This window comes from Anolis carolinensis, chromosome 5 (genome assembly GCF_035594765.1).
Source record: "Anolis carolinensis isolate JA03-04 chromosome 5, rAnoCar3.1.pri, whole genome shotgun sequence".
Classification (NCBI taxonomy): Eukaryota; Metazoa; Chordata; class Lepidosauria; order Squamata; family Dactyloidae; genus Anolis; species Anolis carolinensis.
In genome coordinates, this window is record NC_085845.1 from 140,151,360 (window position 1) to 140,223,448 (window position 72,089).

Consider the following 72,089-nt stretch of genomic DNA (forward strand, 5'->3'; position numbering starts at 1 on the left):
CCACTTCTCTTTTTCTTTCTCTTGCTCTCTTTCTCTTGATTTACACAAACTAATTAACCATACATTATTCATTGTCAAATATTTAATACTCTGTTCCTTGCTCTCTCGTCATTAGCAAGCTGCTTTCACTCCAGTAGCAGGGGTCCATGAGATGGTGCTATTTTACAGGTGCGATTATTTAAATTTCCAAAATCCAATCAATTTGGTAGGTACTAAACTGGCTGTCAATTAAGAGAAGTGACCAAACAGAGTTTATGCAATTTTTTAAAACATAGAATGTGTATCTCATTCTGTTACTCTGTTCTTAGAGAAATAATATATGGGATGTGTATTTAATAAATGCTAATTCACCATGGTAGATGAATCCTGGTGAAAGTATATTAAATTTAGTTGAAGATTTATTTTTGCATTATAACATATGGTATTTTCTGATAGCTTTTGCATATATCAAGGAATTTTTTCTTAATAGTCTGTTTTCCCAATGTGTGAACATATACACAACTATTTGATGTAAGCTGTTGCATGCAAACGCAAGGCAGTAGGTTTCTCTTGTTACTTGATTAACTGAGTTCAATATTTTTGCTAAATTCATGATATTGAATTAACATACAAAGATATTTTTCACAGCAGAGTAATTCATAGTTCCTTTTAAAAATGCTTTAAAATAGTTAACCTGTGTTTAATTTAATAACCCAAGTTCTAGTGTATACAGTAAAATTTGTGTATCTGATTGGGATAAGTTCCCAGCAAGACCTTGGTTATCTGAAACTGTGGATATAACTGGACACTATTAAACATAATGTCTTCTTTCTAGGAATACCATAGAATTGTGATGGAAGTATCCTCTCTAGGGCCTTGCTAGATCCTCCAACACAATTCTATTGTAACTTCTTGGACAAATATACTATATAATCAACTGGAGGATGTAGCAAATTCCTAGAGAGATCATTTCCCTCCCCTGGCTGTGAATAAGGGAAATTGCTTATATGGGTTCCACGGATATGTGGTTCTTATTGTAATCTTGAAATTCTTTGCAAATTCCAGTTCAGTTTGCTTTTCCCTTGACAACTAATAAACTTTCTGTTTGGGCTGTTTAATGTCAGAACCACAAAGCGGCTGGTGGTTTACTACTGGAGTATCTGCAGTCTTGAACAAATGGGAAAGATTACAGATATTCTAATAGTAAGCCACCAGCCACTCATGGTTCTGACATTAAATTGCCCAAACAGAAAGAAATCAGCATTAAACGTTTATGGAGCATTATCTGCAGTATATGTGCTTTACTTCTGTAAGAGGATCATCAGAAGAAATCAGGCTTCCATGTTCAGGCTTTCGCTTTATTTGTGCAAACAGCAGTGTGACTATCCACACTAAACAATTATATAGCACTTACATGCTGCTTTAAAAACCTTGACACTTTCCTATGGAATCCTAGGGTGCGAATTACAGCTCTCTAGTAGAGAAAATCTTCCCAGACTAGAAATCTCAGAGTTCCATAGGATGGAGTTCTGCAGTTAAAATGGTTTGAAAAAAGTATGATGTTATAGTATGTATATCCTTGGGGAATCAAGGTGGTGAGATACTGTTGATCTGGATTTAGTTCTATCTAGATTTTAGCCTGATTAGCAGAACTATAATTCCTGAAACTGTACAAATATTAGGATAATTCTGAGAAAACCTCCTCTGGGTTTGTAATTTTGGAAGTCAACTGGTGATCATTAGAAGACCTTCCTTGCTGTGGCATTATGGCTCGGGAATGCTTTCCCCAATTATTTTGCCTTTGATTAAATATGTTCTCTTTTTAGTGACAGATGAAGAAAACCTGGTTTTTTTTAACTTCAAAAATGTAGCCTCTTTTTCTATTTGGCTTCTTGAAATGTGAAGTCTTTTGCTGATACAGGCAGTCCCTGTATCAGCAAAAGACTTCACATTTCGAGAAGCCAACAGGAAGTGAGAGAAATCTACCCCTAGGAAGGAAAATTCACTCCTGAAAGAGTTATCATTGGGAAAAGGTGTCTCCACTGAAGCTTTATCTCCAATCCTTGTTTCCACAACATGCCATTTTTTCCCTAAATCCAGTTATCACAGGGGCAGAAAGTGAGGTGAAATCTTCTGAACAGGGGCACACACAGCAAAACAAACATCACATGCTATCTAAAGCTTGTCTGTCTGTCTGTCTGTCTGTCTGTCTGTCTGCCTGGCTGGTGGCTGGCTGGCTGGCTGGCTGGCTGGAGTTAGACTTAAAAATGTACTTGTTCTGATTTACAAACAAATTCAACTTAAGAACAAATCTATAGAACCTATCTTGTTTGTAACCTGGGGACTACCTGTATTGTTCTGCTAATTATAAACTGTTGTACATTCAGCCATCAACATTTCTGAGTTTGATTGTCCATGGATTTGATTAAAATGTGGTCACTTGTATTCTAAGCATGGGCCAGTGTGGTTGTTTGAGCCATGAGTTACAACTCAGGAGACTAGGGTTTGATTCCCATCTTGGCTATGGAAACCTGGGACCTTTTCACATGTACCATTTTTTCTTTGGCATGACAGTATTTTGAATTTTCAGGTATGAGGCCTAATGGTTCCCATCACACCCTGGATAACTACTTCGGGGTGGCTCTATGGCTGGAGTGCCACTGCCTCAAAAACGGCAGCAGTGGACAACTGCAGGCTCCTCTCTTTCCATAAGGAAAGATGGGTCAAGGCACCGAAAAAAGACAGGGGGAAGCCATGATGGAACAAGGCATGGGGCGACAGGTCCTCACGCTCCCTGCTCTACCGCTGCCAGAATGCAGTGATTCAGAACAATTTTGGCGGCATGTCTGACAAGGTAGCAGATGGTTAATCTTGGGCAAGCACACTCTCTCCATCTCAAAGGAAGGCAACGGCAAACTGCATTTGAACAAATCTTGGCAAGTAATCCTATGATAGGGTCATCAGAAGTCAGAAAGGACATGAAGATACACAACACAACAAAGGCTAGCTGAAGGGCCATATTAAATCTTAAAGTCTTTGCAGGGGTAGTCTTTCTATTTACCCACACTTCACATGAGCTTTCTTGGTAGCTGCTCCCATGCTTTGCTAGTGCCTTCCAGGGAAAGCTTGGTGTGCTCTTCCATCCACATTCAAAGATCTTCACATCCAATAAGTTTTTGAAAATTAAGTAGTTGTAGAAAGCTTTTAATGGGAATTGAGGATCACCATTGCCTCTCTTCAGTTTCTCTATAAACTTTCTTCCCTCCCTTTCCTGATGTGTAGGGATGTTTTTTCCTAACATGTGTAGGGATGTTTTTGAGAGCATGGTACATGGAACTATGGATATTTAGTCTGTGGATAAAGGAATTGTGCTGTAACTGTTGTTAATGATTCATGACCACATGGGACATCTAGTTCGATTCCCTGCCAGAAAAGCACAACCAAAGCAATAACAAAGCATTCAGTGATCCTTTGCTATCTGCTGTGGTCGAGTTCTAGGACCCTAGGTAAAGGTTTCCCCCGATGTTAAGTCCAGTCATGTCTGACTCTGGGGGTTGGTGCTCATCTCCATTTCTAAGCTGAAGAGCCGTTGTCGTCCGTAGACACCTCCAAGGTCATGTGGCCGGCATGACTGCATGGAGAGCCGTTACCTTCCCGTTGGAGCGGTACCTATTGATCTACTCACATTGGCATGTTTTCGAACTGCTAGGTTGGCAGAAGCTGGAGCTAACAGCTGGCGTTCACTCCGCTCCCGGGATTTGAACCTGTGACCTTTCGGTCTGCAAGTTCAGCAGCTCAGTGCTTTAACGCACTTCGCCACCGGGACCCTGCATTGATACAAAAATTTGGGGATAATCACATCTCATTAAACACAGTGACATAGTAAAATGTGTCCTTTCTATAAAATGACAATACTTGGATTTGTGTGTGTGTGTGTGGGGGGGGGGGGAGATACTTTCAAGCCATGGATGGATAGTTGAATCCATGGATACAAAATCTGTGGATATGGTCGGTCAACTGTATGATGAACTACCACATGTTTCAGTCTTGGGAGAAACAAGTCACACACATTCATAAATATACCCATTTCCTTCACTGATATTGTAGAAAGGCAAGGTACAATGCTCTTATATTGAATCTACATTGCCATATAGGTTATCAGTTACTCTATATGACATAATCTCTCATGACTGAGGAGACAGACACCTTTCCAGAGTCTTCAGAGCTTCAACAAAATGTTCAGCATTAGAAGAGAAATTCTAAACTAGTTAGATATTTATGCTTCAAAGGGTATGTGTGTTTGAGAAGAATAGGTACAGCTTCAAAAAGAATTTGCAGTGCTGTACAAAATAGTAATGCCCAAGATTTTTTTTTTTTGCGGGGGGGGGGGGGGTAGCAATTGAAACTGTACCATTTTTTGTTGCGTATTGGCCTATATGTATGGTTGCAGTTGACAAATTATGTTCCTAAAATTCCCAATGACTTTAAGAAGTTGTGTTTTAGTATTTTTAAGGTTAGTTCTAAAGTTAAAGAAACATTTTGATAAAACAAGTGGCTTTGTGTCAGTTTTTATGATTGTTCTGATTTCAAGTGGTTTCTTCATAACTGCTTGCAGAATGAAAGTCTTTGAAGCAGAAATGAAACTTCTGATGGTTAGGGTTTTTTTTTTTAATATATCCCTTACTGAAAACAAACCAACCAATTCTTCACATTTTTCTGTTGGCTAATTTGCTGTCTAAGGGAACTTGGGGGAAGCCCATTTTGATTTTTTTTAGTATCAAGATTTCTTTGTGGTTTCACTGTTAAGTTTTGTGAGTTTACAAGCTGCATGGAAGCTACAGTGAGAAAACTGCTGTTTCAGCTGTGGCGCAGCTGTTGAGCAGCTGCCTTAAATCACTCTGACCATGAGGTCATGAGTTCGAGGCCAGCCCGTGGCGGGGTGAGCACCTGTCAATTAAAAATAAAAAATAGCCCCTGCTCGTTGCTGACCTAGCAACCCGAAAGATAGTTGCATCTATCAAGTAGGAGATAAGGTACCACTAATAAAAGTGGGGAGGCAAGATTAACTAATTTACGACCTGGTATGAGGAAGTGCCGTCAGTGTGGATGATGAAGCAGCTGCTCCCCCCTGTGGCCAGAATCGAACATCCCCTCAGAAGAAAGTTAACTTGCCTCTGCGTGTGTGTCTCTCAGTCTCTGTTTGATGTGTTTATGGGCATTGAATGTTTGCCCTATGTGTGTTATAATGTGATCCGCCCTGAGTCCCCTTCGGGGTGAGAAGGGCGGAATATAAATACTGTAAATAAATAAATTTCTAGATTATAACTCAAGATGTGAGCCGTAGCCCTCCAAATGTTGTTGGATTGAACCTCTCATAATTTCTCACTATTTCCTTTGCAGGTTCAAGATGATAGGACAATGTCTGGAGGTCTATAGTTGCCCAGCCTGCTACCATTCTAATATTTCCTTTGTCTTAGCATGAGACACAACGTCATATTGCTTGTTTTATACTGACAGTTCCATCTTTTGTTTGGATCTACAATATTACTTATACCATTCTTGGCTACCAACAAAAACAGCTTATGTTTCTTATTTAGTATATTTTTAATACCTTGATTTTTTCCCTAGGGTCAATGTTTCACTCTTTGAAATGTTATAAATTTGGGGCTTGAAGGTGGCATACATAGTTCTCCCTTATCCACTTCACCCTCACATAACCCCAGTGAAATATCTAAGGCTGAGAAATTATGTCCGGACTGAAACTTCTGAATAATTATGTGAACTTGGATCTCTCCAATCCTGTAGAGAGTAAACCGAATTAGCTTTGAATGCCATGTCTACATGGGCCAAATAACATGAATTCACCTTTCAACCACTGCGAGCAATCACCTCACATGGCACTCTTGGTGTATATCTGCCCATGCCGAAATCAGGGCTGTTGTTTACACGTCCGGGAAATTTTTGGTGGCAGCGATGGATTTTTAGTAGTTTTGCCATGGAGACCACTGGCTCTCATAACACCCTGGAGAAGTATTTCTGGGACAGCTTCATGGCAAAACTGCCAAAAAATGCCTACCCCTGTTGAAAAATAGCTGGCGGTGAAGATGGGAGGCATTCTGTTTTTCCATAAATATCTATTGGTCGAGTTGGCTGCTTGATGCTTCTCCCGTGTGATGATGTAGGGAGAAGATGGAATGGTGCGGGGCATGGGGCGCCAGGTCCCCATGTCTACATGGGCCAAATAAAATGAATTTACCTTTCAGCCACTGTGAAAGTGATTACATGGTGGTCCATGCCTTAATTACCTCTAGACTGGACTATTGCAATGCGCTCTACATGGGGCCTCCCTTGAAGATGGCCCGGAAACTCCAACTAGTCCAACGTTCAGCAGCCTTGCTTCTAACTGGAGCTATTTATAGGGAGCGGTCAATCCTCCTGCTTAAGGAGCTGCTGTTCACCTTCCAGACCCAATTCAAGGTGCAGGTGATCACCTACAAAGCCCTGAATGGTTTAGGACCCTCCTACCTTTGTGATCGCCTTTCCCCCTACGAACCTCACGATCTCTTCATTCATCGGGGGAGGCCCTCCTCTCGCTCCCACCTCTGTCACAAGCGCAGTTGGTGGGGACGAGAGAGAGGGCCTTCTCTATGGTGGCCCACCGGCTCTGGAACTTTACCCTGGTGTATATCTGCCCATGCAGAATCCAGGGCTGTTGTTTACATGTCCAGGAAATTCAGTTGCTCCTCTGGGGTGATGTGCACCTTACCTTCTCTGTGTTGCCACTGCTGCTCCTAGTTGGCCACGATCCCCTTCTTTCTGAACATACCAAAGTTCTGTTCTCATATTAGCAGAGAGGGCTGCTCAACCTGGAAGAAGGAAGAGGAGATTGATTGGGTTGTGGGTGATTTTGCCAATATCAGAGTGGGGCACTTGCACAATCTTTCTCCTGGACATGACGGTGCCTTCTTTTGATATAAGCAGGGAAATTCATAATGGCCAGGCCCAGGAGCTCTCCTGGAGCTTTATGGCAGTTAAGAGTCGTGATCCATCCCTTTCTCCTATGCTGATGGGGATCATGGAGCTGGTGTTCCATCTGGGCAGCAGATTGGGCTGAATCGACCCAGATCTTGATCTTCATACTACCATGTAGCCACAGGATTCTCCAGAGTTTATAGAAAACTCCAGAGTGCCCCCTAACATTGGCTTGTGTAGATAAGCCCTTGTTGGCTGTCTTTTTGGTTTTAGGCAGATGTTTGGTCCAGCAGCTGATTTCTAGAAAATATAATTTAATGTTATTTTTATGCTTCTGTTTAAATTTTTTTCTTTAAGATTTTAACATTTTTCCCCTTTTTACAAAATTAATAAGGCCCAACGTTTGAGGGGCCCATATCAAATATTTGGAATGAACAAATTAGTAAAGGAGGTATGGTTACCCATGGCCATGCAGTGAGCTCCAATACTTAATTAGAGACGTGAACCCAGATCCAAGATTTTATTCGCAACAGCACCCTGGTTTTTGTACTGGCTTAGTGGTTTTTTGTGCAGCATTATAAAGATTTCAAGGTCTAAAGATAGCTCCTCTTCAGCTACGATACAAGAAGGTTTAATAATGCTTGACAGCTATGATACAGAAGGAATTTTACACACACATGCACACACACATACAGATGCAAGAACTATTTTTAACATGTTGGCTCTTAAACAGACAGCTGAATGATAAGTTTTGAATGGCCTGTGCAGTAAAAAATAGAGGGGGGCATGAAAATAGTTGTTGCTCCCCTTTGCTCAAATGATGTTGAAGAGTACAATGTCAAAAGGTTAATGCAAAAGACTATATTTAACGTCACATGAGTGTTTTGTTTTAACATCAAAGCATCTAGACACAGTAACATTTCTTCTGGGCAAGACATATTCTTTTGTAATGGGTCTCCATACTGATGAGCATAAAGGGGTTTCTATCTTGAGAATGACGTTTTTTTAAAAGCTACCACGCATTTAAAGATCAGCTACAATATTTACAGTCTGGTCACGCGAGATGATGTGGTGACATCATTTAGTTTAATTCTTCTATAAAGGATAGAACAATGTATTCCTTTGGGCCTTGAAATGGGACATACATAAAGTTTAAAGTGCTCATGACTTCTCCATTAGGATTTAAACACCTATCACAACAGGTTCCACATTGTTACCACAAAGTAAGAAAAAATGATTGATCATGAACTCTTAAATGAAAAGCTTGGAAATAGCTATTTTTGTGGACTACAGTGCCCAGAATTGGGAGGTGTAAATGTTATGGCTAAATGGTTTGAAAATTGTTATAGTCAACTTTTAAAATCCAAATATGAACAATGGAATTCATAGCCACTACATCTTCTTCTCATGTTTTCCCACTCTTTTAGCTTCCATTTGTTTTCAGAACTAAGTCAGCATTTTTAAAAAGTGGAAAAACTCCTTGTCTCCCTAAGTACATATGAGCCATGTATAGCTGATCTGAATTTTTCAGTCAAACCTACAGAATCCACTATTTTCATTTCCTGTCTTTCCCTGCTTTCTAGGAATCAATACATTAACCAAAAGAACATTGATCATATACCTAAACGCCATCCAATTTATTGCTGAACCCTTTCTGGACAAGCAGTAAAAACGATTGTGTTCAAAGTTCCTTTCATTTGAATTTGGAATTGGTTTTTGTTGCATCTTTACAGCTATATAACAAAGTACAGGCAGTCCCTAAGTTATGAATATGATAGGTTCTGCAGGTTTGTTCTTAATTTGAATGTAAGTTGTTTATGTACGTTGGAACAGGTATATTTTAAAGTGTAACTCCAGCTGTGTGTGTGTGTGTGTGTGTGTGTGTGTGTGTGTAGGCTGTGCAAAACTTTGTTTATAATTTGTTTGTTATATCTATTTCATAAATTTGTACATACGAAGAGATATTAAAATGTGAGGGCAGCCATGGAAAAAACCTATGACCTTTGGAAGAGTTATGTAAGTCTCATAAATGGCTCCAGGTCTCAGTTGAGGGTGCTGCTTCTCCCACAAAAGGGTTGAGTTTCGTTCCCCTAAATATCCTGAGGAGGATCGTGGGGCTGGAGTGGAGGGAGAAACCCCACTCTTTCCCCAGATGGGTTAAGGAGGGCAGGCGGGATGCCTGGTGGGAAGGGCAAGGAAGAAGCCCTTCCAGAACATGGGCCAGAGAGAGACAGGCAGAGACCACACTCACATTGAACTTTAATCCAGTAAGCGAGCAGAATTCTGGGAAATGTAGTTTAGGGTGGTGCCTTTTGAATTCTCTGCCACATGGGTCCTTGCCTTCCCAAACTACATTTACCAGAATTCTGCTTACCACCTTGTCCCTCCTCCTCCTGGAAATTGGTGGAAAACCTGTGTTCATTCTCTAAAGGGATTTTGAGATAAAAGGGAATTGTTGGGAGTTGAATCAACCCTGTGAGGTAGGCAAAGCTGAAAGGCAGTAACTTCAAAGTTTACCTAGTCAGTTTTCTATTATTATTATTATTATTATTATTATTATTATTATTATTATTATTATTATTATTATTTCAAAGGCTGGATGGGCATCTGTTGGGGTGCTTTGACTGTGCTTTTCCTGCTTGGCAGAAGGGGGTTGGACTGGATGGCCCCTGGGGTCTTCCAGTGAATTATACTGTTAAGTTTATGTTGGTTAAAATTCCCTAAAAATCAGTGGATGTGCAGAACTTGGGGGAATGATGTTGTATCATTGAAAATAGAAATTCAAGGAGATAGCTCTTGTAGTTTTTTTTTAAATGTTGTTCATAAAAACTTTTAAAAATTTCCAAAAATGAGTGGATGTGTGAAATGTTCTGAAACTTGGGGGTAGGTAACAGTGATTAATGTGTTCTACCATTTTAGCAAGTTTCATCCTGATAACTCTAAAAACGAGGGAATAAGGAGCTCCCCCTTGCACAGTTGCATAATGAAAAAATAATGAAACATTTGTTATCATTATAATTATGATATGGTTTAGAAATGATAGTTTAGAAACACTTTAGAAATGATCCCCTCCTAATTTAGTAATGAGTATTGAAACATATTTAATTGATCACACAGGCCTAATATATATTAGGGGTGTGCATTTTTTCCGTTAACTGTCGTAAGTCGTATCCAATTAGTTAAATTTGTATTTATGTCACAATATCTGATGTGTAGACATGGTCAGCAACAAAAATCTAAGAATCGAAACTTATCCAATACTTTTTCATTTGCATTTTGTAAATCTTGGAAGCCTCTCAAAGTCAGTTTCATTTTCAGCACAAGGAAGGAAAGCAAAGCTGAAAAGGCTGCCTTTCCTCTTTAAATTAATGGCCTCTCACTATTAGGAGAGGGAAGCAGCAGGAAAAAAGCAGAGTTTGCTGAGAAAGAAAGCACAGAATTCTGGGAAATGTAGATTGGGAGGTGAAGAGCTCTATGCCAGAGAATTCAAAAGGCCTTACCCTAAACTACATTCCCCAGAATTCTGCTAATCATCAGAAAGCCCCCATCAGAATAGGAGAAAGATTTGTCCATTTCATAGCAGCAGCCAGCCAGAGTTCCAATAAATGGTTGAATCTGCAAAGAGGAGGACTAACTGTTACTTGTAGTAGTAAGTAAATATCTGTGCTGGGCTGGGAAGAAAGCCCTAAATTAAAGTTCTATTTGTTAATATGCGAAATCTCAGAAATCCTAACAGCTGGTAAACTGGCTGGGATTTCTGGGAGTTGTAGGCCAAAACACCTGGGGACCCACAGGGTGAGAACCACTGTGCAAGGCATGATCCTTGCACAGAATTTGCTACAGACTAGAAACAGTTCTGGTGTATGATTGAAAAAATGGAGACTACAGGGTGACATGCAATCATATCAGTTTACAAATGTTATGAGATCCAGCTGCCTCTGCCCAGTAGGGATCTTCCCCAGTTCCAGGGCTCTGGGGGACTCTTCAGAGTCAATTTAGCAGTTTCATTGAGACCTCAGCAGAGGGCAGGGAGGAGAAGAGAAATACCCATTGTACTAGCAGATGCCCACTTGCACAATATTGGATGTAGTCCAAACCTATAACTGCCTTAATCAGAGTTGAATATTACATTTCCTCTTATAGGATATGATCCTCCCCTCCTTTCAGTTTAAATACTTACATTCAATTAAGCAGTCCTGCTACTTGGGCTCTTGCGCTTGAACACTAAAATTGTGTGTTCAACTGTCATTGTAGGGCCATGATCTATCCAAAGCCCAGCCCATTTAAGTTCCATTCAGGAAAGCATCAGGAAACAGAACTGAAGGTAACTCTGTGGATGATTAATCTGTGTAGCATCTTAAAGCTACTTCAGCTGTCACTGAGTTGACTTTGTTTATAGCAGTATTATTCATTTAACAACTTAGCATATTGTAATGGTTTAAATATTGGACTGTGGACCTTATCACTTGGAGGTCAGTAAGCTGGGAGGTAGTGGGGGATTTGCCACGGATTGTGGATAATTTGGCATGGGGTGTGGGGAACCCGTCGCTTTGCGCCCGACATCGCCTCTTACCATGGGCAGAAGTGTCACCACCCAGCTTCCCCCTGTTCTTCTCAGTGAGAACACAGGAAGCCACATGTGTACTTGCTGCTCCCTCTTATAACAGTTTCACCTCAGTTCAGAGACGGAGCCCCACCGGAAGTAAATCTACGTCTTCTGATTGGATCCATCCGGCTCCGTCCCTGAACTGAGGTGAAGTTTCCTAGGCTGGGCAATTTTGACCATGTGATGAGGTTGTAAGACCCTGGAGAACAAGGGTTTAATCCATGGAAACTCATTGGATGACCTTGAGCAACTCACATTCTCAGCTTCAGAGGAAGGCGAACCTCCTCTGAAGAAATCTTGCCAAAAACAAAACAAAACATGTGATAGATATGCCTTAGGGTTGCCATAAATTGGAAACTACTTGAACGGACATTAAACTAACAATAATCTATATATATAAAAGAGTGATGGCATCGCGGCACCGAGCAAAACAACTAAACTACGGACCCCCCAACCTTGAAATTGGACAACACAACCCATCATCCACGCCTCTAGGTTGATAAAATTAAAAATCCTGTCCAAAACCTCCATGGGACCTTAAAACCCCAGCCGTCAGCCTGGCTGGAAGGCCCCATGGTGGTCGGAGGAGGAGGGGCCTCCACGCGGTTGGGCCGCGGAGTAAACTTTCTCAGGCCGCAGCGGGGCCCCAGCAGGCGTGGAACAACCCCCCCCAAGCGCCACCTCCTCCATGCGCCACAGGCCGGAGGGAGCCCCCCCCCCCCGACCCACCTCAGCCTCCCGAGGCCGCGAGGCCCCAGGGTTTCTTTTCTTTTCTTTTTCGGGATGTGGAGGCCTGCAGAGCCGAAGGCGGGGGGCTTCCAGAAAGGCCCCCCCCTCCCCATGAAGACCACCGCAGCCTCCTCCGTGCCCCGCAGGCCTCAGGGCTGCCCCGGCCACGAGAGAGCCGGAGCCTGAACCTTCCCCCCCAAGATCCACCTCCGCCTCCCACCAGGCCGGAGGGAAGCCGCAAGGACCAAGGTTTCGTTTCTTTTAACTCTTTTCTTTTGGAGACAAACACCTCAAGGCCGGGAAGCGCCCTGGCCCCAAGGAGGGAGGCCCCCAGGCCGCAATGTTTGGGTTTAGTTTTTTTTTAGATGGAGGCCTCTAAATTCCAGAAAGGAAACCAACAGGGCCAGCTAACACCTCCCAACAAAGGATTCCCCCAGGCAGGAAGCAACAATATAATCTCTAAAATCAGGACATTACATAAAGAACAACACTCTGAAAATGGGCATTCCACAAAGGAAACACCTGGGCCAGCTAACACCTCCCAACAAAGGATTCCCCCAGGCAGGAAACAACCAGGCTTCCAAACAGCAAGGCTATTCAGTGCTGTTCAGCCTAACCAAGCAAGATTTCCCCATCATAGTACACCCTCAGGGTTTCAAGCCATGAGGCTACTTCGTCTCATTCAGCCTGCCCAAGAAAGGATGCCCCTATGTAGAAAGCAGTCAGTCTTTGAAACAGCGAGGCTATTCAGTGCCATTCAAATTGGCTAAAAAACCATTTCTCTACAACGCAAATACCCAACCTTCCAAGCAGGAAACCTATTCCATTGTATTCCAGCCAGGGCCGTAGCCAGAAAAAAATTTCGGGAGGGGTTTTGAAAATTTCAGGGGGGGTTTAACCCCTAGCACACACCCCTCCCCGCTACAAACCTGTCAATATCTGCTTGAGATAGTGCATGGAGGGACTCTTAATGTTTTGTGTCTCATAGACTTAGCATGGGGATTTGGTTAACCAGTTAAAATTCATGAGTAAACCTGGTTTTTTTTATAACCTGAAAAATTTCGGGGGGGGGGGGGTTGAACCCCTAAACCCCCCCCTCGCTACAGGCCTGATTCCAGCTCACCAAACAACGATTCACGTAAGGAGAAAACACCCAGACTTTAAGACTGCAAGGCTATTCACTGCTATTCCAACTGGTCAACAAATGATTCCCATCAGCCACAGCAACGCGTGGCCGGGCACAGCTAGTTACCTATAAGAAGATAGCTTTTGAAAAGAAGAAGAATAAAACAGACTACGTACTGGATGTACTGTGGTGACAGCAGTTCTATTGCAATGTTAGTATCTGAATGGCTAGATACAAAACTAATGCTATTAATCAAATTTGCTGGAAAATCTGCCAATTAGAATAATTTATAGTAATTTAGAATGGGGATAGAATTATATATTACATGTAATCTTTAAATAGTATACAATATGACCCTCTTTTCAATGCAGGCATGTATTCGGGGGGGAGGGGGGGGGCTTGAGGGGCTTCAGCCCCCCCCCTCCCCCAAATTCTCAGGGTGGTCTGCGAGAAGGCCTTATATTTATTATTTAAACTGTTATGTTTATTCATATCATGATTTGATCACCATGCTCAATATATCCCATATGCATGGGGGTATTGGGATGATACAAAAGGTTTGCTAGGGTAGACTCTCTCCCGCTCAGACTCAGCCCCCCCCCCAAACCAAAATCCCAGCCCCTCCCAAAACAAAATCCTGGCTACGGGCCTGTTTCAATGCATTTGATATTCACAGCTTCACCCCTCCCAAAAACATCAATCTCCCTGGATATTTTTTTGGTCTGTGTGTGTGTGTGTTGTCTTGAAATGTATCCCTTGCAAGTACAGAAGTTGTACTGTATATATATCACTATGTAGATAATAGATGTCCATGTGTTTTGATTTATAACAGAAGCGGAATTAAAACAACAGCAACATATCAAGTGCTGAACAAAAGCTTCACTATTATTTAAATCTTAAAATCCATTTGACGGAAACCTATTAGAAGAAATTAGTCATTAGTCATAGTACGATATTGCAAGAAAGCCAGAGGGTGAATGTGACAGTACGTATTTGTGTACTCAGTATCCCTGTAGTGGATAAATTGTAGGAATGTGGCTAAGATCAGAGATGAGAGTTGTTTGAAGTTGTGGCCTTCAGTGTGCCCTAGTCTTACACAATTAGCTGTTGTGGGCATGGCCACTTAATTTATAAATGTCTCCCAGGCTGCATGAAAATGTTATTAGTCCATACTAAGGACACAGAGAATTCTGCATTGCTTGAGATTGCTCAGTGATAATCTAGCACAATTTTATGGGATTATTTGATAGTACTGATCCTAAAATGCCTCATTTGACTGACTGCTCTTTCTATCAGGTAAGCTATGAACAATGCTATTTTCTTGGTGCTGACTAACCATTGGTTTCTGGTTTTCTGTACAAAGTAATGAGGTAGTTTTTATGTAATGAACATATTTATGTTGTAATGTTTTAATTGTTAGCATCCATATATGTGTGAGCCTACAAAAGAGAAAAAAAATAGCTTAAGCAAGGCTCTGAAAAAGGATGCACAAATATTCCTGTATGTTCTGGATAATGTAATGCATATTAATTGTATTCCTTCCGAAATATTTATTAGCATTGGTAAAAAAGTGTTGATGTGAGAGAAATCATTAATTTATAAGCCAAGGAGGACTGAATTATTTGAAATGCTAAAATTCTTTTATTATAAGGATTGTTCTGTTAATTTAAGGGATGACAATGATATTCACTATTCAGTTAAGCCAATATGCCTGTGTTTAAATCACAGCCCTGTGTATGTATAGATTCTGACTGGAAATATGTCCAGTGGATGATATCAGTTAGAATATATGATCTGAGAGTTAGACGTGCATATCAAAAGCTGAAATATGGTTAAGAGAAATTATACGATGTAGTGGGCTGGTGAAGGAGACATGGGATGGGTTAGTGCTCCGTTTAGCTAATTTCACTGGGTAGCATTGATCCAGTCACATCAGCCTAGCCTATCTCAAGGGATTGTGCGTATAAAAATGTGAATAAGGACCATATATACTGCCTTGAACTCCTTGGAGGAGATACATACTATAAGTAAACAAACCATTCATCACCTTCTTGCCTTTATAGGTTCAGACTCATTTGGAGAACCCAACCAGGTACCATATTCAACAAACTCAGAGACATCAAGTGAAGCAGTACCTTACCCTGGATACAAAGCTGTCTAGCCAGACTTTGTCTCTCTCCCATTCCCATTCAATCCATTCTTCAGGAGCAACACCTATATTAAGGAGTGGGCATATGCCTCCTACCAGCGATATCAGCACTCCTGGAAGCCCAGTGATGAAGTTACTCACTCTTGGAGGAGAACATGAAAATGCGGTATGAAATGTAGTTGTAAGATAAACTAAGACCTTATGAGTGCTGTCTAATAAGATGGAGATGGGGAAAGATTTCCAGATTGTTCAGTATTCAGCTAAACACATATAGCTTAATGATACCTATTGAGGGAGAGTATAAAGTTTCAAATTATTCCACTGTTGTCAACTATAATGGCAACATCACAGTCATCTTCAATTTATATACTTATATATAGACTTTTTGTTGGATGAATGACCTATTTCGGAAAACTTTATTAACTGCAACTCATAGGACCCTCTTGCTTGAAAGAATAAGAGATGAAGTGTTGATATATAACTTAGCTTCTTTGCATAGTACATAATAGTCATATTATGCAAACATTAACATATTTCTGACTGTCACTAGAATCCTTTATTTTCCAATCAATAAGTAATTTCAGGATGTGAAGAAAAATGTCCCAGGTATGTTGGGTCACCTGCAGTTTCAGGCTTATAGTCCGATCTTCCATTGAAAATATCCCTTGCCACTGTCTGAGGTTGTTTTGGTAATAGCACAATGATAAATATTCTTTTGTCTCAGTTTGTATACTAAAAATAATAATTTTGGAAGTATAGAACTGTTTCCCCAATATGAGTTGATTATGCGGATATTTGGTTTTTCAATTCTTGTTGAATTAATTATTTTCCTCCTGCTCTTGCACTATTTTGGTTTCTTGTTTATTGCATTTCCTTGTTCTGGAATTCAACACATGAATGATCCTAGCTGGTCAGGGATCAAATATTAAATGGGATAATAGTATGATATTATGTGACCAACACATTCGGCAGTATGGTATCTACGAGGGCAAAAACGATCAATTGATATTAAGGAAAATATTTTCTGGATTAATCGTGTAATTTCAGCTAATCAGAGATCATTAATGAATGAGATAAAAAAACACTATACTACCAAATAACTCACCTATATCTTAACATGAAAATCATTGACTGAGAGAAGGATCAACAAAATACAATTTTAATGTTTTTGTAATCATTCCACAAAATCACCAGAAAAAGTAGACATTCATGAAAATATTTCCTCAAATCAGCAAGTTGATTTAAAAAACACATTTTCAAGTATCCAGTTTTTTTTCAAAGAATTTACAGTTCCTATATAATCCTGCATACCAGTAGTTTCCACTTGTATTTAAGAAAGGAAATGCATTGCAATTTTGATGTGAATGCTGAAAAAAATGGTTGGTTCATTCTGCCATCACAGACCTTGTTATTTGAACTCAGTGGGACGGGGATTTATTTCTAAGTGGATACATACAGGATTAAACAGTGAGCTCCTCTTTTAACCGTACACCAATAATTCTTGTTTTATTAGATGGAAGACGTTATTGATGACATAATCAACATGGAATCAAATTTTAATGATGAAGGGATAAGTTGCTCTGAAGCACCATTGCTTATGCAAAGAACTGTAAGTAACTTTGACATTGCCTTCTATAAATGAAACAGAATTCAATTGAGAATGAAAATTATTATGAACTTTTCCTTCCTATTTTCTACTGCTGATTTGGTGGTTGATGGTATGGGTGATAGAAAAATGACGCCATTTCAAAGTTGTAAACAAACAGCCCTGAAATTTTGAATACTACAACACACAACTTTTGCACTATTAGAGATTGTAATATTGCTAGCAATTAGTAGGTCAATAGTTTTTGCTACTCAGGGAGGTTCAGAAAACTCACATTGAACTCTTGTTAGCAGAGTGACTCAAATCTACATTAATGTTGGTGGTCCAGAATCTCTTTTGTTTTTCCTTGTGTGGATAGTGGGACAGATTTATGCCCAAGAATCTAAATCATTTAATAGAACCTGACAAAATAATAAATACCTTACAATCCTTATAATCAGATTATCAGATTTGCAATAAGCATTGAAAAATGTTGGAAAGTCAGATATAATAGGTTTTGTGTATACACTTGACAGTACTTGTTTTTGAAGTTCACTTTTGACAAATATTTAAATGACGGAGTACCTATTGGAATACCTTTAAGTTTGAACATTAATTTATTACTGTATTATTAGCACTCCCCCCCCCCCACATGGGCACTGAAAGGGATTCACTAAATGCATGCACGAATGAACAAATGGATGATTAAATAAATATATAAATAAAATGTGCTGAAGGTTTTTTTTAATACTTTATCTAATGTTTGCAGGTGCAATTTCTAGTCAGTAATTCCATGATCATCAAAGTTCAGTACATCTTTACAGGAAAAAAGACCCAACTAAATATTAACAACCTTTTGCTTATCTATGGTAACTGAAAAGTCCTGCATTAAGGCAAAGTCTTTGTCAAACACATTTTACGCTAAGCTACACTTGAAGTTCAAAGAAATCTCAAAGGTCATTGTTCACTATTGCATTAATAGATTCTGTTTTTCAAAAGAGACAAAACCAAAAAGGCAAACACTATTAAAAGTACACCCATTTAAAAAGTGTTTGCTACAAATGTTCTATAATCTGTACAATGTATTGAATTCAGTGGGCTTAAGTCCAGAAATGTGTACAAATGGCAACCAAAATCAGTATAAGGCAGGGCTGAAACTGGCTGTAAATATATTGGATTTCATTCTTTCTCAACCTGTGCCAGCCTGGCCAGTGGTAAATAACAATGATACTTTATTGTTCTTAAAGAGCTAAGTGGCCTCGAGTTCCTTAAATTAATATTAAATGGAGAACAAACATAAACTACCTAAGATTGCGGTACCTCTATATGTAAAAGGTAAAGGTAAACGTTTTCCCCTGACATTAAATCTAGTTGTGCCTGACTCTGGGGGTTGGTGCTCATCTCCATTTCTAAGTCAAAGAGCTAGCATTGTCCATAGTCACCTCCAAGGTCATACGGCCAGCATGATTACATGGAGTGCCATTACCTTCCCACCGAAGCAGTACATATTAATCTACTCACATTTGCATGTTTTCAAACTGCTAGGTTGGCAGAAGCTGGGGCTAACAGCGGGAGCTCCCCCTGCTCCCCGGATTCGCATCACTGACCTTTTGGTCAGCAAGTTCAGCAGCTCAGCAGTTTAACCCACTACACCATCAGGGACTCCTGCCCCTACATGTAAGCAAGGTTAAAATCAGTAGCATATGCTATCAGGTCCCATCTACACTGCCATATATTGTAGTTTCAGAATTCAGTTGAAGTGCATTGAACATATGGCAGCGTAGACTTATATAATCCAGTTCAATGCAGTTCAACTGCATTCTGATACTGCATTATATGGCAGTACAGATGGGACCCCAGTTTAGGATGTCCAGTCAAGGCAAACTGCATAAGAAGGGGAACTGTATACAGAATGTAGTATTCACTAGTGAGGATCCTATATGTTTGACATGTGTTGGATTTTCTCCAAAAGACTGGTTGTGATTGATGCAACATATTGTTCTTTGAAAGTAGGGTGGCATACACTCCAACTTTTCAAATTTGGCAAGGATAGCCCCGATTAATCCTCTGTCATCCCACTTTTTCAGCCGTTTTTAAAACATCTTGGTTTGTTTTTCCTCTCCCTGCTTTCCTTACTTGTTCTCAGTTTAATTCCATCACTACAAATTGATTTCAAAATGCAAATGTAATTTTTACTTGACTCAATGAGGACAAGGGAAATGAGGGATAAAATCTTGCCTTTACCAGTGGCTCAAGCTAAAAGAAAAATGTTCTGCTTGCAAACAGTTTGCGAAGGTTTTTTCAAAGGTATCTATCTTTTGTTTTTATTCAGCATGAGTTATATGCATTAGAATAATATATTTAAACATACCAGTATACTCTTTAAGATGGGGATAGGTTACATGTGGCCTTTGGGACCCCTGACTCAGTCAATGGACCTCTTCACATGTACAGTAGAGTCTCACTTATCCAAGACTCTTATCCAAGGTTCTGGACTATCCAAGGCATTTTTGTAGTCAATGTTTTCAATATATCATGATATTTTGGTGCTAAATTTGTACACTAATTACAACATAACATTACTACACATTGAACTACTTTTTCTGTCAAATTTGTTGTATAACATGATGTTTTTGTGCTTAATTTGTAAAATCATAACCTAATTTGATGTTTAATAGGCTTTTCCTTAGTCCCTCCTTATTATCCAAGTTATTCGCTTATCCAAGGTTCTGCCGGCCCGTTTAGCTTGGATAAGTGAGACTATACTGTACTTTCTAAAATCCAGTTGATGTTAACCAAGCAGTATGCCTTCCCAGTCCATGATATTAGGTGGTAGTTAAGTAAATGAACTACTCATGAATCAAAATTGGTGAACTATTATTCATGTATTCTAATTTGTCTTAAACACCCCTTTTGTTTGAGGATTATTCAATACCATTCGTAGATGTACCTGGAGACTGTACATTACATCTCTGTCTTTGGGTTGGTCCATTTCCTGAGCTTCTCTGTAAACGGCATCTGAAGAGACTAGTGAATATATACAGTTGAAGTATTTTCCATGGTAATTTAGAAGGAACTGACGGAAGGTTGTTCCTTTCCTTCCTGTTGAGCTTTCTGTCTTTGAAAGCCCGGTGAAAGCTGTGAAGGGAAACATTCCTTGCTAAAGTGTTCAGGTTTTATTCTGGAGCTGCCAGTCACTTATAAATAGAAAAGTGATGGGACTAACCAATTCACTCCGTATACTTAAAAAAGACAGTTACAGTAGATAGAGAAAAGAGGGATGGAGTTTGTTAATCTTTCAGAAGAAGAGAATGCATTTTTATAAAATATTCCACCCATTTGCTATGAAGTGTTAATTTACCATAATGTTGCACCGTATCTCTCAAATAAATAACCACCTGTTTGAGAGTTATGGTGTAACATGTCAATATATTGCCACGGTTCCAGTACTGCCCTGTTAAAATCTTGTTTTTATGAACAACTTTGGAAATCACAATTTTCTTAATGCACACTGCTGCCTCAGAGCAACTCTCAGAGTTTGGAACTATTGAGTGGGCGACCACTACCTCCTGCCAGCAAAACCCAATGACAACATACACACAGTGTTGGGATAACAAAAGGCCACAACTTGTTTATTGATTACAGAAGAGGAACAGGGCTGACCTCTGTGCATGTGTTACCACGACAAGGGATGCTGCTGGCACAATACCGGGACACCTTTTCCGCTGCACACATGGTAAACCACTGGACACTCCCCTCTTCCATTGGGAGCGGAGAGTAAGCAAGCCAGAGCCAGGGCCCATGCCGCACGGACACCTGTAAGTTGTGACAAAGGAACAGCACTCAAATGAAACTATCAAACAGATAAACAAACACATATGAAGGGTGGGTGGGATGGGACATATGATAAAGGCATGTTGCCCGTGAGTGGCCTAGGGTAGCCTTAAATAGGTTGCCAGTGGATTGAGCAGTCCCAGCCAATCAGGGGGCGAGATGGTGCTTGTTACTGATTGGCTGGCCGGCTAAGAAGCCAGAAGCCTTACCACCAAGCAAGGGGGCTTCTGAGAATGAGAAGCCCCCCGTAATGGCAGGGCTAGAGGACCCGCCCGATAAGTCTCCGCCCTGAAGGTTAGGCAGCACTTTTTTTTTTTTACTAAAACTTTCAGCTTCTCCCCTCAAGTTTAGCTAGAAAACATGCAGGCTAAGAGATTTGGAGAGTTGTAACAGAAAAAGGTAACTTTCCAAGCATTGTTCTATCACAGCCTGTTTGTTGGGGTGTGTGGGTTAAAATAGTTGACCTTTTCAAACATGTAGACAAGAAGGCAGTTCTTCTTGGAAGGATTTTTGACTTGTTGTACACCACATCAAGGAATTAACAAATACCCAAAGCCATTAAAATCCACCTGTCTGAACAGGCATTCTAAAGGGTCAGTTTATGGGTAGGTGTTTTTTTTATTTATGTGGGGCTAGACTGGCAGATGTGGTCTGCTGGAAATGATACAAGCAACCTAACACTGAGTTGTCAAAGGCTTTCATGGCTGGGATCACAGGGCTGTTGTATGTTTTACAGGCTGTATGGCCATGTTCCAGAAGTATTCTCGCCTGATGTTTCACCCACATCTATGGCAGGCACCCTCAGAGGTTGTGAGGTATGGAGAAACTAAGCAAAGAATCAGAACAGTAAATAGAAAGCGACACTCTGAAAACAGAGGAGTTCCAGACATGAATCAACCAGGGGCAGCTAACGACTCTAAACAAAGAATGCCCCCAGGCAGGAAGAAGCCAGGAGATGAAGCTATTCAATGCTAATTTAGGTGATTAACTACAACATTCACACTGGCCTCCAATTTACAAGAGTTCTTCTCTCACCCTGGACTTTCCACAGATATATATAAACCTTCCTTGCTTAGTTTCTCCATACCTCACAACCTCTGAGGATGCCTGCCAGAGATGTGAGGAGAGAATACTTCTGGAACATGGCCATACAGCCCGGAAAACATACAACAACCTAACATTGAGATTTATTTACAGTATTTATATTCCGCCCTTCTCACCCCGAAGGGGACTCACACATTGTATACATATAAGGCAAACATTCAATGCCATAACATAGAACAGAGACAGAGACAGACGCAGGCATGGGCTGGCCTCGAACTCATGACCTCTTGGTCAGAGTGATTTGTTGCAGCTGGCTGCTAACCAGCCTGTGCCACAGCCCGGCCTGTGATATCCTACAAGTTTGTGCACCACATCCTGGGTTGTGCATAAAGAAACAAACCACCTGGATGTTATAAAGAAGTTGCTGACCTTTTTACCATCAAACTCTCCACCCCAAAAAATCTGGTAATATTCCATGTAGCTTCAATAGTAAGGTCTTATAAGTTCTGTTAGTCAGAGATTTCCTGTCTTATCCATCTGCTTACTGTGTCATCAGTCTCAGTAGGTTTGCTTTCTTGGTTTTATTCTGAAGATAAAAGATGCCATAGATGAAGAGTTAAGTTATTGAAGAGTGAGTAAACAAGTAAGGTTTCTTCAAGGTCATTGGGAAGCACTCACAGCTAGTGATTAGACATTAGGCTTGAGCAAATTTTTCGTTAGTTCGTTAAATTCGTTAAAAATTCGTTTTGAAAGTACTTTTGAATTGATATTTGAAACATCTGCTCACTGCCTTACAAATATTACGAATTTGAATAAAAAAGTACCTTTTTTCATTTGTTTCTGATGTCTTTGGATGTAGCTGTAGCCCCTCTGAAAGGAGAAGCCATGTTGGCATGCCTCTCAGCCAATCAGAGCGGAAGAGAGAGGGAGGGAGAGGCATGGCCATCGATCTGCTAGCATTTTAAAAAAATGTTGCTTCAAAAATCCCCAAAAATCAGTGGATGGGTCAAACATTATGAAACTTGATAGGCAAAGAGTGCTTAATTTTTGCTTCCATTCTGGCAAATTTCATCACAATAGCTTTCAAAATGCAGGAGAACGAAGCCTCTGAATTTTGACCATTTATAAAAGCATTGGGCTGAAGCAAACGTTTTTCCAATAGTACTATGCCCACTTTAAAACTACAATTCCCAGGTGTTCCAGGCCCTCTCTCCTCTTAACATTCCCCACCCCCTTTTGTCCTCACTTAGAATCATAGAGTAATTGAACAGTAGAGTTGGAAGAGACCTCATGGGCCATCCAGCCCAACCCCTTCTGCCAGGCAGGAAGACACCATCCAATCCCTCCCAACAGATGGCCATCCAGCCTCTGCTTAAAAGCCTCCAAAGAAGGAGCCTCCACCACAGCCCGGGGGAGAGAGTTCCACAGCTGAACAGCTCACAGTGAGGAAGTTCTTCCTAATGTTCAGGTGAAATCTCCTTTCCTGTAGTTTGAAGCCATTGTTCCGTGTCCTAGTCTGCAGGGCAGCAGAAAACAAGCTTCCTCCCTACTCTCTATGACTTCCCCTCACATATTTATACATCATGTCTCCTCTCAGCCTTCTTTTCTGCAGGCTAAACATGCCCAGTTCTTCAAGCCGCTCCTCATAGGGCTTGTTCTCCAGACCCTAGATCATTTTAGTTGCCCTCCTCTGACCATCTTGACCAAATTTTCATACAGTATGTGAATTCTTGGAAGGTATGAGAAGTTTAGAGAGAAGGAGGGAGGGAGAGGTTTGAATTTTGGACTCCAATTGTGGCTTGATTCCCCACTCAGCCACCCACTTGGGCAAGTCACACACTCTCAGCCTAGAAAAGCCAATGAAACAGGAAATAGCACTTTCAAACCAGGAACTGATTTCCTTATTCAGAGGCTGATGGCCATCTGTCAGGAATGATTTGATGGTGTACTATGATTTCTGTTCCTGGGTGATAAATGTCATTTCCTAATTGGTTCTGTCATAGAAACATGGCAAAATCTATGACACTGCCTGAACTTTGTGCAAGCGACATGGATGGAACATACTATGGTTTGGTCCACCAATTTAACAAAGTTTCAGCCACAAAAACAAAGTTTCTGAAGTAGAAAAATGACTTTCACAGTAAAGACAACCCAATGAAACAGGAAATAAGACTTTCAAACCAGGAACAGATTTCTGCAATTATTAAAAAATGGTTTATTATAAAAACTATGAAAATTCGCCAAAAATCAGAGGATAAGGGAAACGTTCCAAATTTTGGTGAGCTATCAGTGTTAAATGTGTTCTACCACTGTACCAAGTTTGAAGAAGATAGCTCAAAAAATGAGGGCGGGAGAGTCCTGTAAAGTCTCCCCTCGTGCTGTTTTTTTTGCTACTGCGCATGCACGTCCGCCATTAACGAATTACTTTTGAAACTAACGAATTTTTGTTAAATTTTGAAATTTTTTGGGGGGGGCAAAATTCGGAAATGACATCAGAAACGAAACGCTAGCGCCCCCTACTTTTGAAACGAGTTTAGAATCAATTTTCTCATGGATCGCTCAAGCCTATTAGACATAGTCTCTCATCCTTTCTGTTTGTCAGCATTTTTTATATGCTAGGTCGATTTGCAAGGTACATGAGAAACAGCACATTTTTTATTTAGAAGAGGAAATACTTTTGGATAGCTCTGATTTCATTGCAGAAGTAGCTGCATGAGTGACAATAGATTGGTTTGTATTAAAAAGGCGAAAGTCAATGCAGATTTTCTTGTTCATCTGCAAGCTTCAAAGATTAAACCAATCTATGTTGGCTAGTTATACTGAATAAACCAAAAAATAAATGATAAGAAAAATGAAACAAACATAGAACAAATTGTATTTTAGTTAATGTACGAAATGAATGAGAATATGCTTTTAATTTCAGCCATCCACTTGAAAGTTGAAAATAGCTCAAGTCTTAAACTTTATTAAGTCAACCTCAATTATGGCTGCACTTAAAAATGAATCAATACGGTTGAGGTTTAAATTGAAGAATGCTAATATGCTTTCTTTGCTCCTGGGCAGTTGTCACCTTACCAAGTGCTCTGTCATCAAATACGCAGAATATTTTCTACCTTTTTAATAATGGGGAAAATTTGGACTTTGAGGTCGTGTATTTGATTTTGTGCTACATTTGATTTAGACTGCAGTGAGTATTTGAATCTATTGGATCTGAAGCCACATAAAAAGAAGTTCTTGCTGAATACTCAACAGTATTCAGTCTGCCTCAGTAAAGTAGGGCTGAGAATCATAAGTTCATGAACACCTCAGTTCATGAACTCCTTTATTTTGGCAATATATAAACATGAATGCTATGTTTGCTATAATGCTGTGAAATAGTTTATATAATGCTGTAAAATAGTTTATATATGTGCCTTGGTGATTATACGTTTGCTACTTCGTTCCTTTATATACTGTGTGTAACAGGACAACCTTTCTCTACACTATATATAGGTTTCTGAGAATCATAAGGCCCTTCAGATGTTGTCACACTGCATGTTCCAGTAGCTATAGCCAGCATAGCCAATGGGGAAGAATTCTGGGAACTGTAGTTTGACATATAGATAAATTGCTTCCAGGTATTGGCATGGACTGTGGTATAGGCCCGGGCTGTGGCGCAGGCGGGAGAGCAAGCCAGTGCAATTAACTGCAATGATTCACTCTGACCAGGAGGTCATGAGTTCGAGCCCCGCTCGGAGCCTATGTTTGTTTGTCTTTGTTCTATGTTAAAAGGCATTGAATGTTTGCCTATATGTTTAATGTGATCCGCCCTGAGTCCCCTTCGGGGTGAGAAGGGTGGAATATAAATGCTGTAAATAAATGGATGAATCTGATTTTGCTGCCAGCCTCACTGTTCACCAAAATAAATGAAGCAATTGAGGTTATTCCATGAAGTTTGCTGGGGGAACATGGTCCAGTCATTTGTCTATAGCTTAATCTACTTCATAGATTTAGGTTGCGATATAAAAATAAGGTGTAATCAAGTCTATCATTAAACTCTGCAGAAAAAATGGGATGATGTGGATGATGAAAAGTGCTATATAATAAGGGCATTGTTATTAGCATAATTTTTACCATCTCTGTGTATTTTAATTTAATTGGTACATAAATGAACAAGCCAAGATTCACATGAAGAGAAGTACTACATTTAGTTCAAATGAATATTAAAATATTAAAATAGTTCTCTTTTGTAAAAAAAAGATTTTTTAAAAAAGATCAACCTCATAAATGCTCAGTTACATTCTGCTTTCCTGTAGAACTTGCATGATACGTTCCATTGTATTGTCCTGGCAATCATTTGCTGTGTTAATCATTTAGTGTAGTTCTCAGCATTAAGCACAATGATTTATCCTTTGTAAGGCGGAAGAGTGAGTTAACTGTAGATCTGTGATCACTGACACCGAAGACCACAAAATACACTGAATGGAAAGGTATAACCTCTATATATACTTGTTTGCATTTATATTTACATTAGTATATTTGGATCTCCAGTAGTTTGAAGTATTTGGCAGACAGTGTCTGTGAAGAACATTTTTATTTATGTGTTCAATGGAGACTTGCTTGTTTCCATTAGTGAGCCATGATCTGTTTTGAGGAATGTAAAGGAACTGCCTTCCCTTGATCCCCAAAGCAAAGTTACTTTTGACCCTTAAAGCAAGAGAATAGTGGACACTCGATGTGTAACACAGATCTAGATTTGGTTGTCTTTTTATTTTTTAAAATACAGATATTAATTTAATCTATGTCATCTGAATCTCCTGGGAAAATTAGGCTCCAACTCAGAGAAAAAGATGGTGTTGCTCTAATTGTGCTACAACAGATGTGGAATCTGCTACTCCCTCTACTTTATTGTTTACTACTTTAGAAGACACGATGCTGGAGCTCATTTAATTCTGAGATATAATCCTAATTTGGTAGAATAAGATACATGGTTGGAGTAGAGAGTGGAAATAGCAGTGAGATCAAAGGAAATAAAATGCAAAAGTACAGTGAAAAACCTGTCTAGAAACAATTTTGTTTACAGAGATCATTCACAAACATGTTTAGCAATGCCAGTTTTTCTCTTCCCCAATCTGCATTATTAATGGTCTTTGTAACTATTTGATTTTGATATAATTGTCTGTCTTTTTGTTTGTGTATACAGATTGAGTATCCCTTATTCCAAAATGCTTAGGATCAGAAATGTTTTGGATTTTGTTTTTGTTTTTTTAAAATTTTGGGTTACCGATATTTATATTACTATCCCATAATGAAATATATTGGAGATGGCACCCAAATATAAAGACAAAATTCATTTATGTTTCATATATACCTCATACGCACAGCTCAATGGTAATTCTGTACGTAACATTTTAAATAATTTGTGCACAAAAAAAGGTTTGAAAAACCATTGAAAAACAAGGGCCTTTGGCACCCACACGGGCAATTTCGGGATTTTGTAGTATTTTGGATTTAGGAATTCGAGATGAAAGATGCTCAACCTGTATAGACTTGACAGTTTAGGAATATACTTCATGTTTTTGATACAATAGACTGCAAAAGTGAACACCATAAGAAATGTATTAACCTCTAAGGTGCTAGGAGTTTTTGATATTTAAACTGCGATTTGGCATATATTGAGTTGCAGCATTTTCTGTACAACTGTTATGTAATAAATACATGGGAAGAGAAGTATGGCCTAGGATCCAATGGATTAATTTGACTTAAGGAAGTACTTACATCTGAAGAGCCAGAGGGAAGGTAATAATCTGTCCTACTTGCAACCTCCGTAGGCCTTTAAAATTACTCTGGACCTTCAGTATTGAATATTTTATTTATTCCAAGATTCTAAGAGTAATAATGCCAGTTACATCCATTTTAGTTGTGCCAAAACCAAGGGTAGAAAAGTCAAAAGAGAAGAAAGTACTGTAGTTCTGTGTGCAGAAAGAAAATTAAGGGTTACAAGTTGTGTATCCCTTATCCAAAATACTTGGGACCAGAACTGTTTTGTAAATGTTCAGATTATAGAATATCTGCATATACGCACATACTGAGATATCTTGGAGATGGGACTCGTCTAAAGATAAAATTCATTTATGTTTCATACACACCTTATAAAGATAGCTTTAATTCACAATATTTTTAATAATGTTGTGCATGAAACAAAGTCTGTGTACACTGAACCATCAAAAAGTGAAGATATCACTATCTCAGCCACCTATGTGGACAATTTTAGAATTATGATAAGGGATGTGCAACATGTATTTGGCATGTCATTGTTTTCTATGAATGAAATATATATGTCAAAGTAAAAACGAATAATAAAATAAATAAATAAAATTACTCTGGAATCTTGGAAAACCTTTTGGGAGGCTATTGGGTGGTGCAGTAGTCAAGCAAGTCTTCATGCTTTCATTTTAGTTTGCTTTTAGTGTCTAACAGGTTTTTGTGCCTATGTTATGTGTAAAATTGAAAAGATTATGTTGTATTATACAGTGGCGTGCATACTTATGCTCCTCTTGTAGGTAACTGAATGGACGCTTAGACATCAGGGATGGGACTGGTACATATGGTCATTCACCCCTTTTTACAACATGGAGGGGAATGAATGAATTAATGAATGAAACTATAGTGTCTACTTCCAACTTTTCTTTGAGCCACAAATGATGCCAAACACCCTCTTTTTTATCTGCATCAACAAATGTCTTATTATATTCTTGACTTGTATACAATATACTTTTTAATGCAACAATTTCCTCTTCCACCCTGACTAAAATAATAGAATTTGTCTGTAAAAGGATTTCTAGGCTATTCTTATTTGTCTCAGAGGACATTATGTGAACCATCTAAATGTCTAAAAAGAACATCAATCTTCTGTACTGTTAGGGATTTTGTGTCTCCTTTCAGTTCTTCCAGATACCAAGCAAGAGAAGTTTCCAATATGCATGTAAATTGAATTATGATCATTCAATTAAGGAATTATTTTTGAGAAGAAAAATATGATAACAAGAAAATGTTTTGTCTGACCACTTAGGAAGAAAATCAAGTTGATTATGTGGGAAATATGCTTCATTTTCAAATCCTAAATATTAAGTATAGCTTGTTCTTGAGTAATACTGGACTAAATTCTGAACATGATTTATAATCTATCTGCATTAATAAAAAAATGAAAATGTTCTGAATCTGACTGGACCTAAAACCATACGAGGTTTCCAAATGGATCTAGATTCTCAGAATTTAGATAGCGATCATTGTTACAATGTAGTTGTAGCCAGTTTCCATTATCATGAATAGTTGAACAAAATTCCCAGTTGCCATTGTGATTAGAAAACAATTTGACAGAAAGAACACAAGACTAGGAGGTAATATGAAACATATGTACATTATTTGAGGTGGACAACATATTGTTTACATACTTGGAAATGATCCATGCCCAGTCTCACACCCTTTCCATTTTACCCAAGAACAATGACTAAAATGTGACTGCAGGACAAGGGATGGTTGATAAGGTATCTATGACATCTGTCAGCCAACTATAGGATATATGTAGCAAGTTCAAAATTCTGGATGGATTTCGAAATATTGTTGTGTTATGGAGTCTATGTATGTGGAAAGAGAAATTTCAGGTATTAAAACTGTTGTTATGTCTAGAATTTCTTTATGAGCCATGTTTTCATATTGTGTTGGATTATATAAATCCAAGGACACTGTACATTCAGAGATTATTTAGAAAACCCAGAGTAATATCTACAAAATGCACGCAGCTGTTTGGAGATTTTACATATTACACATTAGAAATGAATGAACCAGTTCAGGGCCTGTTACAAAATCTAGGCATGCATAGCAGACGTAGAACAAATTTTCTAATTTATCCCTGTGCCCTTGTAAGGCAATTGCCCACAGCATAGTCTCCAGTGCTCTGTCCAGTCTCGTTTTCAGGTGTTTTGCATTGCCAAGTCTCTTCCTTTGAATGCTGTATGAAGCATAAACAATTTGAGAAATGCATTTTAAGTTCAGGGATATAGTTAAGAATCCACTTGGGTCCCAGGTAAGATCAGCAAGGTTATTTTCCCTTTCAACTTAACTCATATTTGAAGTGTAGTTGCAGTAATCCTGTTATTGGAAAATATGCTATGGCATTAATTCAAAACCAGACATTGGGGGACATAACCAGGCATCATTCTGCATATAAAACTCACATCAGCCTCACTCAAGTTTCTGCATGTGGAACAATGGCAGTCTTTGACCCTTAACATTTAATTTTATTTTATACAAGATAAGGGTGAAGTCTGCCTTTAGATGCATATTTGTAGCTCCCGCTGCGATTAAGGCATGAATACGCATCTGAAAAGGAATTTTGTTCTTAAGTATCTACATATGCTTTTCACTTTACAGATCATGAATTTATTCTGCTTCTTTCACACCACCTTTCTTTTTTCTCTCTCCCTTTTCCTTGAAGCTTTCAAGTAGCATTCTGGACATATACAACAGTGACCAAGGAATGCCAGCTGCTAATATGGGTCTTGCTAATACTTCCTGCTCATCTAGTTTGCCAGTTAAAAGAGAACTCCCAGGTAATCTACTTCTGAGATGTCGGCACAATTTTTAAAATTTTGAAAATAACAGTATTTCTCTTTGGAAATGGCTATTTGTGATGTAAGGATGAACACCGGCTACCCTTTCACATACACACAAAGTCCCTTTTGCACGCCTTGCCTTGTAGAGGGGAATTCTGGGGGAAATCCAGCCAGTGCACCAGTGGCAAAGGTGAATATATCTGCTCTGAGTTTCATCCGACCAGTTCTCCCCATTTCCAGAAACACACACATACAGAATCTAGTCAAGAGAGTAGGGAAGCTGGAGCCATTAAAAAATGAACCCTTCTTTGAGCATATGTGTGAGCTATTGGAGGAGTAGTGGTATAGAAAATAAAAAAATGACTAGATAATAGAATAAGACATAAAATATAAAAATCTTACTTTGTCACTGTCTCTCCCCATCCACACATATATAAATATTCTATGTGCCCTAATGTGGAAAAGATGGATATGTTTTGACATATGTACTGTTGCTACTTAAAGAAGTGTTGTAGTAGAGTTTCTTATCTTAGAAATGAGCCATCCTTCCTTTTGCTTCTGCAAAGTTATGGACCAAATTATCAAAGTCTATGCTGTTCTATAGAATTTGTCAATACTAAAGTTTCTGTGATCATGAAAACCAGAGCTCAGTTGCCATGTTTCTCCATATATCTTCCAGTATTAACTTCTATATGTTATTGATTTCTTTATTTTATTAGGTTAATTTATAGCCTGTTTTACTTCTTCCTGTCTTTTCCACCAATGAAATCAAGGTGGTGTAGACAGTTCTACTCTACTTTATCCCCAAAATAATCTTATCAGATAGATCAGGTTGAGAGTGTATGAGAGAACTAAGATTAACATGTGAACTGCTGTGAAGACTATAACCTAGATCTTCCAACTCATAATCCCTAAACAAACTGATATGCCTTGATCTCCCATACAATGCATAATGAGTTGTGGTTAATACAAACCAAGACAAACATTCCAATATACTCCAACTTTAGAAATCAACTTCTGATAAAGGCTCATCCAAGCCCTTTTGCCTCATGAGGTGGAAGATAAGATGATTCCCCCTTTCTATTACCAAGCAACCAATAAAGAAAACAAATGGAAAATAATAAATCAGGAATCAGACAATCAACATCTATGGGAGGTGAAAAGAGAGAATTTTAGAATGTCAGGGTTATGGTGAACAAAGACAAAAGGGAGGTAGCTGTGAGGTGGGCTTCAAAGAGTTACTATAGGTAGCAGACCCGGGTGTCAATAAAAAAAGGTAAGTAAGCTGTAGGTAGAATGTAGCAACAAATAATGAGATAATACAGGGTCTGTAGTGGGATTGTTCAGTGCCTTTCTATCATACCTAAAGTTGTTAAAAAGTCCATTATACTGGATAAGCGAGGTCCAGAATGGTGTTGTAATTTGAGCATTGGTCTACAGCTTTGGAGACCAGATTTTTATTTGCCATTCAGCCATGGAAAGCCACTGGATGAATCATAACACACTCTCAGCTCCAGAAAATGTGTCAGAAACAACTTGAAGGCACATCACAACAGCAATAATTGAATAATTACTGCCAGTTTCCATTTTTGATTTTTTTTTTTTGGACAAACTGGTTGCCACCCGGCCCCAAGGGTTTCTGGATGAGACCGATTATCTGGATCCGTTTCGATTTTGTTTTTGGTCTAAGAGAAAGAGACAACTTTAGGGCCTTCCACACTGCCCTTTATCCCAGGATCTGATCCCAGATTACTTTCTCTCTTCCTTGCAGGATCGTTGGTAGGATGAAGGTGGGGGGTGGGGAGGAGAACCATGTACATTACTTTCAGTTCATTGGAGAAAAACACAGCATATAATATCTGGCTAATAATGAATGATGATACAATTAAGTTGGGTTAATTTCATATGTAGTTTGCCATGTACATGTAGACTAGAGATGAAAAAATGCTGTCAGTCTATTCTCAGTCCCCTATGAAAATCATTTTGATTTTGAAGAGAAAGTCAGGAGAGAAAACAAGTAAATATTTTACATCTTATTGTTTTTCAGATATGTCCCCAAATGTATAATTTTCTCACTTGACTTTTCAGGGTCTTGCCCTGCCTTCTTGCAGTGAGTGATGTGGTAAATGATGAGGCAGTACTATGAAGCTGGGCATGTTATAACTAGCAGTTTTTCTGGACATTATGCTGCTAACAAACCTAATTACTGTAGGAAACATAGCAGATTTGTACACATTTTGGCTTCTGACCAATGACATAAATAAATTATCATCCATTAAATTTGTTCCAGGTTGCCACAAATGACTCTCTCAAAGGTTCACAATGCATCTATTCATTGAAAATCCGTATTAATGGATTAACAACTTTAAAAGTTACATTCAATTAATCCAAAGAATGCTAACAACCATGTACCATTTATCAATGCTATGCAAAAGGAACAAAGAGGGAGTTTTCTCTCCTCCCTACCCCCTACATGCGTATTTTGAAATCTGATTATCTCTTGCTTGATGGGAAGGAGAACTCAATTTCACTTTAGACTGTTATCTAAAGTTTTCCCCATTCCCAATGCAAAGAACAGCAAATTAGAAAATTGCTAAATATGATGTTCTCCTTTTTCAGTTTCTGAAAATTAAAAATGCATGATGCCATTTTTTAAAGAGCACATGCCTTGAAAGGACAAGCTATAAACTGCAAATAGGGAAATGCAGGATGTGGCAAAATCATGTTTTGTAAATTGAAAAAATTCATAAAATGACTGAAAACTTGTTTGAGACATTGTGCAATGAAAAAGGCCCATCCTAACCCGAGGACATCTCTGGAGTTAATGCTGTAAGACTAAGTGGTTTTCGCTTTCTGTCAGAAACAGATACACGAGCAATGGCAAAGGAGAGACAAAAAAAGGATAACCACAATCTCAGTGAGTATGCTTCATACTTTCCTGACATGAATTATTATTTTATGAGCAGTGCGTGAAATTTTGTGTTTATAGAGGCAAAAAAAGAGTAGTTAAAAGAATTTCTGGTGATAAAGCACAGTATAAGAATCCACACAGTTCTTGCCTTGACACCAGCAGTTATACATTGGATTGGATATGTATTTTATAAGATTTGGTATAGGCCCACTGAAATAAATAAAATATATTCTATTTGTGATTCTATGCTGCATCAATAGGGAGTAGAGCGTTTTGAACGAGGGAAGTAATGGTGCCTCTTTGTTCTGCTTCGGTCAGATCTCACCTGGAATACTGTGTCCGGTTCTGGGCACCACAGTTTAAGAAGGATATTGACAAGCTGGAACATGCCCAGAGAAGGGAAACTAAAATGATCGAAGATTAGTAGGCCAAGCCCTATGAGGAATGGCTAAAGGACCTGGGTATGTTTAGCTTGGGGAAAAGAAGGCTGACAGGTGACATGGTCTGAGTATTTAAAAGGTTGCCATATTGAATATAGAGGAAATTTGTTTTCTGCTGCTCCAAAATCTAATATCCAGAGCCATGGATTCAAGCTATAGATGTGGTTTAGCTTGATTTTATTGCCAATTACTGGCTCTCCAACCTGTCACAATAATTTTGAATCCTGATTTTTGCCTCTAAGGTATGAGTTCTCCCAATAAATTGGTAAAATGTGAGCTAAACAGGCTTACTGAATTTGCAGATACAGTAGAGCCTCACTTATCCAAGCCTCACTTATCCAAGCCTCTGGATAATCCAAGCCATTTTTGTAGTCAATGACTTCAATATATCGTGATATTTTGGTGCTAAATTCGTAAATACAGTAATTACAACATAACATTACTGTGTATTAAACTACCTTTTCTGTCAAATTTGTTGTATGACATGATGTTTTGATGCTTAATTTGTAAAATCATAACCTAATTTGATGTTTAATAGGCTTTTCCTTAATCCCTCCTTATTATCCAAGATATTCGCTTATCCAAGCTTCTGCCAGCCCGTTTAGCTTGGATAAGTGAGACTCTACTGTAACACCAACTAGGGGCCAGGGACCACATACCTTTGAGGATAGAATCAGGATTCAAAATAGAGACAGATTGGAGAGCTAGTACAAAATGAATACAATGATTTTTAACATTCATTATTTAGGCAGGAAAAATGAAATGTTCGGTAACACATAGCTTAACAATAGTGCACGTGAAAAATATCCAAGGGTCGAACTCAATCTGGCTTATGGTGCATTTCACCTGCCAAATTCTATACTTCTAAATGCTTCCTGCTTTATTTGAGGCCAGTGTACTGAGATGAAGCGTGGATTGATCTTATGATATTAATTTAATTGGGTTGTGCATTACTCCCACTGGTTTTAATGGGATTAAGTCTTAGTTTATACATATATTCATGCTGCATGAGTTTCTTAAAACAAAACTGAGCACAGCTATAAATTCCAAGCATTTTTTTCACAGTGTCCCAAACACTGCAATTTTAGTTTATGTCTGAGCTGTGCCTTTGCTAAGATTTATTTATGGGAGGGTATTTTTAATTCATAGAAAAGAACACAGGAATATATTCTGCCTAAAAAAAGTTCTGAAAACTTCTTGGTTGGGTCCATCTTTTCCAGTACTACCCTGTTTCACTGAAAATAAGACATACCCATAAAATAAGCTGTAGCAGGATTTGAAAGCATTTGTGTAATAAAAACCATACCCTGAAAATAAGACATAGTGATAGGTGTGGCTATGCAGCGTATAAGGTCGGCTCCCCCGTCTGTGTGAGTTGCTAGCTGAGGCATAGAGAGAGACATAGAAAGTGAAAGTAAAAGTCTTCTCAGTGAAGTGAGGAGCAAGATGCTCTGCTTTTGGTATTGTGTGTCCTCAGAGGGAAGAACTAAAGCTGTGGCTGCCATTTTACTCAGCACTGTGAGTCTCTCTCCCCCAGCACCAACCAGCAACAGTTTGTGGCTCTCTCACCCCCCACCCCCACAAGCACCAGTAAAGCTGCTGCTCCCCAGGACTGACCAGCAACAGTCTATGGGTCTCTCATGCCACACAAACACCAGAGGATAGGGGAAAAGTTTCAGAAAGATGCAGATTTTTGTACCATCTATATCCATAATAAAAGTGAAAACCCGTATGTGTGTATGTGGCACGGCTGTCTGCTCACACAGACAGCCTCTGGCCTCCACAAACAGGCTATAGTTTCCAATGCTGTGGAGCCACCAAGTCACTCCCGTCCACTGACATTGCGGTTACAGCGAGCACCATGAACATGTATCCCAACCCCTGCCAATGTCCTCCCGAAACACTATGGCCCACCACCCAAGGAATGCTTATATTTGGGGATCATTTCATCCTAGATCGTGTATTTTCCTCCACCACAGGCAGGCATCCCAGGGTTCTCCATTGGTGTGGAATTTGCATGACCCCGCCCACTGCCCTTCCCTTTCAAATCTGTCTGCATAACAAACAGAGCAGAACTGAGCAGCAACTAAATTTACTGGAGGAGTTTGTGGGATTGACTCCACATGGTGGAAGTTGTTGTTCACCCTGCATCAAGTCAGAGCACTGTGATTCCTACTGGGGAATTTAGAGGAGTTATCGTTCACCTACACCCAGAATGCTATGAACCCAAACAATGATGAGTTTGGGCCAAACTTGCCATGCATACCTGATATGCTCAGATTTGAATACTGGTCGGTTTGGAGGGGAATTGGCCTGGACATATGGGAGTAGTAGGTACTGGGATTTATAGTTCACCTGCAATTGAACCCCACCAATGATGGACCAGGAGCACACTTGGCACACAGAGCCCCCATAACTAATAGAACATATTGGACAAGTTTGGGGAAGAGGGACTTATAGTTCACCTGCATCCAGAGAAACAGTGACCCCCACTGACAATGGACTAGGACCACACTTTGCACATAGAAGCCTTATGACCAACTGAACATACTGCAGGGGTTTGTGGGAATGGGACTTGATTTTGGGAGTTGTAGTTCACCTATATCCAAAGACTACAGAACCCAGCCAATGATGGATCTTGACCACACTTGGCACACAGACTCAACATAGCCTGCTGTGGATACTGACAGATGTTTCGAGACAATTGCCCCGGAAATCTGGGAGTTGTAGTACTTCATCCCCATCCACAGAGCACTGCATCCAGGAGATGACCAGTCAACGACTGATCTAGACCACACTTGGTACACAGACCCAAAACTTTGAATACTGGCAGGGTTTGGGGAGGATTGACCAACGATTCTGGGAATTGTAGTTCACCCACTCCAAATTGAAAATACATAACATCCAAAGACAAATGATGCCCTTTTCAAATAACCCAGGCACTGCTGGGTCCCCAAGCTAGTACTTGATAAAAATAAGATATCCCCTGAAAATAAGCCATAGTGTGTCTTCTTGAGGAAAAATAGTGTAAGACTGTCTTATTTTCAGGGGAAAAGGTAGACATTTTGTCATTACCATGGTTTCAGAATTTCTCAGTGTTAGAAATTATTCATTTTTATAAGTCTTAAGTGTGTATTTTTCTCACTGTATAACCTTATCCATTTTAATCATTTATTTCCTTTAAGTAAATTCTGTTATTTGATTTTATCTTGCTATGATCCAAGACCTAATGCAAGAAATTTTTTCTTAATGTTACATTACATCTCTCTGTGGAAAATAATTCTGAAGAACTTCTTGGTTGGGCCTGTCCATTGCATTATAGTCATTTTGTTGTAAGCATGGAGTCAAGTATTTTCAGAGAGTGGAAGAGGTTGTGGGTGTATTTGTTGTGACTGTGATGTTTTGAAACATAAAGCATTGGATACGAACATAACTGTTTCACAGTCTACTAATACATTATATCAATTTTGTTACATTCTGCTATCATTACATCTCTTGTTTTCCTAGTTGAAAGAAGAAGAAGGTACAACATTAATTACCGGATCAAGGAGCTTGGCACACTTATCCCAAAGTCTAATGATCCGTGAGTTCAGCTGTCACTTCTGTCATTGTTTCTACATCTTAAATGCAAAGAATGGAGCAAAGAGTAAAATAGAGTTGTTAAATGTCAAAGTTAACCTGGATAGTTAGGTTTCATACCATTTTTCTCCTGCCAGGCATTGGGAAATTATTGTCTGTGGGTTTGTGTCTTTTGAAAACTCTATTGGTAATCTATCCCCAATCTACTGGATAAAACAGTCTAAACATTGTAGCTGAAAGGTGGAGAATTTACTACATTGCTAATGCCATTTAGAGCTGTATCCACTTTACCTAATTCCAGCATTGCTCAGTACTGCCTGACCAGTAAACGTATCATGGAACAAGGACCTTTGGCAAACATCAGAACAACTAGGCGACTTTATAGGTCTACTTTTGTATAAGGCAGTAGTTCTCAACCTGGGGTTGCCAGATGTTTTTGGCCTACAACTCTCAGAAATCCCAGCCAGTTAACCAGCTGTTAGGATTTATGGGAGTTGAAGGCCAAAAACATCTAGGGACTCCAGGTTGAGAACCACTGTTATAAGGTAACTAGCACTTATTGGTTATAAGCTAAGAATAATGCTGGGTCGTGATTACAGAAGACTGAAGGCCACATTTTAGATTATTTTATCTTCTACTCAGAAAATGCTGCTGCCTGTGCAGAAAATTCTGTTTTCTGTACAAAAAGTCCATGTGCAACTTTTTTACAGGGTAAACCCCAAACTCAAAGTTCCTCATCAGTCCGTAACACTTATCATCACTTGAGAAATACATTTTTGACCTTTTCCAAATATTTATGACTATTTTTCTATACGTAAGCACTTATAAAAACATCATATATAATCATGCAACTTTGTATTGAATTTTATTAGTTTACTTATGAATATGAAGCAACCTCTTCCTCAGTTAATACAAAAACAAGAATTAACTTTTGATTTTACATTTCTCCAAATTGTTTGATGCGACATTAAAAGAAATACTGATAGCAAATTATGGAAATTATGAAAAATTACATTAAAAAAGGCATATATTAACGGAAACTGCCTACAAGTAATGTGTATATTGGGGAAATGCACAAAAAGGTCTATGTGTTTGTATGTAGAAATAAGTAGATGTAATTGCAAATAGATTTACAGGCAGGCTTTTAAAAAAATTACAAACAAATGTGGAAACAAGATGGAAGAAACATAATCTAGATAAAGGGGTTGGGGTGAAAACAGTCAGAAAGTGAAATGGGCACTTTTATCCACTTCTACCAGGCAAATCTTCTGAGGTACCAATACAATTAAACCTGAGTGAATGATACGTTTGTATCTCTTGCAATAGGACTGGGAAATAGGGTTGTAAATAGTGTGGCTTAAATGCCTAAAGTAGCTTTCACATCAACTACTTAGTTTATTATTTACTGCCTCTGCTTTCATCTGCAGATTTCTAAAGCTGCTTAACTGAGCCTAAATGATTGTGATGCCCATGTGGTTACACACACAAACATTATGCCTTTCATTTCCTCCTCTGTACAATCCTGCATGATATGTTGAATGTAATGTCTGTTGACACTTAAGCCTTTTCTCCCCTCCAAGCTGAGAAACATTTGATTAAATTATGGATTTTGATAACAATATAAAGCTGTGTGAGGCTAACATAAGTACAAGCTTGGTTTGACAAGCTATTTTGAACGAACTCACCAGTGACAAACTTAATACAATTATAGGCCTTACTAAGGATCCCTCCCCCAAACCTTGCCTTTCTATCAGCCTAAGATGAGCAAAATGGCAGAGTTTTAGTGATGTTGTTTTGTGCCTTCAAGTCATTTTAGACTTATGCAGACCTTAAGTAACCCTATCACAATGGTGTCTTGACAACATTTATTCAGAGGGCCTTTGCCTTCCTCTGAACCGTTAGTGGTACAGTGATATATTAATGCATAGTGTGGTGCAATGATTTGAGTGTTGTACTGCAACTCTAGAGTCCAGAGTTTGGCCATGGAAACTCACTGTATGACTGTATTTACTCGAATCTAGCATGCCATTGAATGTAATGCACACCTCTATTTTCAAAACCCTGAAACCAAAAAGGTATCTGCTGGCAAATGTAATGTGCAGCTACAAAAAATGCAGTCTGAAATTTAGCCAAAAACACACAACAGTAACAGCTGCGTTGGCCATTCAGCAGAACAAAAGAAAACCACAATTCACCAAAGATAGTAAAAATAAGAGAAGTGATATTGTTGTAGTCACAGGTTTACATTTTGTTTTACATTTTATTTCTGTTCTGTTGTTCAGCTGATTAATTTTATATAAGCAGAGCCATCTCCCACCTTTTGGGTCATGTTGGGCCTTTTTGTGTGTGTGTCAGGAGCAACCTGAGTTGCTTCTGGTGTGAGAGAATTGGCTGTCTGCAAGGACGTTGCCCAGGGGATGCCCAGATGTTTTGATGTTTTTACCATCCTTGTGGGAGGCTTTTCTCATGTCCCCGCATAGAGCTGGAGCTGATAGAGGGAGCTCATCCGTGCTCTCCCCGGGTGGGATTCGAACCTGGCAGCCTTCAGGTCAGCAACCCAACCTTCAAGTCACAAGGCTTTAATCTCTCCGCCACCGGGGGCTCCTGAGACCAAGGGAAGAAAAAATTAACCCCTTTAGCAGCAATAAACCAATTCATTTTTGTATCCAGAATGCCCCTGTGCTTTTAAAAAGCCACAGGCTCCTTTCTTAGGGCTCATCTACATGGATACAGAAATTCAGATTGGCCCCAGATTCTGTGAAGCTATTCAGATGCTCTGGCCATGAGCCATGGGAGTGGAGCCCAGACCAATCAGTTGGACAGAACACAGTTCAACCTCTTAGGGATGTCACCTTACCTGCACGATCATGCCTGTCAGAGATCTCCAGAGAATCCCTGGCCATTGATGGCACCTTTGACATCAGTGAAAGCACCTATGTGACCAAGAAGAAGGGACTGCCCCCAACTTTTTCCCCAGTCACACACAATGGCTGGGAGCACTCCAGAGATATGTGGCCAGTTTCTGCAGCATGAGAAATGATATGGCCCCAAACTAGCAGCTGCAATGAATCACTGCAATGAATCACTCTGACCAGGAGGTCATGAGTTCGAGGCCCGCTCGGAGCCTATGTTTGTCTTGTCTTTGTTCTATGTTAAAAGGCATTGAATGTTTGCCTATATGTGTAATGTGATCCGCCCTGAGTCCCCTTCGGGGTGAGAAGGGCGGAATATAAATACTGAAAATAAATAATAAATAAATTTTGCCTGCATTACATAATGTCAGGCTGTGTGGAGAGCTGGCCAGTTTAAATTAGAAATGGTCCATTAGTCCACTCTAAACCCAGCTTGCAAGACTGGTCTGAACTTTCACCAAAACTCCCAGAGCATTCAACAGCTTTTTGCAATGAAGGGTAAAACTGGATTAACTGGTTTCATCCTCAGTTACAAATGGGAGGTCCCTGGATGTCGTCTGGACATCCATGAGCAACCTCTGGATATAAATAATAATAATAATAATAATAATAATAATAATAATAATAATAATAATAATAATAAAATACTTTATTTTTATACCCTGTCTTCATCTCCCCGAAGGGACTCAGGGTGGCTTACATGGGGCCAAGCATGGATAAGACAGCAAACTAAAATAAAATAACATTAGAACATACAGACACAAAAATTAAAATTAACATTCGAAACATAATAAAAATATAAAATGATAGTCATAATAAAAACATGGATTTGGTTGCATTATAAATGCATACTGTATATACTCGAGTATTAATTTAGTTTTTCAGCCCCTTTTTAGGGCTGAAAAAGCTCCCCTCGGCTTATACTCGAGTGAGGATTCTGGCTGGCTTATGTTCGGGTCGGCTTATACTCAAGTATATCAGACTTAGACAGTCTTATCTTATTAAAGTCTTATTATTATTATTATTATTATTATTATTATTCATAAATTACAATTTTATGTGAACATTCAAAAACATTTAACCTATTGATGTCTCAAATAATGTAATTTTATTAGTATCTATATTTATTTTTATTTTTGAAATTTGCCAGTAGCTGCTGCATTTCCCACCCTCGTCTTATACTTGAGTCAATAGGTTTTCCCAATTTTGTGATAAAATTAGGTGCCTCGGCTTATATTCAGGTTGGCTTATACTCGAGTATATACGGTATTTTATAGTATGATATGGAAGGCTTGTACACTATGTATTGAATGACTGACTGACTGAATGAATGAATGAATGATACTTTATTTCTATTCTGCCCTATCTCCCCAGTGGGGACTCAGGGCTGCTTACAACATATAGAGAGGAAAACATTCAATGTCGTATAAAAATACAAAATAACATAAACCAAAAGACAATCAAACAATTAAACACAGACCAACAAATTCACATTGTCAGTGGTGAGAACCAAAATTAGGTGAGAGGTTTTAGTTAAGTATGCATAAAAGCAATATCATTAGAAAATGAAGCAACAAGAATAGTATATTTGAAAGGATCTTCCAAAAATTTGGCTTAAATTCTCAGTAATGTATGTTTCCCACCTCATGAATACGGAAATATTTCACATAGATTTTCATCTTAGAGTTAATAATAAAAGCAATTTTCACTAAAAATATAAAAACTGTAATGGTAGAATCATGATATTGCATTTAGCTCTCCCACAAAAAAGTCACTTTATTACTTCCTTTTGACACTTATTTTCATTCTGGGATTAATTTTACTATATAAGGGCTTCTTAACTATTCTATTAAAATTTCCATTCAGAAGCAATAATATCTAAGAGTGAATAATGGTCATGTAAATCATTATTTCATATTAATGTAAAAGATTTTGTACGTTCTTATGAATTTTGCTGACATGCACAATTGTGAAAAGGTTATCTCTACTTTCTACAGTGATATGCGCTGGAACAAAGGAACTATTTTAAAAGCATCAGTGGAGTATATCAAGTGGTTACAAAAAGAACAACAAAGAGCCAGAGAATTAGAACATAGACAGAAGAAATTAGAACAGGCTAACAGGCGACTCTTGCTTCGAATTCAGGTTTGTATAATAATGCATCTATTCAAGGCAAGAATTTTTTATCCTCTCATGTACCTCTCCAGCTTCAAATTTCGTCTAGCATCATCTTTCCTCTTAGTCTAAATACTTCATCCCGAATAGTGTTACACAGCCACAAGCATTTCAGACTAAGATCCCTACTTTTAGAAGACTAGTTTTGCCAGCAATACTTTCTGTAACAAGAAAATAAGAATAACAGCATGATAACATATTGTCATTGTGTACATTTTCTACTTATATTAGTGAGAGAGGGGGAAAAGAACATAATTTGTTTGTTTAAAATATTTTTTAAGCACTCAAGACTCCAATATACTGCTTTATAATTTGAAAAATGTCCATGACATTGTGTTACCTTGGGGTATGGTGAGCCATATTAAATTAAGTCTCACATCATCTTCCTGTGGCTTTCTATTGCTGAGCACATGATTTACAACATATTTAATTGGCGAAGGTATCTGGCCGGCTTCTAGATAGCATTCTTGAATTTGGGTAGATAATTAGCAAGTAGAAATGCCAGCAGGATTTTCTCATCACTTCTAAGGACTTAATGCAAAGCACAATCCATCTAAATTTAAGAATTTTGGAGTGTTGCTTATTACAATGGAAGATATTAAGCATGTGCTTAACTCTCTCATTAAAATCAATGTGACTCCAAATGGCATAATTTTGGCTGACTCGTGTGCATAACCTATTTAAATGGGGAACCAAGCCCACAATGTTATACTTATTTACTTGGAATTAGCTTATTTTATGTAATCTAGCATAGGAGTGTGCTATAATTAGGTGCTTAGAAGTGGAAATCTATAAATGTCTACGCAGCCCATTGAATTCAATGAAATTTATTCTCTTGTAAATATGTATAGCATGATACTATATGCATGAAATATGATTGAGAGTGTTCAGTTTTGGGTTGATCACATACTAATGTATACACATGCCTATTATAAATAGCTTCAGTAGTTGCATGTCTACATCCTGCTTGTGATTAGTCTAACTAAAGTTTATGGAAACAAGTCGAGTTCATATACAAACGTTTGAAATTCATAAGCCATTGTTCGAACTAACATTTTGTTCAAGTTTTAACTGCAAGTCACTTCTGGTGTGAGAGAATTAGCTGTCTGCAAGGACGTTGCCCAGGGGATGCCTGGATGTCCCTACATGGGAAGCTGGAGCTGACAGATGGGAGCTCACCCAGCTCCCAGGATTCAAACTGCCAAGCTTTCAGGCAGCAGTCTGGCAGCACAAGTGTTTAACCCATTGCGCCACTGGGGGCTCCACTGAGTTTGATTTCCACAGAACTCAACATTATAGAGTAGTCAATTAAAATAGAATTGTATAATTTTCTTTTTGCACCTCAACTAGATGACCTAGAAACATTAAAAACAATAAAGCGTATTTTATCAATTATGTCTGAGGGCAATTAGTGTATTTTCTCTTTTTAAAAAAGTTACAAAACTCAGCCTCTAATATATATGTATACAGTAGAGTCTCACTTATCCAACATAAATGGGTTGGCAAAACGTTGGATAAGCAAATACGTTGGATAATAAGATTAAGGAGAAGCCTATTAAACATCAAATTAGGTTATGATTTTACAAATTAAGCACCAAAACATCATGTTATACAACAAATTTGACAGAAAAAGTAGTTCAATGTGCAGTAACGCTACGTAGTAATTGCTCTATTTACGAATTTAGCACCAAAATATCACGATGTATTGAAAACATTGACTACAAAAATGCGTTGGATAATCCAGAATGTTGGATAAGCGAATGTTGGATAAGTGAGACTCTACTGTATGTGTGTGTGTGTGTATATATAATAAAGTAGACTGCCAAAATAGATCTCAAAACTGTATCAGATGTAGAACTTTAAAGTAACTTTAATAAGTAATCGTTACAGATAAAATTCCAAAGCCTCCAAGTAGTTAAGGTATCGTGATTTTTAAACAAAAATGACTATGTGATACTAATTAATAATAATAAACTTTATTTATAGACTGCCCTATCTCCCCACAGGGACTCAGGACAGTTTCCAACATGTACGGCAAACATTCAATGCCAAAAATGGAAAACAATTCAGAACACATTACACCAGGACAAATCATATTGAAACAATATAGCAGCAACATAACTCAAAACTTAATAACAGACAAAATAACCGACAATAAGAACTTAAATGGGCAATGCCCATTTGCAAAAGCAACTGAAATAGTTACTTAAAAGAAAAAAAAAACCCAGAGCAATATACAGCAATAAATAGGGCTTGAACTATAGGCTATGTCATACCTATCACTCGAAGAAACCACATCTTTATAGCAACTTCAAAAGTTTAAATGTTACTCCTTATTGCACCTTGTTAAATTACAATTGTATTTGAAATTGTCACAAGTGATGCATTGTTTGTAACCCATTACTTCCACAGTCTTGGTTTTACTTCTGTCCTAGTCTTGTATGCTGTAGGACTAATCTTTGAGGGTGGTTTTTGAAATATTTTTCTCTCATACCACAGGAGCTAGAAATACAAGCCCGAGCCCATGGCCTGCCCATCATGACTTCTATCAGCACTGTAGACTTGACATCTCATGTCATGAAACAGCCAGCATTTCCAGAGGAGAATTCAGTTGACTACTCTCAACATCTTCCCGTGGCTCACGAGCTGCACTCTGACCTCGGTGACACTGTTGCAGCCTTTTCTGACCCACTCTCACACTTCACAGACTTGTCTTTTAGTGCAGCTTTGAAAGAACAAAGATTGGACAAAATATTGCTAGATGACACCATATCGCCTTTTGGGACAGATCCACTTCTATCTTCTGTATCTCCTGCTGTGTCGAAGGGGAGCAGCCGAAGGAGCAGCTTTAGTTCAGATGACGGTGATGATGTATAACACAGGAAAGACTCCATACTTACATTGTTGTTGTTGCCAATGTTGATTGTTGTTTGCTTTTACTTCCTTGGTGCTGGAATGGTGTTGCTGCTCAGTTCAAGTAAAGAAACAGTAAGCGATTGTCAATGGAACCAGTTCTGTAATGTGCACTTTAAAGTGGTGCGTACATCATAAGAAAATCAAAGCTGGAATGAAAAACTGAGCTTGGAGAAATTCCCTGCTTAGCAGGCTGAAATGGGATTTTTCATATAGGCTGTGAAATTGTGACTTAAAAGGTGGAGGGAATTTTTCAATTTATTACTTCATATTACCCCCGAAACAACGCCTTTTTAGTGTGCGGTGTTCTTCCGAAGTAGTGTTTTTTAAAATAACATTTTATAATTACCATTCCTGATGAGTTAGTTATATATGCATATAAAGCATTATTCCAGTGATACCAAGGGAATAAACCAGTCATCACCATCTTGGAAGAAGCACTGCTGTCCTGTTGCCATCTCCGAAAAAGGAAAGGCTCTTATTCATCTTACGCCTCTGCAAATAGCTTTCCTATTTTTACAGAAGTTCACTATTGGCTTACTTCAGTGTTGAAGGATGTATAAGTATATGTAGCTTCTTCAGTGTTGGGACATAGACAAATTATCCTCCTACCAAGTGTGGTGTTTGCCAGCAGGAATTTTGTGGAATTTCTGATCAAATTGCAGTGCCAAAAATCCTGTTTTTCAGTATAGGATTTTTTCCCCCTTTCATTGTGTTGTCGAAGGCTTTTATAGCTGGAATCACTGGGTTGCTGTGAGTTTTCAAACTATATGGCGATGTTCCAGAAGCATTCTCTCCTGACGTTCCACCCACATCTATAGCAGGCATCCTCAGAGGTTGTGAAGTCTGTTAGAAACTAGGCAATTGAGGTTTATGTATCTGTGGGATGTCCAAGGTGGGAGAAAGAACTCTTGTCTATTGGAAGCAAGTGTGAATGTTGCAGTTGGCCACCTTGATTAGCATTGAATGGCCTTTCAGCTTCAAAGCCTGGCTGCTTCCTGCCTGGGGGAATTCTTTGTTGGGAGATGTCAGATAGTGTTAGATATAAGGAAAACAAAGAGAGGTAGTTATAAGGATTAAAGAGATCAGAAGAAAGTATGCAATAATGAATCCCTGCAATTTCAAGGTTATGTGTTCTACAACTTTTAAGGGTGCAAAAAGCAGCGGGTCTAATGCTGAAGCCCTTCTTCTAATCATTGATGGTAGAAAAAATGGGATTATAAAACCCTTTCCTTCCAATGATGATAATTTCAGGGAAATAATATGTTAGAAATACAGCTTGTTAACTTTGCCATCTTATAATACTTCCCGAGTATTTTGAATGGTACAATATATGTCACCCTTGCTAAAACTTTGCAGTACTGACAATATACAAGCAGCAAGGATGAGGGACAATTCCAGTGTCTAAAAGAGAATCTTCCTTTTGATATTTTATTAATCTAGATTTACTATCTGAAAGGTGAAGCCAGTTGACCTTGGAATTGCAGCGGATTATTAGGGTAACTATATGCTTTATGGTGGTAATACACTTGTAATGGAGTTTCACAAAACATATAGATTGATGAAGTAATTGAGATTTAGCAGTAAGAGGGCATGGGTTACTCACATCATTTTTGTATCTAGTAAGGTTCTGGAGAGTATTGTGGGTTCCTGGAGTGAACAAATAGAATAATTGTACATCAAATACTATCATATGTCAGGGAAGGTGCTGGCACAAATTTTTTCCAACTTTGCTCAAAGAAAAGTTAAGTGAAAAGAACAGAGGAAAGAGTGTGTGCGACAGAGATTGAAATAGAGATATAAAGTTAGACCTAACTTTGCACGGAAATCTCTTGCACATTATTTTTAAACACCAGTGGACAAGTCCTTAATGGAGAGATAGAAATTAAATATGAACCAGCTACATGTTTTTCTCTTTCCATTTCTATGGAGGTGCTTGGTCATTACTTTGAACACTCTTGACTTTTTAAAGGAAAACTCAAATTTACTTGCTTTTCTGAAACAGACAGTACAGTGTTCATTCATCAATGTTTTGAATGCTCATTTGCATTTTTGTAAAGGACTTCCATTATGAAATGCTGGCAGGCTATTCTTCTGACTTTGGGATTATGTGGTAAGCATTTGGCAGGGCAGCTATCCAATGCAGGCGGAAAACCCTAATCATGTTTGGTCATACTCATGTTTGACACCAATCTCAAAAATAATTGCTGTGCAAATTGCGTTAAGTATCTGCATAGTGCCTTTGGCTACAGGATTTTGTTATTTCACTGACAATCAGCACCTCGCATGATCAAGCCCTGGGAGATCTCATATTGAGCTTTTTTATAGCAAGGAGATGGAGTTTTCCATCTTAGTTCATGGAACGTTTCCATGAATGGGAAAAGAAGGTAGACTGGATTAATATTTGAGTGTATGCTACAAGTGTCATTTATAGGAAATATGTCCAAAAGGCTTCCAATGCAGCTTTAATCAAGTCTTATAATAGGCATGTGCTCTTCATACGGCGAGGCCATAGGAACTTATCACTATAATATTCATTGGAGCAGGAAGGATAGATACCCTTCCCCCTTTTTCTCGAATAGTTCAGGACTCATCGTCTTTCTCCCATATACCTGAAGCAGTAAACTCATCATTATATAAAAAGAAGAGGAATTGAAATATTGCAATCTTGTTTAATTTATGAAATGAATATAGATGCTCCTTGGACACACACACAAAAAGACCCAAACCTTCAAGTATTTTATGGTCTGCAGTGTAGATATGAAATGCTTAAATAAATGAAAACACTGAAAAAGAAGAATGCTGTTGCTTTATAGCATAAAGGACTGAGACTAATTCAGTCACTTAATCTTAATAAGAACACTGTTATTATAATGCATTTGACTGTTACAGGGCTGTATATAAAACGGGGAATGTAAAATTATTGTAATTTAAAATTATGTTATGCCTTTTAGATCAGTGAAGACATTTACATTGCTGTTGTGAGGCTGTAGAGTCATTTTTATAGTAATTGCTATTTTTTCACTGTTAATACAATTGCTTGTTTTCTAAGTGACTGTATGCAACAAAGTATGCTTTATTACATATCCTTATGCGATCTTTTATTAAACCACTTTTAATATGGGCTCATATTTATGTTTATTATAACAGGAATACAATTATCCACTGTGAAGTAAAGTAAGTCTTTATATGGTTTGCATGAAGTTGTTTTATTCAAGCTGACACTGAACCGGCGAGACAATATAGTAACACCAGGTAAGCACATTTGACAGGATACACAGCAGAGACAACTCTGAACAACGGCTAGATGCTGAATCCATTATAAGGCTTCCTGATCCAGTAGTCTCCCATCATATATTTAATACCATCTCCCCCTTGCTGTTTATTTCTGCTGTAAAGGCTTTGATTTATGGCAAACGTTTTCAAAGTGTTCCAAAATTGCTAGGAGGCAGATGCTATCAGTTAATTCAAGAAGAAACTCTACAAAACTGTTTCAATGTACACGATTTTCCCCCAGACAATCTAGGATAAACAGAATATTGTACTTTAGGATGTAAAACATTTGAGAAAGTGGATAATTAGACAACACTTTGGCACTCAGAGAGATACCCATGTTTAATGAATTTAAGCAAGGATTTGCGCGTTAGTGTTTAAAGTTCCTAATCCTAAGTGATGCCTTTTTAGAGAATATGTTTACTTCCTTGTGTCTACGATGGAATGCTGAGCAGCAATTAAACAGGAATACAATTTAGCAATTTAGCTTTGTAGTCTCTCTGCATATTTTAAATGACTAAAATTTTAAGAAGACATCAGAGAGTTATACATCAGCTTTATTTGCTTTAGAATTATTTCATTATAACTCTTTTAATTATTGTGTTGCAAACAGTGGAGGTTAATTAGCACTTTTGCCGTTAATTTGGAGTCTGATGAACTAGAAAACAAAATTGGGCTCTGGCACGTGGCAACGCACTTGGGACTAGAATCTGCAAAGCGTTTTAGTGTGTTTGAAGGCAACGGATGATCATCACATAGGGGAACCGGGGCATTAAATGTTAAACAGCATGAAGCAATACAATCACAATGTACACATTAAGAAAACATTATTTGCTGCCTATCTGATTAGAAACAATGACATTAATAAAAAAAACCTGGCAGTCAGATCTGACGTCAGCAAAGTTTGTATTGACAGGCAATGCTGATTAGAGACAAACCTGGGAAGTTTAGGGGCTAATTAGTGTCATGGCTATGAATCTAATCAAGAATGCTCTAGTAGTGAAGTATGCCAACTGGTATTGGTTAACTCACTGATACCTATCAACTTAAATCTATATCAGTTTCATTAATTGGCAACTACACGACAAGTGTAGAATGCTCAGGATGGTGATGATTCTGATAAAATCCACCACATTGTGGTTAAGTATATGATTCATGTAATAAGAAAAAGGTGCCTGCAGGCTATTGTTCCCAGCATGGATTAAAATTTGCATATTGCTTCTCCTTATGTCAAAACATCTGGTGTCTGCAAATGCTAACATTTCGTTAAAAAGTTTCATGAGCTAGGAAAAGTGGACTGGAAATATTGCATGTGACTCATCCAAGCATTATAATTGAATAAGAGGCTAGGTTACAGAGAAAAAGAGTGCTGAAAAACAATTGTATAGCGAACATTAAGGATTCATGGGGAAGGCATATACAGTAGGAGATAGGGACATACTTCATATTGTACAAGAACTCGATTTTTCCTCCAGATTTCATTAAAAATGACAATTGCTCTTATTGAGGTCATATGTGACACTGGTGTGTCATTATTAAGATAATATAAAGATATTAATTTATGTCTGAAATTTAAGGAGAATTTTTTACCCAATGAGCATTATTAATTCAAGTACAGAATGTCCTGTAATGTTATTCTTAGCACCCACTGCAAATCTTCCTAAATTCACATCACACCTGTCCATATAGCTAGGGATGAATAAATTTCAGTAGCTGGAGAGGGATAATATGAATATCTCCTCTTATGTTATCAGTTACTGTGGCTCAGGGACTATACTGGATATTACAGATGGGGTAATGGTTGTGGGTCAATTTCTTCATAAGGCTCTCACTTAAAAATTGCCTTTTTTCTGAGGTTCTTAATGGTAAGAGTGGCAGAAGCTGACTCCAGGGAACTCTGTGAGTGAGCCATTGACCACTTCTTCTGTGACCACGTCCAAACTCTGTACAGATTAAGCTCATTTTCTTTAAAATATACATTTCAACAAAACTAAATATGCTATTACTGAGTGGCCGTACCTATGGCTTACTTAATATCATGCTTAGTCTAGTTCAAGATTTCCATATGTCACATGTAAGGGGAGACGACTGTACATATGTTACATTAAAATTCTCTCACGAAGCATACTCTCACTAGATGCACCTCAACTTGTGGATTATTTTTGAGTTTGTCATCAATAATTAAATGGGGATTTTGCAGTCTCCTATAGAAAATTGCAGATGACTCTGTATACTAGAAAATATAAAGAAAACTAAAAGGTTTGGGAAGCCACACATACATAATATATATGTACTGTACTTTTTTTTTGTTAAATGTGGTCAGAGCTAAGGTTTGGGGAGCTTAGAGATATTAATGTTTTTTCCACTTTCATGGGAATCCTATGCCCTAACATCCATGAATTTCGGGGGCTGACTGTACATAGACATGAGATCATATCAATGGTCTTCATGGATTTTCAGCAAACGTTTGGGATGATCAACACAAGTGCAAGCAGTTGGCCCAGTTTGTGCCAATACAACTGAAAATAAAACTTGTTTGTGATTACAGGGACAGAATCTACAGTGCATATATGCAGTATTTCCATAGGGTTTTTCATTAGGTTATCCCAGGCATGGGCAAACTTTAGCCCTCCACGTGTTTTGGACTTCTGCTCCTACAAATCCCAGACTGTTTACTGGCTGTCTGGGATTTGTGGGAGTTGAAGTCCAAAACACTTGGAAACCAAAGTTTGCCCATGTCTAGATTGTCCTAATTCTGAATGTGCATAGAGCCTGTATGAAGAATCCCACTAATCTCTGAGTGTGATGTACACTACTGTAATATTTGGTCCTAGGACCAAATACATGAGAAAGTGGAACTGCTGTGTCTTCACTTTTGTTGTTAATAGTTGCCATGGGAGAGGGCTGTACCTGAATTTTGTCAAGGCCATGATATGAAGGGAAAAAAATTAGGAATCTCACCCCACCCTTACTGGGTATCCATATACTATTGGGAGAAAGGAATTATAGTTTTGTCATTTACAGTTCTAACTTCTAGGCATAATGTCTGGTTTTATCAGAGCTTTTCTCAGAGCGGCCGCTGTTAGCTCCAGCTCCTGCCAACCTAGCAGTTCGGAAACATGCCAATGTGAGTAGATCAATAGGTACCGCTCTGGCGGGAAGGTAACGGCACTCCATGCAGTCATGCCAGCCACATGACCTTGGAGGTGTCTATGGACAATGCCGGCTCTTCGGCTTAGAAATGGAGATGAGCACCAACTCCCAGAGTCAGACATGACTGAACTTAACGTCAGGGGAAACCTTTACCTTTACTTATGTTGCTATGTAATGTTTGTGTTGTTTTTATGATTGGAAGCCGCCCTGAGTCCCATCCGGGAGATAGGGCGGTATATAAATAAATTATTATTGTTGTTGTTGTTGTTATTATTATTATTATTATTGACACAACGACGTTGTATGACACAGCAAACAAGATAGATATGCTGGATTTCGTTTCACAAAATCACAAGTCGAACACTTCCCAAGTGTATAGGACTGTGTGATGTATTTTCGGATGATGCGTGCAGATCCCAGTAAGGTGGCCTTTTGCAGTTGGCAGATCGTAATTTTGTCAATGTCTATTGTTTCCAAATGCTGGCTGAGATCTTTTGGCACGGCACCCAGTGTGCCCATCACCACCGGGACCACCTGCACTGGTTTCTGCCAGAGTCTTTGAAGTTCAATCTTGAGGTCCTGATAGCGGCTGAGTTTTTCCTGTTGTTTTTCTTCAATGCGACTGTTACCTGGGATGGCAACATCAATTATCCAAACCTTGTTCTTTTCCACAACTGTGATGTCTGGTGTGTTGTGTTCCAGAACTTTGTCAGTCTGGATTCGGAAGTCCCACAGTATCTTTGCGTGTTCATTTTCCACAACCTTTGCAGGTTTGTAATCCCACCAGTTCTTAACTGCAGGGAGGTGGTACTTGAGGCATAGGTTCCAATGAATCATTTGGGCCACATAGTTGTGCCTCTGTTTGTAGTCTGTCTGTGCAATTTTCTTACAGCAGCTGAGGATATGATCAATGGTTTCATCGGTTTCCTTGCACAGTCTGCACTTTGGGTCATCAGCTGATTTTTCGATCTTGGCCTTGATTGCATTTGTTTTGATGGCTTGCTCCTGGGCTGCAAGGATCAGGCCTTCTGTCTCCTTCTTCAGGGTCCCATTCGTGAGCCAGAGCCAGGTCTTCTCTTTATCAGCTTTTCCTTCAATTTTGTCAAGGAACTTTCCATGCAGTATTTTGTTGTGCCAGCTGTCAGCTCTAGTTTGTAGTGCGGTTTTCTTGTACTGGTTTTTTGTCTGCTGTGCTTTGAGGAGTTTCTGATTTTTGACTTCAATCAAAGCAGGTTCTTCACTTTGTTTTACATATTCTGCCAGGGCATGTTCTTCTTCTTTGACTGCTTGTTTTACTTGCAAGAGTCCTCTGCCCCCTGATCTTCTAGGCAGATACAGCCGGTCAACATCACTGTGAGGGTGCAGTGAATGATGAATGGTCATGAGTTTTCTTGTTTTTCTGTCCAAATTGTCCAGTTCCGCCTGTCTCCAATTTATAATGCCAGCAGTATATCTTATGACAGGTATGGCCCAGGTGTTTATGGCCTTGATGGTGTTGCCTCCATTGAGCTTGCTTTTGAGAATTTTTCTGACCCTTTGTGTGTATTCTTTACTGACCACAGTCTTCACATGTTCATGCTTGATGTTGTCAGCTGTAATATGCCCAGATATTTATAGGCCTCTGGCTGGTGACACCTTATTGTTTGGCCATTGGGCATATTGATGCCCTCACTTTCAATTATTTTTCCCTTCTTCAATGCCACTGTCGAACATTTGTCCAAACCATGTTGATATCAGTGCTAAAAATTCGGACAGTGTTGGTCAGAGATTGGATTTCAGTTTCCGTTTTCCCATATAGCTTCAGGTCATCCATGTACATCAAATGTGAAATTTTGTGAGAATTCTTAGATGTTTGGTAGCCGAGATTCGTTTTTTGTAAGATTGTTGACAGAGGGATCATCAACAATCTTACAAAAAAACAAAAAAACCCCCAATTATTATTATTATTATTATTTGTTAATATTTTAAAATTATTTTACACCTTCTTCATCTACCATCTCAAATCATGACTCTCTTCAGGATTCATCCATTATTTAAGAGTGTTTGCTCATCCTCACAAAAGCAGCACCTTAATAAGATGTTTGGTGGAATCTGTCAGACTTAGGAGGCCACAGCAGAAGGTGCTGGCCTGGGAAGAGTTGAATACTCAAGTCTTTCTGCCCCTGCATGTTCCATAAATCATCTCTTTCCTATTTCACTTCCTATGATTTGGATGCTGACTAAGACTCAAACTGTTTTAGTCACCACAACTCTATCCCATGCAACATAATCTCAAGTTTTGCTGGTTTCCTGCCTAGGAATACTGCTGTGATGTATAGCATTGGCATTTTTGAACTCTTATCACAAAATAAGAGGACAGGCAACAAACATATTGTATAAAGGGGCCATTATTTGACATGTTTATTTATTTATTTCACTGCAGAAAAAAGGGATGTTAAATTCACCTGATGGGTATAGTCAAGGGAGAGGTGACACTTCACTTAATGCCTCCACAAACCACCTTGGACCAGCACCTCAACCCTGAGGTCAATCAATTTTGTTTGCTTGCCCCAGCTAGTCTTAAGTGGAATGCAATCCCGGGGTGCTCCTTCCCAAACCACAGGGTATATTACCAAGTGAGAATCCCCTATTCTAGCTTCGGGAGGGAGGAGGCTTTCCTAGCCTCCCAAGCTAGAGTGACCATTCTAGAAACTCATCCACGCAGGTTGAAAAAGAAGGACATTGTGGGGGCAGACCCTATTTTTAGGTTCTTCCACCCCTTGTCACAGATGGGGGTGGGAGGGACTTGTCATATGCCAATCCCACCAAAGTACTGTCTGGGCCTTCAAAAGCCTCCCTTCAAAAATGGTGTTAAAAAAGATGGGATGAGAATAAGATAAACAGAATGACCCCCACCCTCATACATATAAACACATGTATATATTTTGTCCTCATTTTGGACACTACCTTTTGATCCCAAGAAACAAGAATTTTATGAACTACAAAAAAATCTCAATAAGACTTGGGTTATTGATTATTTCTGCTTTTTAGTTTTACTATTTCATTGTCTGGAGGATGTTTCATATCATTTGGTTATTTTGTTACTGCTATTTTATTATATCATTGTTTTGTCAAAATTATTTAATGTTCTTCTTATTCCGGTTCCTCTGGCTAATGAAAATTCAGAATGTGGTTTCAAGATTTTTGACTAGGAATAGTTAGTGGAACCTACGCTTAACCATTTTAGTGGTTACAAATTACATAAGTCAAATTGTTAAAATATTAAAATATGCTAAGTATTGAATATGGAGAAAAATATAGAGATGTAAAGGAAGTTTAAATTATACTTCAATTTTTTAATTTTGAAGGTACAACTTGGAAAAATTGCATTGGATGATGACTTAACTTGTAGTACTATTTATACTCTGTATTTCACTACTTATTTGTGTTGATGAGTCAGGGGCTCATCATTATGAGACCATACATATTTTGGAAGTTGAAACATAGCCCTTTAGTTTAACACTTTTGCAGGAATCTGGTGTAACATACTAGGCATGTGCAACAGAATTGGAGGAGTCAGAAATGATAAGAAAATAGGATGTTTTGTAACTTGGAAGCCATATCCAAAGTGTTTGTGTGACGCAAACCACATATTTTAGAATCAAAACTTACCCCATACTTTTTCATTTTAGTTTTGTAAATCTCGAAAAGCTCCCAAAGTCAGTTTCATATTCAGTGCAAGGAAGCAAAGGCATTAAGCCAAAAAGGCTGCCTGTCTGCCTGCCTTGCAATTTCTTTCCCTGGAATTAGTGGAATGGAATTCCCATTTTGGGAAGGGGAGGAGCCCTATGCCAAAAGGCCCTGCCATAAACTACATTTCCCAGACTGCATCAGCATCAGAAAGCAACAATCAGGATAACGGAGAGAGAGATCTGTCTCTCCCTAAAACTTTGAAAATTTGCCAAAATTCAGTGAATAAGTGAAACGGTCTGAAATTTGGTGAGCTAACAGTGGTAAATATGTTCTACCATTGTAGCAAGTTTCACACTAATAGATTTTAAAATGAGAGAGAGAGGAGCCCCTGAAGGTTCCCCAATTATAGTCATTTAATTATGCATATGCACAATTACTGTAATGAAATAGTAACGAAATTTCATTAGTCACATTATAGTAATAAAATTTTCACTAAATATACTTTAGAAACACTTTAGAAATGAAGTCCCAGCAGCCCCCCACCCAGTTTTTAAATGACATTTGAACCATTTTTTATGGATAACACATCCCTATAACGTACCGTTTATGCTAAAAACCGAAGTACACTAAAAAGACACCCATGCCCATAGAGAAAACCACAAAACTATCATGCAACACTAAATTTCTTATGTAAGCATCATTTAAAAATAAATAAACATGTAGGTATCTAAAAAATTGTCACAAAAGTGTTGTGACTCAGCCTTTGCCTTTGTGTGACTCTGATGTGCCTTTGTGTGACTCTGATGAGGATTCTGGGTTATATGTGCATAATGATGGGATTCAGGATGAATTTGAAGATGATTCTGATGTTGGGAATTATAGGAGCGTTCCGGCTTTGGGAAATGAAGAGCAGGGAGTTGTTCCCATGGGAGTAAATCATGATGAGGAATTTCAGGTGCAGGAAGCAGAAAGGGAGGATAGCACTTTGCCTCCGCCTGATATCAGTAACGATCTCAGTGGCCTTGACTCTGAGAATCTCGATCGGGCTACAAGACTGGAATTTAGGGGGTTGCAGAGAAATCTTCACATAGCTAATAAACGAGAAGTCAAAGGGCAAAGAAATGCCTTTATGTCATGCTTTTAAAACAGTCTGCTCATAGAGAGATCTCTGTCAATGCAACTCTATTGCTTGATCTAGAAGCAAGTCTGCTTTCCTGTGCCAAGTCTGCTTTCCTGTAATATCTCGTGGATATATTCTGTTTGCTGGGACTTTTGGTTTCTATGAAAAGGACCTTGTTTTATGCTCTATGTTTCTATAGACTTATTGCTTAGAGACTCGGTTTTGTACCTAGCTTTTGGAACTGAACTTTTATCCTTTTATGAACTATCTTTTGCCTATTTTCTAAATAAACTACAAAAGACTACTTCCTGTGTGTTGCTTGGTGTCTTTAGCAAGGTGAAGCTAACCTGAGGTGTGACAAAAAGTAGCAAAAATTGATGTTTTATTACTTTGTAATAGTAGCTCTTTAACTTAAGCAAACTAAATACAGGTTAAACATTGCTTATCCAGTATCCAAAATACTCTAAAATTGTCCCCATGGGTGATTAAAATAGTGACATCTTTCCTTTTTGATGGTGTGCAAACTTTGTTTTATGCATAAAATAATTCCAAACATTTATACAAATCGCATATTTGTATATGATCTCATATTTAGACTTGGATTTTCTCTCCAGAATATCTCATTATGAATCAAATACAGGTAAACATTTCTCCGCCAAATCCAAAACACTTTTGGTCTCAAGTGTTTTGGGAAAAAAATGCTAATTCCGTTGTCTCTATGTGGGTAAAAACAATATAACAGCTGCCTTTTATTATATTCTCTGTGCACCACTGGACATTTTTTTCTTTCACAGGTTTTCTTGCCTTGCTTTTATTGTCTTCCTTTGATAAATGAAACAAAATGTATACAGAAGGAAATGCATCAACCTATAAATATTCGGATTAGGAAACAGAAAATCATTTCAATGGCTCTTTGACACCCTTTGCATTTAATATTTACCTGTGGGCATGTGTGAAATACTTCTGTTAAAATGGCAGCTACTTATAATTTACAGAATGACGCTAATGCGGGCAGTCCATCCCAAACTGACAAACCCCAGATATTCTCTTAATTTTACTCCAAGGAATTTTATACTGACTCTGTTAAAGCCAAGGTTATTTGCCTTGGGGATGCCTAATAGAAGGATTATTATAGCAGTGTCCACAAATAGGTATCTTGAGAGATCCGGGGCCATGGTGCTTCATTGACAGTTAATAGATTGCACTATTGCTGTATCCCAGTGATCTTTGAGGTCAAGGGTCACACCTCTCCCTTAATATTTAAATAAAGATACTTGACTAGAGCAGAAAACAGCTTATTGCCAGTTATGGCTGCTGCTCAATTTACAAGAACCTTTACAAAGTCATGCTAATTCCGGGCCTCCTTAGAATGCACGATAACCTTTCATAAATCCATCTTTTCCAGATGTCCTTGGAATGACAGTTATAAAACTACAAATGATTTGTAATGCAAAATGGGACTGGCAGACTTGAAGATTACTTTGCAGCCTCCTGAAATGACTGAAGACTATAGCTAACAAAAGGTTTAAAATGCATCAATAAGTATCTGCCAAAACAGTTCATGAGTATCTTAAATATGTTTAATAACTGCTGTTGTGGGAAGGGGCATGAAGAAAAAAGTGGGAGATTGGAAGTAGTTTTCTGCACTATAATAAGCAGTATCAATATCCTGGGGCAGAACCAGAAGCTCTCCTGCTGAACATTTAGAGATGTTAACTTGTGTTGGAGAAGTTCTTTGTAAATATTTTAAGACAGATTACATGCTTAATATTTATATTTTAGATGCCGTTAATAAAGTTTTTTTAAAAAAAGATTACCTCTTTGGATATAGTTTTCTATTTCAGATACTGATTGAGTCTGAAATACTTGACGCCAGATTTTTTTTGTCAGATTTTGGATTATTTTAAAAATTTAAATACTTGGATTTGTGTGTGTGTGTGTATAGGTAAAGGTAAGGGTAAAGGTTTTCCTCTGACATTAAGTCTAGTCGTGTCCAACTCTGGGGGTTGGTTCAAATATCTTTTTCTAACCCGAAGAGCCGGGGTTGCCCCTAGATGCCTCCATAGTAATGTGGCAGGCATAACTGCATGGAGCGCCGGAGCAGTACCTATTGCTCTACTCATATTTGCATGTTTTCAAACTGCTAGGTTGGCAAAAGCTGGGACTAACAGTGGGAACTCACCCTGCTCTCTGGATTCGAACCATCAACCTTTTGGTCAGTAAGTTCAGCAGCTCAGCAGTTTAATCTGCTGCACCTCCTAGGGCTCCTTTTATATACATATTATATATATAATATATGTGTGTGTGTGTGTGTGTGTGTGTGTGTGTGTGTGTGTGTAGAGAGGGGGGGGTTAAACACAAATATAGCACCCACCAAGTATTTTCCTTAAGGAATCTTAATGGGGAAAAGAAAATAAGAAAATCATAGAATTGGAAGAGATCCCAAGGCCCATCCAATCTAAACCTCTGCTTTGAAGAAAAATATGATCAAATCATTCAGCCTCTTTCCAGCCTCTGCTTAAAATCCTCCAGAGAAGGAGACTCCAACATAGTTAAATAGCTTTTGCCATCAAGAATTTCTTCCTAATGTTTAGGTGGAATCTCTTTTTCTGAAATTTAAATCCATTGTTCCATGTCCTAGAGCAGTAGAAAAAAATCTCGCCACCCTCCTCAATGTGATATCCTTCCAAATATTTGAACATGGCTACCTTGTCCCATCTCAGCCTTCTTTTTTCTATGCTAAACATACCAGCTCCCTAAGACGCTAATTATAGCCTGGCTTCCAAAATCATTTGATCTTTTTGGTCTCCTTTCTCTGGACATGTTCTAGCTTGTCAGTATCCTTCTTGAATTGTCATGCTCAGGACATAGTATTATGCAGTGCTCTGTAAACAGCAGATGTCTGAGACGCTTTCCCAGCTTTCACACTTTCTGCCCATTTACCAAAGTCATCTATGTACCCACCGCCAAGACACTACATTTGGAAGGCCATCATTCTCGGACAATGAGGGGTCACCTTACGAACCAAAATAGCTGGGAAGTCTATTTATTTGGACTGCATATAGGTGGTAGCCAATGGGGTTGCTCTGTGCTTGCCCTTGCAGCCATTTCTAGGATTCCTACCCCACCATTTGCTAATACTGGCCAGGTAGAAGGCAAGTAAGGAAGCATCTGGAGTGTCTTTAAAGTCTTGTGCAAATGGAGTCCGCCTCCTCTTCTCTGTTTTTCATCCTTGAGGAAAACCCCAGTGGGGAATGGCATGTGACTAGCCCCCTTTCCCCAGTGGAAGTCATGGTAACTGACAGAAAAAAGTTTATGTTTTTCGAATATTTTTGGATTTCTGGATAAGGGAGACTCAACGTATACATCAAAATTATCTTCTTCTGGAGCTTGTCTTACTTTTGGGCTGAGCAAAGCAAGCATTTAAAGCAGCAGATACTGGTTGGAAGCAATGACATATCCCTGAACTGTTTCCCCTGAACTTTGTTCTCCTGTTCACGTGGCATACACCAAGCAGTCATACACTACCTAAATAAGGTAATCAAACTATTACTTTATTTCCTGCCCATATTACCTGTGCTGATTTCCCAAATGGGTCTGCTTCCTCAGTGAAACCATTTCTTAAACTGTCAGCATATTTAAAGAGGAGAAAATGTGATTCTGGGAAGACAGGGCAGCCTACAAATAAAGTTATTGTTATTATTGTTGTTATTATTGTTGTTATTGTTATTATTGTTGTTATTTTGTCATCTGTCTCTGGCAACAGAATATAATGGACTCACTTTCTTACCTCAGACAAGTAGGCAGTGAGCTAGACTTCTTTTATTTGAGTGCTGAACTTCATCCATTCACGAGTGGCATGGGACGAACTGTTGCTTTACAACAGGGCAGCTACTTTATACAGTAGAGTCTCATTTATCCAAGCTAAACGGGCCGGCAGAACCTTGGATAAGCGAATATCTTGGATAATAAGGAGAGATTAAGGAAAAGCCTATTAAACATCAAATTAGGTTATGATTAAGCACCAAAACATCATGTTATACAACAAATTTGATAGAAATTCAATACGCAGTCATGTTATGTTGTAATTAATATTTACAAATTTAGCACCAAAATGTCATGATATATTGAAAACATTGACTGCAAAAATGGCTTGGATAATCCAGAAACTTGGATAAGCGAGGCTTGGATAAGTGAGACTCTACAGTATATAAAATAGCCAAGGCTCAAGTCACCATATCAGCTTATTTAAAGAATCTGAGGTAAAAACAAACCAGAAAGGAAAGAACACACAAAATAAATACAGCAATAGACCAATAATGGACTAAATAGAGCAATGGGCCAATATGAGACCGTTTCATATATTCGCTATGGTAAAGCTGAAACTATCTGACAGGTAACTACATATAAAATGTGAAATGTATAAGTAATTTAAAATGTTAGTATGTGAGATATCTCTGTGTCTTATAACTTTCTAATAAGAATAACCCTTTAAACATTCTTGATTGAGTCTGGAAGGAAAATGCCTTTAGTTTGGATGCAGTCAATAGGGTTCTGTCTCTCCCCATCATGAGAATTACGTGCATCTGACATATTATATTAAGGCTTTGGGATGGAAACAGAAAGGACCATCCTTTGTTGTACACTTTTGTCCATCCATTGATAATTGTAGGAAATGATCTTCTTAACACCACATGAAAAGGTATTTTCAATTGTGATATCCAAGATATGGCATTCAGCATGAGGATATTAATCTAGTCCCTAGTTTATCATTATTCTATCCTCTTTTAAAATCATCCAGGCAATGGTGACTACTAGTGTCAATTCATAGAGAATCCTTTTTTGGCTTTAAAATGAATGTTATAGGAGATATCCAAGGTGCTGAAGTTATTTTTTTAGGTGGAGTTCAAGACTTTGGGCAGCTCTTTTCAATGGATTAAACCCTACAAGGTATTCAGCAAACCACTTTTTAAAAAGTTTGCATGCACCCTTGTTTATCCTCTCCATCCTTTTGAATCTACCTTTTCTTAGCCCGCTGTGGATTTCACTATTTTTGTTATGTACGTGACATTTTGCATAACAAAAATAGAAACCATTATTTGAAATGCTGTGCTCATTCCCCCTGACTGTTCCTTTTATACTTCTACTGACTAACATGTTGAAGGTCAGGGTAAAATCTGAAAATACCAGTTTGGGATTTTTTTTAAAAAAGGATATCATTATGTCTCCTACATTGGATTTTTAAAATGGAAATGTCGAGTAAACTTCCACTATGACAAATGTGGCATTCTGATACAAACTTTTAATAGGACTTCTTTCTGAATAGACATAGTGAGCATTGCATTGTCAATAAGTCTGTTCTATCTTCCATGTTAGGAGGGTGGGGTGGTCCCAGTTTCTAGATTTTGAGATCTTTTGAGGCACACGATCAATTAATTCACTTACGGCTTAGGTATTGGGAAACAAGTAATAATTCCCGAGGCAGATTTTAAAGGGTTCCACGGATCTATTGTTTCAGTGTATTTATCTGGGTAAGAGTAAGAACTCACTGGATTGAATTAACTTCATCAGTCCCTCCCCAACATTTCTCTTTTGGCTGTTTTCCTTTGAGTAGAGTTCAGATTCTGACTTAGGAAGCTACATCAGAAGATGTGAACAGATAAGATGCCTATGGAGAAAAATGGGGTTTCCTTTACAACTGGAGTGGGCAAACTGCAGCCTTAGATTGAAGATCTTAAATAAATAAATAAAATACAGAAAAGCTGAAAAGAGCTAAAATGCTTAAATCAACATAGATCCACCATTTTGGATAGCTCCTTTAAAGACCAACCTAAATCTTGGGTAAAAGTTGTCTTCCCATATATATACTTAGGCAATCCTTTGTAGCCTGAGGATGATGGCCCTCCAAGTGTAGTGTCTTGGCAGTGGATGTGTAAGTAGCTGTGGAGACCTATTCTTGACCTGCATGTTTTTCCACAGTGAAGATATCAGTTTCCAGACAGAAGGTGGACCCGGTCAGGATAGATTTGACATGCCTTCCTCTTGTCATGTTTCTCCCTTAAGTCCTCCATCTGCACCTCTTCAAATTCTGCAGCACTGCTGGTCACAGCTGACCTCCAGTTAGAGCGCTCAAGAATCAGGGCTTCCCAGTTCTTGGTATCTATGCCACAGTTTTTAAGGTTGGCTTTGAGCCCATCATTTAATCTCTTTTCTTGTCCACCAACATTACGTTGCCTATTCTTGAGTTGGGAGTATACCAACTGCTTTGGGAGACAGTGATCAGACATTCGGAAAATGTGGCCAGTCCATCAGAGTTGATGGTGTCGGAGCACGCTTCAATGCTGGTGGTCTTTGCTTCTTCCAGCACACTGACATTTTTATATATATATATATATATATATATATATATATATATATATATAACTTATTGTGATGACTCATGGGCCATGTAGTCCCGTTCCTAGCGCTGTTGAGACAGATGAAGAGGAAAACTTGGGTTTTCCACCGTTTCAGCCAGAATTGGAACTTTCCCAGCCAGAATTGGAGCCCTTGCACCTGCAGGAGGTTTGCCTTCCAGAAATCTGCCAAACAAGCCCTGAGTCAGAATCTCCCCCATTTTCTCGCCGTAGTTATTATCAACAACAAAAAGGAGTTCAACAGGCTAATCGCAGAAGCCTGAGAATCGCAGCCAGGCATTCAGCTGATTAAGACTGCTTCCATGAGAAATTCTAGGGAGTCATGCATCTGGACACAGAGATTGACTTTCGGTTCTGGTTCCCCAGAGAAGTGTTCTTTGGTGGGAAAACGAGACCCTATTTAGGTTCCTTGCCCCGTAGGAATCTTGCGGAGTCAATTCGTCAGGTACCGGAGTAGGTTGTGTGTGGACAGCGCTACTCCCGTTTCCAAGCCTTCGTTCCCGTTTCCAAGCCTTCGTTCCTGTTTCCAGCCTTGTTTTGTTTCACGGACCTTGCCTTGCTTCCCGGACCTTGCCAAGTATTTACCTCGGATCTTGTCCCTGTTCCTCGTTCCTTGTTGCCTTGAATCAGGCTTTGTGTACCAAGAATCAAGCTATTTCCTTGCCTTGCCTAAGTTTCATGGACTAAAGGACCTTGTCATCTCCCCTCATTTTGCTTGGCAAAGTGAGTGTTTCGGTTACTGGATTACAACTTTGGACCTCACTATTTCATATTGGACATTGTTTTCTTGGACTATATTTGACCTTTCCTGAAAGGTCATCTTCTGAACTATATTCTACACTTATTTTTATTGCCTTTACTTATTTCCTTAATAAAGATATTAGATAGATTCTGGCCTCTGTGTATGGTTATTGGTGCTCTACAGCCTGGGTCGTGACACTTATATACCGCTCTATCTCCTCGAAGAGACTCAGGGTGGTTTCCAAAATAAATACAAGACAACATACAATAAAAATACAGCAAATAATACACCGTAAACAAAACACAGCAAATTCAGTTAAAAGAGCAGTCGCAGTCAAAGCCTTCGATCTAAGGAGCAGGAATATTGATCAGGGCGAGGCTGGCCTTAATCCATTTTTAAGGGTAGATAAGAGCTTGTACATATATCTTAGGGATGGGTGATGGATAGCGTATTTGAATCTGATTTAAGTGATAAAACTAATCTTGATCAAAAACCTGCCGAAACCACCAGGTTTTTATGAAAAGTGGGTAATGTGGGGGCCTGTCTGATCTCTTTAGGGAGAGCTTTCCAGCATTCCAGAGCCGGGGGGCCACTACTGAGAAAGCCCGCTCCCTCGTTCCCACTAATCGCACTTGGGACAATGGTGGGAGTGAAAGAAGAGCCTCCCCAGCTGATCTCAAGAAATCCATAAAGCTAAACTTTTCTGTGCCTTTGCATTTAGTGAGGACAATATGGTGTCACTAAATTGTAAGATCTATAAGATAATGGAGAAAAATGCTGCTGTGCTAAATAAGAGGTTGGAATGGATGCAATTATATATATATCAAAATGAGCAAAGACATGGTAAGTTGCTGAATATGCTGATGGGCAAAAACAAGTCAATAAGTGTTTACTCAGACTCTCCACTTTTATAGAGCTCTGCTTATAGCTTAATACATATATAATCCCTTAAAGGAACTTGATTGCATAATAAATAGATTTCCTACCTACTGTCCAAACATATGAGAAGGTCAGTTCAAGTGAAAAGCACTAACAACGAACTGTGGATCTTCAATTTTCTGTCACTTAAAAATAATGATTATTAATAACCCCTAAAAGTCAGAAAATAGCATCCTCAGAAACTCATTTTGGATTAACTTGCCTCATAAACCTTTAAGATGACTGTGTTAAGATGATAGAATTCACAAGATTTGATGTGGAGAGAGATATTTCTTTTGAAGCTAATACCACTGATTTGTTTTTTCTATTTTCAACGGATTGTTGTTATTTCTTTCATGCTTCTTTCTCATCTAAACATGCACCGATAATTGAATTCTGCATGCAAGTTTTCTCTGTTTGACATATAAAAATGGTTTGAAGAATGAGGCTGAGACAAAAGGACTCTTGGCAGTCACAAAACCTCACTAAGAAGCATAATAAAGCAGCCAGACTTTGAGGTAGTTTTCCTTGTATTCAAATGTCCCAAGAAGTTGTAGCGGAGTTATTGTGCAAAAAATTACACATAGTTGGGGTGGAATTGCACAACAATTGATTTTTTTGTTGTAAAAAAATGGGTTTCTCACAGGATACATTTTATGTTTGTGCAAAAACACATAAAGAATTATATTTCAGGATGTTCAAATATAGGGGGGAAACTGCAGAGATAAATTCATTTTCTCCCCCAGTAGGAGAAAAGTACAGTAGTGATTTGCCCTTGCATGTGAGAATAAAAAATGAAGAATTTACATTCATAGGATGTGTGTGTGTGTGTGTGTGTGTGTGTGTGTGTGTATGTATGTGTGTAAACCTCTCCTCAGCAATGATTTCTCTCCCATGCTGTACTTGGCTTTTAAAAAACCTCCTCTGGCACCAATGGGGGATTTTTAGAAGTTCAGATTTTTTTTAATAGATAGCAGTAATGTTTTACCCTTTAGTCAAAGAGCTTCTGAGCACAGTCCAGGTGTATGTGTCTTCAAGTTGCGGGTTGAATTATTGTTAACCCCATGAATTTAAAAGAATCATAGAACAATAAAGTTGGAAGAGACCTCATGGGCCATCTAGTCCAACCCCTTGCCATGCAGGAAAAGCACAATCAAAGTTTCCCTGACAGATGGCCAATTTCATAGGATTGGCTTAGGCAAGGAGTGATCACAGATGCTTTCACCAGTCCCTTCTTCTGAAAAATATAGCTAATTTGATTGTCTCTGTCCTCAAGCTTATAATTAAGCAACAATGCCTATTAACAAAGGGATGGGAAGGGAGTAGGGAAGAATTATGCTTGACAGAAACTGAGGACTATATCACATAGTCATACATCCTGTTTCTACTAGCATATTATCATGTATTATCACATGATGGCCTGTCAATTTCATTGGTAACTGATAGGCATCCATAGGCAGAGCCTCTGCTGCATGTAGTCTTTGTTAAATGGATGGAAATCGACTTCACTTGACTCTACTTTCTCCACATGCACCAAAGACCATTTTTGTGTTGATAATACTCCCATATGCAGCTCATCTGCAGGACATTGTCTATGTCAGTGATGTGTCTTTTGGGGCATATTTGTGGGGTGGTCTTTTCCTACCCTTTGATTTTCCTGTGTCAAAATGGTGGCAGAAAGCGTGCAGTTCTGTAAAATCTAAAATAATTTAATTTTTCTCAATTAGCCCAAAAGAATGAAGTTGTACATGATCTCTAAAACATTTTTAAAAAGGGATGATAGTGACATAGGAGGACATCAGACAGATTGGAAGGAGTACCGTATATACTCGAGTATAAGCCAACCTGAATATAAGCAGAGGCACCTAATTTTACCACAAAAAAACCTGGGAAAACATTGACTCCAGTATAAGCCAAGAGTGGTAAATTTCAGAAATAAAAATAGATACCAATAAAATTACATTAATTGAGGCATCAGTAGGTTAAATGTTTTTGAATATTTACATAAAGGTCAAATTTAAGATAAGACTGTCCAACTCTGATCAAATCATTATTCTCATGTGCTCATGTATCCTTTTAATAATAATAGAGTAAAATAATACATGTAATAATAATAATAATAAATACAGGAAAATAATACAAGTAATAATAACTAGAGTAAAATAATAAATGCAATAATAATAATAATAATAATAAAATCAGAGTGAAATAATAAATGTATTATTATTAATAATAAAATAGAGTAAAATAAATGTAATAGTAGCAACAATAATAGAGAAAAATAATAAATGTAATAATACCAATAATAATAGAGAAAAATAATAAATGTACCATATATTCTCGAATATAAGCTGACCCAAATATAAGCCAACCAGGACCCTCACCCGAGTATAAGCCGAGGGGGGCTTTTTCAGTCTTAAAAAAGGGCTGAAAAACTAGGCTTATACTCGAGTATATACAGTAATCCATTAGCCATGTGATAAATCAGATGCACAGTATTCTATTAGATATGTGAAGGAGGGAACTAGAGTCTAATAGGGTGGGTATGGATCCAGTCCTCATCGAACCTTTTTTAAACCATGGGTTGTCTATTTAAAAGCCATTTTCTGTGGTGTGTGTGATAAGGTCCTGAGTCTTGCATGAGGGAAGTATGCTTGGATGCTCTTCTTATTCTTCTGTGGTCAGAGCACTGGCAATCAAAACTTGGAAAGTTGGATTCTCAGTGTCTTGACCCAATGTGATGAATTCATAGAAGGAAGATCAGAGGTACTCAGTGGACCAACTGCTGGACTATGAATTGAATAGAAATTGACATTTAAATTGCACTTCCACCCAGTTACTCCCAGCAACACTAAATTGTTCTAGAATGTAACATTCCTTGACCTATATTTCTAGGCCATATGTTATCAGACTGCAATGCTCATGAGAAGTAGGTGGCAACATCTGGAATGCCTCACATGTGCCAGGCATTTCTCCTATTTGTGAAATGTGTCTTCAAAGTAGCTGTTGATTCAGGAAAGGGAACTGTCTTTGAACTTTGTGGGAAGAAGGGAAAGCATTTCAGAATAAGCTCCATAATTAAGTATTTGTTAGAATTTTTGCTTGTAATTTTTATATGATCATTCTTGTGCTAGAGCAGTGGTTCTCAACCTGAGGTTTCCAGATGTTTTTGGCCTTCAACTCCTAGAAATCCTAACAGCTGATAAACTGGCTGGGATTTCTGGGAATTGTAGGCCAAAAACATCTGAGGACCCCAGGTTGAGAACCACTGTGCTAATAGGAAGGACAGGTGAATGTTTTACTGGGAAGGAAGGGTACTGTTGTATACGAATGCCTTCAACCCAAAGGATGGGAGTTCAGTGCAATGGGAGGAATGAAAGGGGGGAAGCAGTGTTAATGGGGAACAATTATTGTAGACACTGTTTTGAAGTACAGTGTTCCCTCACTACTTTGCGGTTCGCTTTTTGCGGAATTTGCTGTTTTGCGTTTTTTCAATAAACTCTAAAATCTATATATATAAAAGAGTGATGGCATCACGGCAATTCACAAAACAACAAAACTACAGGCCCCCCAACCTCAAAATTTGACAACACAACCCATCATCCACGCCTCAAGGTTGATACAACAAAAAGAAAAGAAAAATGAAGTCCTAATTAGAGGGAGAGCAATAATTTTTTTTATCCAATTGCTGCCAGTTTAGAGGGCTAATCTCTGCCCACTTGGTTGCCTAGCAACCAAGGGACAGCCAGGCTTCAGTTAGGGGACAGGCAGATTTAGGCCTCACTTAGGCTTCTTCCACAGATTATCTAATTTGCACTGGATTATATGGCAGTGTAGACTCAAGGCCCTTCCACACAGCTATATAACCCATTTATAATCTTATATTATCTGCTTTGCACTGGATTATCTTGACTCCACACTGCCATATAATCCACTTCAGTGTGCATTTTATACAGCTGTGAAGACAGAGCCTCATATAATCCAGTTCTGAGCAGATAATATAAGATTAGAAATATACAGTAGAGTCTCACTTATCCAACGTAAACAGACCGGCAGGATAAGTGAATATGTTGGATAATAAGAAGGGATTCAGGAAAAGCCAATTAAACATCAAATTAGGTAATCATTATACAAATTAAGCACCAAAACATCATATTATACAACAAATTTGACAGAAAAAGTAGTTCCATGCGCAGTAATGCTATGTAGTATTTACAGTAGAGTCTCACTTATCCAACGTTCTGGATTATCCAACGCATTTTTGTAGTCAATGCTTTCAATATATCGTGATATTTTGGTGCTAAATTCATAAATACAGTAATTACTACAGTAGAGTCTCACTTATCCAACACTCACTTATCCAACGTTCTGGATTATCCAACGCATTTTTGTAGTCACTGTTTTCAATACATTGTGATATTTTGGTGCTAAATTCATAAATACAGTAATTACTACATAGCATTAATGTGTAATGAACTACTTTTTCTGTCAAATTTGTTGTCTAACATGATGTTTTGGTGCTTAATTTGTAAAATCATAACTTAATTTGATGTTTAATAGGGTTATCCTTAATTCCTCATTATCCAACATATTCGCTTATCCAACGTTCTGCCGGCCCGTTTATGTTGGATAAGTGAGACTCTACTGTACTGTATTTACAAATTTACCACTAAAATATCACAATGAATTTAAAACACTGACTACAAAAAACATTGATTATGAAAAGGCAGACTGCGTTGGATAATCCAGAACATTGTATAAGCGAATGTTGGATAAGTGAGATTCTTCTTTAATATGAAATAATTACTGGGATAGAATAATGCAGAACAATATAATCTCTAAAACCAGGACAGTAAATAAACAGGGGAATTCCAGACAGGAAACAATCAGGGCCAGCTAACACCTCCCAACAAAGTATTCCCATCATCAAAGGCTGGCAAATCCTCTGTTTTCTCAGGGCCACAGGCAGTAGAAGCACATAAAATATCGCAAACAACACCACTCTGAAAACAAGGGAATTCCAGACAGGAAACAATCAGGGGCAGCTAACACCTCCCAACAAAAAATTCACTCAGGGAGGAAACAGCCAGGCTTTAAAGCTGCAAGGCCATTACATCCTAATCATTTTTCCTAATTGCAGCATTCATACTTGCCTCCAACAAACAAAAAAACCCAATCAGAAATATTGTATATTCACAACCTTTAGGAAATAATATCCCCTGATGGCGCAGCGTGTTAAAGCGCTGAGCTGCTGAACTTCTGGACCGAAAGGCCACAGGTTTGAATTGGGGGAGCGGAGAGAGCCCCCACTGTTAGCTCCAGCTTCTGCCAACCCAGAAGTTCGAAAACATGCAAATGTGAGTGCATCAATAGGTACTGCTCCGGCGGGAAGGTAACGCCGCTCCATGTAGTCATCCCACATGACCTTGGAGGAGTCTACGGACAACACCGGCTCTTCGGCTTAGAAATGGAGATGAGCACCAACCTCCAGAGTCAGACACGACTGGACTTAATGTCTGGGGAAAACCTTTACCCTTGACCTTAACTACCACCAATTCCTCAATACTTTATTTCCCAGACCACCATACTTCGCCACAGCAACGCGTGGCCGGGCACAGCTAGTAATATTATAAATCATTAAAAAATTACAATTTACAGCCTAAGGAAGTGAGGAAGGAGAAGCCAAAGGGAGAGAAAAAGAGCCCAAGCGGCAACGAGAGGAGAAGGAAGCGATTTATCAACACACGATTGGTTGATAAAGTCGAAAAATAGTGTATAACTACTAAAATAATTATAAATATATAGTGTCCCTACTTAGCGGATTTTCACTTATTGTGGGTGGTCCTGGAACCTAACCCCCGCGATAAGTGAAAGAACACTGTATATGTGTTTTATGTATACATATATGCATAGATTTTGGGATGGGGACAGGGGAAGCAATCATACTAATTATTTGTATTTGATCTTGATTAAAATGGTAATTTCTGCAATATGATTGCTTAAAAAAATTAAAATGTTTTGAAACCCTGAAAAAAAAACCAACCAAAAAAAGTAGCTGTTGATCCTGGATGTACTGACAAAACATTCTCTGTACATAAAATTAGAATGACGGAAACTATTGATGTTTGGGATCCAGCTGCTAAGTTTCCCAGTTGGATATAGAATTTAACTGATATTTGGCATAGCTAATAGGGATGCAGCCCTTTTTAAAATTTTGTTCTCAAAGCAAACAGTGAATAATTTTAGCAATTTTCTTCTTCCTATGAGAAAGTGTTTGAATACTGCAATTTTAAAAACTTATTTGCAATTTGAGACTTATTTTTGAAGGTTTTTTTTTTTTTTGCAAACTGGGTCAAAATTTATGTGCAGTACTTTTTTAGCACACAAAATGCTGTTTTCCTATGCAAAAAAACAACAACAAACCATCTGTGATTTTTACACACAACACATCTAAAACTGCAAATTTTCTTCTTAATACAGGATTTTCCTCATCTTGGTTTCCTAACACTTGTGAAACATGGCTTTTGACCATTTTTGAATCATTTTAAACACATTACCTATTTCCAAGAAAACACTTCTTTTTCTACTTGATTTTCATCCTGATTCTTCTGACCAAATAGTTCCTAGAGCTTCTCACAAACAAACATGAAGCAAACAGAAACTTTAAGAGAGGAACCTAGAAGAAATACATCACAGTAATAACAGATGAAACAACATGCAAACTGAAATTGGCAAAATGACTAGAAAGTATGCAAAATGACCAGGGGAATTTATAAAGCTCTTCACCTTGTACTGCAAAGACATGACACTGACTGCCAACTGATCGTTCCTGGAATTCCAAAGTCAGGATTACAGATGAGAGAAAAATCAGACAATTTGCATGTTAATGAGAATTTACCTCTTTCATATCTCTTGAACCAACATGCATTAGAAATATAGTTACATTTTTATATGCATACATTCTGACTTCTGCAATGAATGTATGTAATTAAAGAGATATACAAAATGTATAAAATATAGCAACATGTGCAAAAAGCTGTATATTAGAGAAAACAGCATAGCGTATTTCAATTGTAGCATTTTGTTATGAAAAACTATTTTTCAAAAAAACTTATATTAGGCAAAAAGTTGTATTAGGTACAAGGAAATGTGAACAAAATTTTATCTGGTCTTTAAAAGAAATTGCAAACGCAAATAGAAATGGTAAAAAGCATTTACATCTTAAAAATGAGGAAATTACCCAAAAT

General features: G+C 38.4%; 1 protein-coding gene across 2 annotated transcripts; it reads left to right on the forward strand.

Moving 5' to 3' along the window:
- The first annotated feature begins 14,452 nt into the window (after positions 1–14,452).
- Positions 14,453–48,743, forward strand: tfec (transcription factor EC). 2 transcript variants are annotated; one of them, XM_008111162.3, is made up of 8 exons: positions 14,453–14,708; positions 15,476–15,727; positions 17,075–17,170; positions 30,501–30,615; positions 33,479–33,535; positions 37,477–37,552; positions 42,458–42,605; positions 45,135–48,743. In XM_008111162.3, the coding sequence occupies exons 1-8, from the start codon at positions 14,646–14,648 to the stop codon at positions 45,510–45,512; spliced, it is 1,185 nt and encodes a 394-aa protein (XP_008109369.2). In that variant the 5' UTR covers positions 14,453–14,645; the 3' UTR covers positions 45,513–48,743. The 2 variants fall into 2 exon arrangements, with proteins under 2 accessions (XP_008109369.2, XP_062838478.1); XM_062982408.1 differs by having other exon boundaries at positions 14,454–14,708; positions 33,485–33,535.
- The last annotated feature ends 23,346 nt before the right edge of the window (positions 48,744–72,089 follow it).

Excerpts from the sequence above, each read along its gene's own strand:
- tfec (XM_008111162.3), top strand. The coding sequence starts at position 14,646 with ATGGGATTATTTGATAGTACTGATCCTAAAATGCCTCATTTGACTGAC. Across the intron at positions 33,536-37,476 it reads AAAGGATAACCACAATCTCA|TTGAAAGAAGAAGAAGGTAC; the intron begins GTGAGTATGCTT and ends TTGTTTTCCTAG. Across the intron at positions 37,553-42,457 it reads ATCCCAAAGTCTAATGATCC|TGATATGCGCTGGAACAAAG; the intron begins GTGAGTTCAGCT and ends TACTTTCTACAG.